The sequence below is a fragment of the Macadamia integrifolia genome, chromosome 7, assembly GCF_013358625.1.
Source record: "Macadamia integrifolia cultivar HAES 741 chromosome 7, SCU_Mint_v3, whole genome shotgun sequence".
Classification (NCBI taxonomy): domain Eukaryota; kingdom Viridiplantae; phylum Streptophyta; class Magnoliopsida; order Proteales; family Proteaceae; genus Macadamia; species Macadamia integrifolia.
In genome coordinates, this window is record NC_056563.1 from 16138089 (window position 1) to 16210177 (window position 72089).

The 72089-nt window shown below is 38.3% G+C and overlaps 2 protein-coding genes across 2 annotated transcripts in view; both read left to right on the forward strand.

Moving 5' to 3' along the window:
• Nucleotides 1–22617: 22617 nt before the first annotated feature.
• Nucleotides 22618–46719, forward strand: LOC122085019 (14-3-3-like protein GF14 kappa). Its single transcript, XM_042653449.1, has 4 exons — nt 22618–23340; nt 23548–23670; nt 46146–46262; nt 46425–46719. Exons 1-4 carry the CDS (start codon nt 22843–22845, stop codon nt 46443–46445), a joined length of 759 nt encoding a protein of 252 aa, XP_042509383.1. The 5' UTR covers nt 22618–22842; the 3' UTR covers nt 46446–46719.
• An 18517-nt stretch (nt 46720–65236) lies between these two features.
• Nucleotides 65237–72089, forward strand: part of LOC122084773 — a 17828-nt gene continuing 10975 nt past the window's right edge. Inside the window, exon 1 of the mRNA XM_042653206.1 lies at nt 65237–65523. Coding sequence (XP_042509140.1) covers nt 65237–65523 — 287 coding nt within the window. The remainder of the gene's footprint in view (nt 65524–72089) is intronic.

Below are 72089 nucleotides of genomic sequence, written 5' to 3' on the forward strand. Positions count from 1 at the left end.
GAAAGAATGATAGCTATCGATTATGTGAAGTCAGAAAGTAACCAAGCTGACATATTCACAAAGCCTATGTTTATTAAGAACTTGTGTAGTGCATCTGTAGAAATGAGGTTGATGCCTAATCGTTAAGTCATGTGATGGACACCCTACCTATGTAAAGAGACTTAATGCTTGAATTAGGTTCAAAGGGTACAAAAGAAGTCATGGGATGACCAGTTCAGTACTACTACTTATATAAGTATTCATTCCAAGATATTGATGGTGATAGTAGTACCACCACAAGGAGAAAGGCTGAGCGGTAAAGCTCTTAATTAGTTTAATCCCATGAAATGTGGGAGTGTGTTAATTGTGGTGCACATCAGGGACTAACCCAAGTGAATGTAAGTGGTGTGGCCATCGCCGATGAGAACTTATAGGAAAGTTCTCTAAACATTTTTGAGTCCGAGATAAGGGACATGGCCGGTTAAAAAGTCCAAAATGACTATAAATGGGTAGCTCAAAAAGTCAACTTATGGGATGTGATTGATGGGTTGGTCAGCTACACCAATGAGGAAAGGTTCAAGAACTCTGACTCTACTCGTACTCTATAGCGCGGCTCATTAGACCTAGTATAGGTTCAAGTCCGAAAGACATCTACAACGATGCGTCCTATAGGGTCTAATATAGTTATAGCATATGTGTCCTTCGTGTCATTTGAAACTTGTGGGAGATTTTTTAGATTTTATATCTATTCTATTATATTTAAGTTTCAAAATGAAGTCTTTTTGTGTCTTGATTGTCTTGTTATGGTGTGGGACCCTTGGGGTGAAGATAGTGGAAAATGATCAATAACACCCTATGGGAGCCCTAAAGTCCATTCATGGCCATTACCATGAGTGGAGAGGTGGGTAAAGAGAATTGATTGAGATTAATTTCATTTATGAAATTAATTCTTAATCCATGCCATAGGTTATTGCCAAATGAAGGTAAATGGTCAATGTCATTATATGTGTGTCCTAAAGTCCATTCATGGAGTTGGGAGGTGGGATAGAAAATGGTCCATAACACCCTATGAGAACCCTAAATTCCATTCATGGCCATTACTAAGAGTGGAGAGGTGGGCAAAGAGAATTGATTGAGATTAATTCAATTTATTGTATTAATTCCCAATTCATGTCCATATGACATTATTCTCTAATTAACTTACCATTAGTTGGAGGTTACTCTTAGAGATTCCAAGAGGGTGCAAGGGTTGGTTTTGGGTCTATATAAACCCAACCAAATACCTTGTAGAGACACACATTGACATTCCATCCATTTTTACTTATTGTAACCATACAAGTTTTCTCTTCTTTCCATTTTCTCTAAGTCTTGGGTAAGGTTAGAGGGGGCTGATGTGCTGTAGTTTTTTGCTCCTAGAAGGGACTAGAAGAACTGTCTCATCTGCTAGTGAAAGGTTGTTTTATCTTGGAGGTAGAGGTGCAGAACAACTCTTGGCAGTAGAGGGCATCAATTACCTTAAAGGCGGCACTACAAGTGTGAATCAACTTCAATTCTATTCGAAGTTTCTTCAGTTGCTATGGTGGTGGTGATTCAACATCTATTTCAAGTTTTTTCTCATTTCATTTCAGCTAAGGATCAATAATACAATAGCATAGTTTCTACTGCAAAAGCTTTGTATTGCAATTTATATTTTGTAAGAAATTGCAATACAATTACCCAACATTCTCCATTTAGAATTTAGATCTGAAAGCATACCTTCTCACCAATATCAAGATCTAAATACATTTATGTGCTATAAATATATGTGTTATGTTTTCATTGATCCTGAAAAGTAGTGAAATTCTTGAAAGCTCTGGTTTTCAATAATTTGGATAGTTAGATGGTTATAGCTCAAGTAATTTAGCTTGTGTGTCTTTTGATGAGCCAATAAATAGTATTGATTTAAATCATAATGAACATGAGCAGAAATTTTGGTGCCTATAATTGCTTAAGTTTGAAGAATATAGAATATTTAATTGATTATACATAACATTCCATTCCATTCCATAAAATTGGAATACTTTCTTCTCATTGCAATGCTTTTACAAGTCCACAAATGAACTACTATCTAAATAACTATATTCTACTAAATTTTGATTCTTTTAGAGATCTAATGTGTTGGCTAGATTAAGGGAAACTCCAATTCCGATTTGGTAGGGAATCGAATATAATTGAGAGGTGATTGTAATTACCAAAATAATGATTGTAACAAATCTACTTTTACTCTAGTTAAAGAAAATGAATCCTATCCCAAGAAGATAAGTTAAATTGGGGAGCTCCGTGGACTAGGTTCCTATGGAACTGAACCACGTTAATTCTTGCCTTCTTGGTGTTCCTTCTCCTTCTTCTCTTCTCTTCTTTTGTTATTGTTCCATTATTTCTTGTGTGGGTGATATCCAAACATGGTATCAGAGCCGGTTGAATGATCCAAGGCATCGTTCGAATCTGAGTTTTTTTATTAAAAGTTCTAGTTTTGCATTCGGTGGGAAGATCTAATTGTTAATCTATAGTTTCTTTTTGGATCTGAGTTGATCTATGGTTCTTGACGCTTTTTGGTTGCCTCACCTAATATCAGGTAAGTGCCTTAAGACTAACTGTGTTTTTCTTTTCGGTCTTCCCTTCATCATGTTTAAATTTGATAGCATTAAAGTTGTTTCACACTCTCATAAGTGCATAATCAACTCACCTCTATTCTCTTAAATGAGAGAAAGTATCTTCCCTAGTCTAGGGCAGTATCTATTCATTTAGGAGGCTGTTCTAAATTGGGTTATATCAATGGTACAACCACGGCCCATGACCTTGCTGATCCCAGGTATGCTGAGTGGCTTGCTAATGACAATCTTGTTATGATTTTTTTTATTTAATTTCTCTCTGGGAAGTAGTTCCCATAGAAATCCTCAATAAATTGCTCCAATGTATGATTGGGGCAAGCAACTGTCGATATGGGATTTGGGGCTTTCCACCATGTATAGGCTTCATTCTGCAACTATGGTGGCACATATTATCTTCTGTTCATCGGTACAATCCTGTATTATAAATGTTTTTTTTTTCCACACCTTCTACCCATTTAGCTGGTGTCAATGGATCATGGGTCACACCATTAAAGTAGGGAGGCATGTACTTCTGGAACATCTCCATTAACCTTGAGGTGTCGGTCCACATAGGCATCGTAGATGGGCTATGAGAAATAGTCTGTCCAGGTGGTGTATAAACTACTGGTACAGTCTGAGATGCTGACTGTACATTGGTATGAGCCCTTCGTATCGATGGTGGAGCCGACTGTGTAGCAGGGTTGTTGGTTGCACAGGTAGAGGAACCATTGATGTCCTCTAGCTTGGGTGGCTATAACAATCTAAGTACACATCTCATTCATAATTTCATGTTGCTGTTGCCAAATTCCTTGCATTATACCATTAATAATGACTACATCCTATGATCCCTGGTGGAGTAAGGGAAGGAACTCCAGGTGGTACAGCCTCAACCATATCTTCACCTTCAGTTTTGGGTGATGGGGACCCATTTGGATTGGCCTTCATGGTATGCTGATGCCTCCCCAATTGCGGGTGATCACTGATATGGTTTTGTTTTGGTGCCATTGGAAAATCTTCTTGTGAGATGAATATTCTAATACATTTCTCAAATTTACCGAATCATACCATTTGACCACACAACATACGTTATACTTCACATAATCAATAATTGAAATATCTAAGAAGATAAGGGTCATTTGCTTAGCCTACTGGCATATGGCACCAGCTGACTGGGAAACCAACAACCTTAGCCCTTACAAATCCCTAGTTCTCAAATCCTAGCTTGTAGTAGGTCTTTTACACCTATATGGATTCAATTGTTATTATTTTATTATTTGTATTATTATTTATTTATTTTAACTATGTACAAGCTTATACTCTTAATGAAGTTATTATCAGTGTTCGGCTTTTGCACCTAGGCTAGTCTCCTAGAGTGTGTATTAAGGCTTATGCATTTATCTTGAAGATTATAAATTTAATCCTAACCGTCACCAGTATATCCTAGGATTTTGTGCATTTGTGGATTAAGGTAGAACATCACGCTCTGATACCACTTTGTCACACCTCGCCTCCTCTAGGCAAAAGTATGCGGCACTAGATATCCATATCCAGTCAGCCTAACCCTCCAAGATCACAGATACAGTACCCCAATTCATAAATGCCCCAAAATCACAACTAAAATCAGAGTACACGTATAAGATTTGTAAACTTTACTCTACTACTGGTGATTCACTAAATGATAATTACCATATACCAAAATTCATCTGAATTCCAAGCCCAGGTATTACAAGATTATAAATAATACATAAGAATAAATAACTAAAAATAAAAAATCCATGTCCACCCACACGGTGTCTCACAGACACAAGCCTTACCATTGCCACCGAAGTCCCAAGCATGCCTCTGCACTGGTTCCACCATCTAAAAAGGGTGCAACAAATGGAGTGAGCTTCCACGAAGCCCAGTGAGGGGTAACACACACACAAGCAATCATAACAATCCAAGAAGATGCAATAGTATAAATATTCATGCCCAACCACATCAATATGAATGCAATTATATGAATGCAATGACATGATCCATTTATTATCAAACAATTCTAAGCAATAATTTCTAAGTCCAAAGGGGGTATACATGCTACTTCAATATAGGTGTTATCCCCAGTCATGAATGAACGTTATTAGTCCCCAAGGATACAAGCTAGTTGCGAGTCAGGAATATGCCGGTTCCAAAATCACATTGTTACCTGGTAAACCCTATTAATAACCCTCCCATAATACCATTATATCGAATCCAACATCGCATATAGGATATACCCATCACCGAATCAAACATCGCGTGAGGGTCTGTCACAACGCTGGCATTTGCGCACCTCAGTCACCAGAAATCATCCCCAACCATGGATCGTCAGACGAAAAGATTAGCCAATACGTAAACCCCTATTTGGTTATCCTATCCCAATGCATTCTAATATGCCACAACACAATTCAATCACACTCACACACACACATACACCCTGAGCATACAGTGCCGTCGGCACCAACCGTTGGCCACCCTACACCGTAGTCACACAGTCACACACACACACACACTCACCCTGAGTGTGCAGTGCCGTTGGCACCAAATATTGGCCACCCTGCACCCCAGTCACACACACAACATACTCACCCTGAGCATGCAGTGCCATCGGCACCAACCGATGGCCACCCTGCACTCTAGTTACACACACACACACACTCACCCTGACCATGCAGTGCCGCCGGCACCAATCGTTGGCCACCCTACACCCTAGTCACACACACACACATGCACAACCATATTTCACATTCTTATGCCACATCAACACTTCCCACAAGGAACGAGATAATAATATTCAAAATGATATGATTCATCTAGATATGCAATATGATGCAAGCATTCCATCAAAAAATACAAAATCCCCTCACCTCAAAAACCCGAATCAATTGTTCTTTAAATTTCTGTAATTGCTTACCTCGCCGAGTAGGTTAGGACCCTAGCTAGTTGAAGGAATTTATGTTAGCATTTATATACTTAAATTATCCTCATTATATTCTAATTATGATCCTAAACCAATACTGGAACATAGGTTCTGTAAGATCACCAGTAGATGGGCACCGGTTGGTGGTGCACTCACGCCGCGTAGCCTTACCGCTTGTCGGTTCTATTTATTGAAAATAGAGGGGTTTTTGGTAAATGCTCAAGCATAGGGAAGGTCTTCCTATAATTCAAATGTCCGATCAAAAAGAGGGTCAAAACAATATGCTTGGTGGTTTCTCCGGTGGATGCTCACCGGCTGGTGTGCAGATGCCGGTGAGTTCACCGACTGATGAAGCTGAGAGGGGTAAAATCTCATTTTTTTGTACCTATAGGGTTCACCGGTGGATGGATCTGCAAGGTCTGAAAACCTCAAAATTTCATCTATAGGGTTCACCGGTGGATGGTTCCTGCCTTCATCGGCTGGCCGGTGATCATCAGTCGGTGAAGTTAAAATCGGGGTTTCTTTGCCCAGATCAGCCCTGTGGCCCCTATGTATGGTGGTGAAAATGCGTGTTTTTCAGTGGGGTGTCATTCCCCAACTCCATTCCTCCCTTCTCCCTCTTTTGTATAGTTTAGAAATTGGGCTGTGATTTTAGGGTTGATTTTCATGTAGGGCATCCTCACACACTTCACTTAACTTAGGTTGAGTGAAGTTAGTGAGTGGATCAACATAGGGTTTCAAGATACGCCCAATTTCCCCAATACACAAGTCTAGGTTAAGCTAAATTGGGGAAGACTTAGGTTGAGCTCATGGAATGGTCATTAATGGCTCATGAAATCACTCCCACACACCATACATAGGTTTAATTTTCATTTTCCCCAACTTAGGACTAGGTTAGGATGTTAGGTCTTAGAGGATTTGGGCAAATTCCCAAATCCTGGGGTTTTGGGTTGCCAAATATTGGGGCTTTTCATATGCGAGGCTTCCCGCATTCAATATGAGTGTTTAACTTGCTTGATTAGGTCCCTCACATCAAAATCCCCCATTCAATTTGTAGATTGGGTATATGGGTCGAGGGATTTCGATTAGGATTTTCCCCAACCTAGCCTAACTGAAAAATAGGGTATAAGAGAGAGGGAGAGAATCATCTAAATGGTAGAGAGAGGAACTTACCTTCAATGGTAGGTGCTCCCTTTGCTTCCCTCCTTTTCCTCCTCCCTTGCCTTCTTTCTCCTGCTCTTTCTTCTTCTTTCTCCCTTTCCTTGATTCTATTTTGGTAGGAGAAGAAATGAATGGTAAGAATCCTATTTATAGCCACTTAAGTCCCACTAAGGGCTGTTTGGGTAATTAATGGGTTTTTATTCAATATCGGGTTATTCCACTATTCGGCACTAACGGACCCACCTTAGGGTGTCCGGATACATTAATCTATTCCCCAATAGGTTATCCCAGCTATTGGGGTGGTTTGATGTGCATGGATGTGAAGACCCGAGTCCCACGGCAAAATACCCGATTTCGGCCAGTATTTTCACCAGAGGGTGTTCACCGGTGGATGCTCCATCAGCCGGTGACCATCAGCCGGTGAAGGCTGAACTGGTCACCCTTGTGAGGAAATGGGTCCTTAAGTTGAGTGGGGTCTTTTTAAGGTATTTTTGGTGTGTGGGCCCCACCTCTTGGTACATTTCACTAATAAGGTCCGGGGAAATTCTCTTCAATGGTAAAGTACATATCTTAACTCCTTCAATGGTTTGTAGTCCTTCTATACAATGAGCCGGACAAATCCATAAGTTACTAGTGGTTGTCACCTGGTTGCATCACCTAGGTCCAAAAGTTGAAATTAGCTCGGGTTTTTTGGCATGGGTGTAACATATTGTGTGGGTGATACCGAAACATATTGACCTCAAAATAATCAATTAAGTGATGTTTCCATATTCTAGTTTAATTATGAAAGTACTATAGAAGTAGATGAACCTAATAATTAAGTAGACACGTAAGGAGAAAATTGATGGATCCGACCAATCAGATGGTATTCATGAGAGGTTCTCGGTATCAAGAATGTGTAACATGTGCTTCCATAGCTAAAGCCCTTAGATTGAGACCTCTCATGTATACCATCAGATTACTGAGATGCATCAATTTTCAATAGTTGGAGACGAGATTCATATAAGTAAATGAGACTCCACTTGTGGGTCCAAAGATAAAGGTGCATGATGAACAACCATTTGATCCCCATTAAAGTCAACACACATTATAGAGTTTGTTAAAAGAGGTAGCTTTGATAGAGCAATCAGATTGGGGAATGGCTTTCTTGAAGTGTTGGTTCTTAGAAGCCAGGAGGGAGAGAAATTGTTGTTGTACATATATGTATTCAGGGTTCAAGGCGGGGGGGGGGGGGGGGCTCTTGTCTTTTTTTCTTTCATTAAGAAATTTCCTTCATTGCTCTCCTTGTTCTTTCAATCACATTTACTGTTCTTGGCTGGTAATGTGCTCTTCAATAGCTCCTTTTGTTAAATCTCGGCTGGTAATGTGCTCTTCAATAGCTCCTTTTGTTAAATCTTGGCTGGTAATGGAGTCTGCAGTAGCTCCTTTTGTTAAATCTTGGCTGATAATGGACTCTTCAGCAACTCCCTTTGTTAAATCTTGGCTGGTAGTGGACTCTTAAATAGCTCCTTTTGTTAAATTTCTTTTCTATATTAGCTATTAAAATAATTTAATCCTTGATCAATCTTTTCTTTTTATCTTTTTGTAGTAATGGGGTGCTTTCCATGTGGTAGAATTAATAAACTCAGGCATCTAGATGAGGTGGGTTGAGGGACTGAGGAAGATTCAATTCAAACATGAAAAGGACTACCTTAAAGAGAGTGGGTGAAAGGGGGTATTTCCAAAATCATGAGTCCCATTCTCTATTCTCAAGTATGCAATGACCCTAGATGGCAAGTCTAATTTTTACCAATTGGATTTCTAGTTTCTAGAAATAGTAACATGGGAGGGTTAGATCACTGCTAGTTTGCTCCTCTTCGAACATCTATTTTTATCAAAGTACTTGACATAGCAACACCTTGGTTAGTGAGTTAACTGCCAAGAGATTCTGTACTTGTTAGATCTTGTCATAGTGTCCTTATCATTCTTGAGCATGTTAACCTTTTTCCTTCATTGGATGTTCCTTTGACCTTTGTTCCTCATTGGCTGTTTTTTAAGAGTTGTTCTCTGCTATTTTCCAAACAAGTTTTATGTTGTGTACATAATTGATGGAAGGTAATCATTTTGGCCTCTATTCCTCTTTGCATTCTAGCTTGCAGCAATTTTATGAAGTCTAACATAGTTGATGGAAGGAATTCCTATTGGGAAGTTCAATGGCAAAATGAAGGAGATACATTAGCTCGTTATTTAGTACGAATTAGTGAAATGATGGAATCCAAACAAATCATTCAACAGGCTCTAGAAGGAATTCTGGGAGAACCCTTTGAAAATTTAGAAGTTCGACGCTTTGATAGAACAAAGGATTCTAAATGGAATGATTTTGAATATCAATTCATTGGTAAAAAGCCTCTCCCACTTTTGAATTGTCGAAACAAGAACTTCATGTAAGAGTGGAAGCCCCAAAAGGAGAACTGAAATTTTTCTGATAGGAGATCAGAGTGTTTTACCTTGGAGATGGAAAATTCGTCCACCAGCTTTTATCAATTTGCAAATTCTTCCTCAGTTAGTTAAAAGAATGAGCAGATGTTTCTCTTCAATTCATGCGTGTACTGTTGAATATTGCCAAGCATTATTTGGGAACAAAAAAGAAAAAGGGAGCTAGAAGGCTGACCTTAAGCAAAGGAGGGTGGACTCAACGTGATTGAGACTTACATTTTCTAGGATGATCATCAGCCACATCATCGGGTTTTTGCATACACCTTTCTATGCCATTTATTAATTAATTTTCCTTTTATGTGTCAACTTACTACCATTTCAAGGGGAACCTAGACTTCATCAAATACTTCAAGACAATTCAAGAAGCTGGGCTATACGGCATTCTTCGCATTAGTCCTTATGTCTGTGCAGGATTGATACCCTTTTACTCTACTTTTATGGGTCTTTAGTTCAAATTGGTAGAGCTCTTGGAACTTGAGCATGTTCCGAAGGGATGGTGGCTGGAATCTACCAACAGCCTTTTTATTCAATTTTCATAGTATAGTTAATTAAGGCAATCATCAACATCATACAATGTCAATTGTCTCTCCCTTTTTACTAGACTCAGTAATTCTCTTGGTATTTTGATATTCCTACTATAATAGCCTGTATATAACACATAGGGAAGAAAATGATTTGTGTTTGGCTTGTCATAGATCATATAGTTATAATTTTGCCATGTAATTCATCAATTTTTTGTATGTTGACATAAGATAGGTTACTATAATTTTATTTATTCATTTATTTTTGGTGTAGTAATCTAACCTTAGAGTGAGTCTTTCGTCTTAACTCAGAGCTTATGGATTAATGAGCTTAAAAGTCAAACTATCAATTTTTTTCGTGATCCCACTTTAGAAAATTGATACTAAGGCGAAAGTTTTTTGTTTTTTTTTTTAGTTCAACAATATAATTTTCATAAATATTGATTATAGTATCAAATATGATAATTGGCAACAATAATTCATAATTATTTGGTTTAAGTTTGAGTGTATAGTCATTTACATAATTAGTAGTTGTAGTGGCAAGAAGTGATTTCAATTCTGAATTCTACAGGCATATAATTTGGGTTGTATAATTCAAATTTGTTATAATGGCATCTTAGTGATTATTTTAAATAATTTTTCTATGAAAAATAGATGTCAATAAAAAGTTGAAAAATTTTACGGTAAAATTTTACAACATATTTTAAATCATTGAATAAAATATTGGAAAATTTGTCAACATGCATGTAATATTTTTCCATGTAAAAAAATTTACGTCGAAGTAAACGGAGCCTAGGTGAAATCCTTTGTGGAAGGTGTGCCTGAGAGCATATGGAGCTCGTGTTGACTTGTAGCAGAATGAATTGTGGAGTCTCACATTTTGTGATGGGTGTGGTCTTAAAGCTGAATTGGTGGAGCATGTATTGCTGGAATGCTTGCTTGCCAAGAAGACCTGGTTTGCTTCGCCCGTGTCTTTGAGAGTTGATGCCTTTAATGGGATCCCCTTTTCAAAGCGGATAAAAAAATGGGGTCGGACTCCGGGAGTCCCAAAAAGAGGAACAAGATGTTGTCTTTGCTTCAAAAACTATGATTCTTTGGGAATTTGAAAAAAGAAAAAAATAAAGGAAGATTGTTGATTCAAATCATCGATTCCCCACTTTCCTGACTGGATGGCTTCAGTTGACATGCCAGTTGAGAAGGTTATTTCCCTGATCCCTTCTTCTTCTTGCTTTGTGGAAATATTCGATAAGCCATTCGAGACCAATCCCCATCCTAGTGGCATTTCATTCTCCATTTTTTTGGTGTAGTGACTTCTACTCGGCTTAGGGTCCTTGGAATCGAGTTTGCTATCCTAAATCTTGAGGGTCACGTGAGTATGATTGCATCGGATCACTTTGCTCTTGCTCCGCTGGTTGTTGGCTTGGCACTTGCAGTTAGATTGGCCATACAGTTTGCTCAACGATGGACATCTCCAAAATTTCTATTTTTTTCGAATTGCCTTACTCTCATCAAGAGCTTGCTTCAACACCCTTTTCCTCCTTCTATTGTTTGCATTGTCCAGGATATTCTTTTATTCAAATCTTATTTCTCCAAGGCTGCGTTTGGTATCGTTTCTGTTGCAGAAACGACATTTCGTGTCAAAAACGAAAATCTCAGTTTTTGTTTTGAAACACCATTTTTAAACGAAAAAAGGGTGTTTGGTAAATCTGTTTCAGGAATAGTTTCAGAATAGAAAAACGACAGTTGCGGCGTTTGATTAAACTTGTTTCAGAAACATTTTTTTGGGATGAATATCAATAATTACATAAATAAGACAATAATTACAGAAATAACAGTAAATTAAAATACTATCACAAATTGATAATGATTTGTGGCAATATTAAAGTAGTAGGTATGAAATAAATAAAGTGGTTTTAACCCATAAAAAAAAATTATAGAAATAACTATGCCTTGTTCAAGTTTAAATTAAACATTATTCTTTAACTTATTTTTTTGGTCTTCTAACCCTTGAATTGTCCCTTCCATATATCCTTTCATGTACTCGTTTGAACTAGACGATTGTGCAGATGTTGTTGACGTTGATATTTCTAAACATAATATAGGTTGTATGGTAGAGATATGTGCTTCATCTTTCAACCATACAAATATACCACATCTACGATTATCAGCCTCTATTGATAAATAAATATGATTAGGGTAATTGACATTTAGTATCAATGTCAAAAAATCTAAAATTTCCTACTAGTAAAGATCAATTGTGGAATTAAATTACCTCAGTTGAGTTTAGGTAACATAGAAAATACTATCCTTTTTTTGGACCCTTTGTCATAGCTCGTACTTTGCATTGACCTTTACCACATCTATATAGATGCAGTTGGTCCACCCACATAAAAAAATTGTAAGAATTTGGACACTTGAAAAATTCTCTTTCAATGTTTTTATTAGACTTCGTTGTATATTTAGTACAACTCTTTCCGTAAATTTCACAGTTTACTATCATGGGTGGAGGCATAGGAGAAGTCATCTATATATATCACTTTAATATCATTTCGGGTTATACCTAATCCAATATATAAAAAATGCCTCGAGGCAAAAACATAAGAAATATAATCCTAAATGTACGATATTCATCATAATATATTAAATGTACGACATACTCGAATAAAAAAAGTACCACATAATTGAATCCATAATTGTAGATGGAATATAAAAAAGTTAGGACTACATAAATGTAAATACCAATCTAACCAACTTAGTGAGAACTTTCTCCAAATAACTACATATTTCAGTTCTCAACTATTTTAGGCATTCCTTGTTGTCTAGCCATTGCATTTGCAATTCTTATCCTAATGGCATTCATCTCTTTTTCTCTATTTCGTTGACTTGTTTGTGTTGTAGACCGATCATAATCTTGATATGGGGGATTCTATTCATCTTCAAGAACTTCTTCATCTTTGCTCATTTTCATGAATTCACCATCAGCAATATGCTCTTCTCTAATAAATTTGTGAAGCCCACAACATGCAATTACTGTTGATGCCTGATCTTTCACTATGAATGAATGCATTTGCCTTACAATTTGAAAATTTTTCTTCAATAGCCCACATGTACGTTCAATGACATTCCGAAGAGATAAATGTCTATAATTGAACAATTCTTTTGTTGTTCTTGGGGACCTTCTTAGTCCTTTGTAGTCTGGTAGATGGTATCTCTCACCCCTAAATGGTGTCAAAAAATTAGTTTGGCTAGCATACCCAGAGTCGACAAGATAATACTTTCCTACAAACAAGAATTTAACTATATATTATTATTTATGACCTATAATGAAAGTCTAATATACCATGCAAAATTAAATAAAATGATACTTATACCTAGAGGTGGATGTGGAAAATTCAAACCAGGGTCACTCCTTGCCTGTTCAAGGACTCGACGATCATTCGCACTACCTTTCCATCCTGCATACATATATGTAAATCGCATGTCAAATGAACATGTACACATCACATTTTGAGTTGTGATCCCCTTCTTATTCTTATATCGAGTTTGATCTTCTCTTGGGACTATCGCGTGGACGTGAGTACCATCTATGGTGCCAATACTATGACATATATAAACAATTAAATGGTCACTGCAAATGACAATATTAATATTTATATATTTAACTATAAATATGTGTCATATTTCAAATATACCTTGAAGAAAGGGTACTATTTGTGTTTGATTGCAATCTCCTTGGATACCCTCCTGATATCTGGTGGTCTAATTTTCTCCTTGACCAAACAACGTATTGTAACCAAGACAATCTTGAATGTTTGACTAATTGTTTCTCCTGAGTGGTTGAACTCATTTTGGGTGCCCCTATTACTTGAACCCCTTGCAACAATCTAAAGGAAGATTCTAAGTTGTTCATCCACTCGGATGTTGGTCGTGTCTTTCAACCAATCCCTATTTCTAACATAATCACATATGTTTAGGAAGACATGATGCTCCATCCTAAATTTTTCGTAACATCTGTTGGCATATCCATTCAAGACCTCATGCATCATGATAACCCTCTAAATATACTATCCTTACATCCCTAGTATATATGGACTCTCTCATCAGTTCCAAACCAATGTGAAGGATCATATCTTCTTTATCACTTGAAGTGTATCTGACATAACTGCAACAAATTGACAACTACTTATCAATTTCAAATAAATCATTACATAACATAACCATCTTACAAACTGTTTTAATAAAAAAATCCATGTTCTATAGCACACATGAAGTATCTAAAAAAAAACCAAACAAACACAAGTACCCATCATCCAAAGTATTGTCTAGAATAAAAAAACAATCCAAAGTAACTTTAAAACATAACCGTCATACTGTATTTAAGTAGAATCAAATAAAGGGCCCATTCCCTTAAACCAACGCATCTAATAGCCAAGTTCTCTTGATAGAATCTATACAGACAAAAAACTCCCTCCAACTTGGATCAACACACATACGACTGGCAGCCTTTAAGTGCGTCTCCTTTGACAGATCCGGTAAGGAGGACAATACAGCCTCACATGCACTGACACTAAAATCTCAAGGACGAGATGAACCTTCTCCACTATGAACAGGAGATGTAGCAGAAGTACTCGATGCTTTCTCAATTTTCATAGACAAATACTTCCTATACAAGTTTTGGACGTGGGAGTGTCCTTGAGTGGCGCTCCTTTTCCTTCATGTTGTGGGTGTCCTATCAAGATTTCGCTTTGTGGTGGTCTGAGTTAGAGTATCCTACTGGAAGGGGTCATCCACACCTAAATGCACTGGGGTAGTAGGGGTCTCAAATGCATCCTCAATGTCAATGGCATTGTTATATTCGGGTTCATCCAAATCTTCAGCGTTATCAACCCCCAGGTTTCCTCTTGCATAGACATCCCCAAATATCATGCTCAAATCAGGCCAGTAGTATAGTCCATGTTTCTTATATTTCATCCACGTGGGATTTGCCTGCATAAGCAATCATCACATAAATCAGATTTACTACTTACACACTCTAATTTTGAAATAATTCAAGTAGCTAGTGATCTCTGTTGTGCCTATATTGCCCTATCCCATATGGACTCATCGTCAACTATGACTGACTTTGTCACTGAGTTCCATCCAAATCCCGTTGCGTCAAGGACTTTCTTGAATTGTTGGTACTCTCCTCTCAACTTGTTCTTTGTTGCGTAACTATTCTCTCCCTACTTTACGATTTAAAGCCTTCTCAAACTGGGATATAATGTCCGTCCATCCAATTTTGTTAAAAGAATTACCGAATTTGTGACCATTTTTAACAGCTTCTTTCATTGCAGCAATGAAAGCATTGGTCTCAACTTGTGACCACTTAACAGTAGGGATACTACTTCCAGACATAATAGCTAACATTGTAAGATAGAGTAAAAAGTTAGAAAAATTTATGAGCACAATCCAACATGCAAATATACCGCAGAAAAAAATTCTTGCTTGATTTTTGATTCAAGATAATTAATCAAAAGAAGAATAGTTTTTAATAAATAAATTTATCATTATACAAATAGACCAGCAACTTTGCCACATTAGTCAGTAGTTGAAAACAAAAACAAAATAACTCAATGACTGTATTATTAATAGAGATGTGGTTCAACAACTCTTCTTAAAAGAGATGGAGCAAATTGAGAAAGAACTATCACAAAGGATCTGGTGTAGCTTCTTAGGTGCAACAAGTCTTTGAGTCTTTGGAGTTGGATGTGAAAATTACTTCAATTTCAGTCCAAGAGAGAACTCCTTGTGAGAAGTCAGTTACAACTATGGTTGAGGTATATCTCTCTCCCTCTCTCTATAGAGTATAGATATAAATGGATTAATTAATGGGTAATTAAAGATAACCCTGTTCTCATAATTGCTAACCTGAAGACATAAGGAAAAAGGTATTGTCAATATCTCCTCCATTAATCCATCCAAAGCAACAAGACTTGTTTCATGTAAACCTCTATCCTATATATCCAGTAGTTAAAGCATCCCTTGCTATAATGCTATAACAGTTAATTAGTTGAATGAATTAGCCCCACCAAAGTAATATTTCCTAATATATATATATATATATATATATTCCATTAAAAGTGTGAACTTGAGAATTGCAAGAATTGATAACCAAGGCCACTTCAACATGAGAAGCATATTAATCACTAGAGGTTGGGAGAGTTGGGAGAGTTAACCATCCATCCATTCAAGCATTTTAGTATCATCATACATTCACAGTAAAGAAACATATAAAACCAAGAAGAGTACAAGAAACTATGGAAAACCAATCATAAATCGATTTAGCAATTAGTGAAGAAGGAAATCAGTAATTTATGACCCTCCAACTGCATTAATAGACTAAGTAGGTAGGAAAAATTCAACACAGCATACAACCATTGAAAAATTACATAAAATGGATAAAGATCAAACATACATCAAACCACTATCAAGAGATTTGGGCGAAGGAGTTAACTGAGAACATGTACCTGATTCTCAGGTGAAGAAGCTGACGAGCTGGGCAAAGGAGTGAACCAAGCTCTGTGTGCCAAAAAAAAAAAAATATATTCATCATTGAACCGTGCTCTATGTCCCAAAAAATCTCCCTCTCCATCCTCTCTCAGGTCTCGATTTCTCTCTCTCTCTCTCTCACTATTTCCAAATCATAATTTTAGGGTTTCACAGGGCACAACAAAATGAAGCGAATTAACTGCTTTGCGATTAGAGAAGAAGAAGAAAGGGAAGAGGTTCAGAAGAGAAGAAGAAGAAATAGAAGAGAAAAAGAAGAAATAGAAGAGAAGAAGAAACTGTTACCTCTGTGTATGAGCTATTTGAGGGTTACGAACAAATTCCTCCTCAAAACGTTGAAGCTCGAAGATTCTGAACTCCAGAATCGATCGCTATCTCTGGAATTTGGAATCAATCAAGATAGTCCAAAAAAAACCCTAAATTAGGTCCCAAAACCTGCTCTGTGATTACAATAGATGAAGAAGAATGAGAAATAGTTTAGAATAGAAGAAGAAGAAAGAGGTTAGAACCCTAAAAGAAGAAGAAGAAGAAGGAGAAGAAGGAGAAGAGGCGAGAAGTTTTTACCTACAGTTGAGATGGTGAGCTCCTCTTCTCTCCTCTCTCTATGTGCGGACTCTACTGGACATAATGAACTATCAAGAACAATAGTTCCAATTTCTATTAACTTGAAACAAAACACCCTTGATGGAACAGTTCCTAGGAGCCCGTTTGGTATTGTTATTGTTCCAGAAACTTCTTTTTGTGTCAAAAACTGAAATTTCAGTTTCTGTGTCGAAATACCATTTTTAAACAATTTAAGGCTGTTTGGTGAATCTGTTTCTGGAACAGTTTCAAAACAGAAAAACGATAGTTCTGCCGTTTGGTAATGTTTGTTTCAGAAACCTCTTTTTTTTTTTTAAGTCAATAATTACAGAAATAACATTAAAATAGGTTTAGAAATTACTAATCCTTTGGGACAATAAAAAATTACATACCAAATAAAAAAAATGGTTTCAAAAGGACGAATAAAGTAAAGAATTAACAATACCTTGTCCAAGTTAATTATTACATAATTCCCCAAATTTTCACTTTTTGTCCAAATCTAAAGACTTGAATGCATAGAGGATGTCTTTCATCCTATTTGTTTGGTCCTCTGATCCTTTAAGTGTCCTTTCCAGATATCCTTTCATGTACTCGTTCGAAGTGGATGGTGGTGTGGATGCTGTTGATGTTGAGCTTTCTGAACATAATATATGTTATATGGTAGAGATATGTGTTTTACCTTTCAACCACATAAACATACCACATCTTCTTTGGACCTTTCGTCGTAATTCGTACTTTGCATTGACCTTTACCACATCTACATAGATGTAGTTGGTCCACCCACATGAAAAAGTTATATGAATCTTGACATTTGAAAAATTATCTTCCAATATTTTTACCCGACTTGGTTGTATATTTAGCACAACTCTTCTCGTAAATTTTATAATTTGCTATTATGAGTGGGGGCATAAAAGAAGTTATATGTAATAGTAATTTAAATATCAAAGAAGTTAGTATAGCATCCAAATATATAACATTCATAATAATATATCAACTTGTACCATATACATACATGTAACATAAAACAAGTACTACATCACTTGAAACATCAATTTAGGTTTTTAGCTTTGTCAAAATAGTTATCGGTTTTAGTTTTCAACTAGTTCAGGCATCCTTTGTTGTCTAGCCATTACTTTTGTAATTCTTAGTCTAGTGGCATTCATCTTTTTTGCCCTATTTCGTTGACTTGATTGTATTGTAGAATGATCAACGAAATCTTCATGCGGCGGATTCAAGTCATCTTCTAAAACTTTTGAATCATCAATCATCCCCACGAATTCAGCATCAACAATATGCTCTTCTTGAATATAGTTGTGTAGCCCATAACATGCCAGTATGATTGATGCCTGAATTTTCACTGGGAACTGGTGCATTAGTCTTAAAATTTGAAATTTGTTCTTCAATACCCCAAATGTACATTCAATGACATTCCGAAGTGATGAATGCCTACAATTGAACAAATCTTTTGCTGTTCTTGAGGATCTTCTACGCCCTTTGTAATTCGGTAGATGGTATATCTCACCCCTAAATGGTGTCAAAAATCTAGATTGGCTAGCATACCCAGAGTCGGCAATATAATACTTTCCTACAAACAAAAAAGAATATATGCTATTACGTATACACTCAAATGAAAATCTAATATACTAGAATAAAGTTAATACTTGGAGGTGGATGTGAAAAACTCATTCGATAGTCACTCCTTGCCTGTTTAAGTACACGACAATCATTTGCATTACCTTCCCATCCTGTATACACATATGTGAATCGCATGTCACATGAACATGCACACATCACATTTTGAATTGTGATCCCCTTCCGATTCTTATATCATGTTTGGTCCTCTCTTGGAACTACCACATGGATGTGAGTACCATCTATGGTGCCAATACAATGCTTTGACATATATTGACAATTAAATGGTCACTACATATAAGAATATAAATATTCATATATTTAATTACAAACATGTATCATATTAATATATTTAAAAAGGGTTGTATTTCAGGTTTTGTGCAATCTCTGTTAGTATCATACTGACGTCTAGTGGTCAAATTTTTTTCTTAGCTAGGCGTTGCATTGCAATCAAGACAACATTGAATGTTCAACTAACTGTTTCTCCTGAGTGGTTGAAATGATTTTGGGTGTCCCTATTACTTGAACCCTTCCCAACAATCCATAGGAACATTTCAATCTGGTATCGATCAAGCTAAAGGGTTCAATCTTGAGGTACTACCAAAATCCTAACAACAACAAACTTAAGGAGTAATAAAAAAGTGCTGCTTCAACAAGATGAGCTAAAGGATGAGAAAACATCAATAATTGCAAGGACAAAATACTTCATTTTCCAGTTCACATGCTATGTTTCCTAAGTTTTAGTGCTCTTTTCTGAAAACCATAAACCATATGTGAAATTCCCCAACTCAAAGAGCATATATCTTATCTGAACAAATGAAATTTTAGTTATGTTTTTGTCCAAACATTTGTAAATGAAAGTCAAATTTATAAACTAGTTTTTGAACTCTTCCACCGTTTGTTTCATATCTTTGCATCTGGTCAACAACATATCGGAACAGGGTAGGGCTGAACTGGGTCTGTTACAATGGTTTGTTCCTTGAAGTTGAAGTAAGGTTTCCTAGATCAGCAGGGTATTTCTAATAAGGATAAGGTTGTGTTGAGTTGTTTGATCTGAAATCTGAATTTTGATTTGTGATTTGTGAGTAGGGAGTCAAACCCAGTTCCTCCCTAAAACCCTGATGCCTTTTACATTTAAGGGTAATTTTACAGAAGCTATTGTCATGCGCTTGCTTTAGAGGTTGTAGACTTATACAGGAAGCATAAAGGATTTTTTTTTCTTTCATGATGGCTGCTCTTCTAAATAGATTAACCATTATGTTATTTGTTTTAAGCCCAAAATCTGATCAAGAGGATTCAATTTGATGATCAGTACCATTGTCTTATGTCCATAAAACCATAGCCAAGCTTTTAGTCAACAGAATGAAGCAAATCCTCTCAAAGATCATATCTCCAAATCAATATGCTTATGTGACCAACAGACTAGCTAATTCAAGATATATTTCTTTTAGAACGCAAATCTTTTCACACCTTTCATATTATGGGCTAAAGATTGGAAGAAATTATAACTTTGGTTGTTTGCTACATCACAAGAACCAAATATATTGAAACCGACTCTGCAAGACTATTGTAATGCCTTGAGTTAGCAATTGAATCTAAAAAAAAAAACTAAAGAAAATTTTGAAACAGGGCGCAAAATTTGCCTTTCTATAATATCTATATGAAATTTCAGATCTGAATGGAAACTTTCTTTGGCATCAACTAATGGGAATTACCCACCTCATTAAAGTGTATAAATTCGACTCAATGAGGAATCAACAAAGAAGCTAACGAAAGAAAAAATTGTTAAATTCTCCTTATCTGTTTGAGGGAAAACAAGCAGAGATCTGAGTCTTCATAGATGAGATCTGAGACTTCCAGACGTGATCGACGAGCATAGACAAGCAGAGATGAGCAACAGAGTTCTCCCTTGAGAAGAACCATACAAGAACCTTCTGGTTAGGGTTAAAGAAGAAGAAGAAGAAGAAGAAGAAGAAGAAGAAGAAGAAGAAGAAAGAAACCGAAGATGTACCTGCTGTGTCGAGGAGTGAAGGTCAATTGTGCTTCTTCTCCAACGATCGTTCTTCTCTAGTTCTATGTGCGCAAAGGTGAAAGGGTGAGGTGAAAAAGGGCGAGTGATTTTATCGGGAACAAGGGTTCAAAATCGTTCCTCTTTTTACAAGTTTGGAACAAAACTAAACGGACAGAACGACAATTTGTCATTCCATCTTTTGGTGTCCAAATCGTTTTTTTCCCAATTTTTGTTTCAAAAAAATTGAAACACATCATAAGGTTGCTAAATATAATGAAAAAACTATAGAAACTTTTTTTTGAAACAATACCGAACATGCTCACAATATATTAAAACAAAAAAAGGCAAAAAACTTTTTAAAGAACGATACCAAACGCAATCCAAGTATAATTTTGTTCTTGTTAATAACATTGAGAATGAGATGGCCCATGCTATTGTTAAGTGGGCTCTTTCCTATCCTTTGTGGATGCCTCCTTGTGGGTAGGGGTGTCAATTCGTGGCCCGACCCGACAAAACCGATCGGAATCGACCGTTTATAGACCGACCCAGCCCATTCATTAAACATGTTCGGCATGAGCTTGGCCCATTTACAAATAGTCGATCTCAGTCTTGATACTTGGACCGTTGGGTGCCTGATCGAGACCGACTGATTAATACCCGATCGAGACAGATCTATTTTGCACCGGCCTGGCCCGACCCGATTGTAGAATACCTATTTTACCCCATATGAAAGAGTTAAAAATAAAAAGTAAATAAAGAAACCAAAAAGGCAAAAACCCTAACTGACTACGGACTACCCTTCGGTCTCCTTCTTCGACCTTCCTCTTCGTTTCACACTACGTTGTGCCCGCCTCTGTGTTTCTCCATTGTCACCGACTTGCCAGTTGCCAAGGTCAAGCACTCTTCGTTTCTATTTGGCCGACAACCGACTGTTGTTGGCATCTGTGTTTCACTTTCACCATTGTCACCAAGCACTCTTCATTTGATATGTTATCATTGAAGTAGGCTGCTGATCTGACATTGCTTTGAGCCAGGTTTCAAATAGCCAAACATAAGATTCCACAATTTCATCTGCTAGCAACCCAATCCGAACACTGTAGACTGCTTGTGGTAATTTACACCAGTGAAACAAGCAAGTGGAAACCTGTATTTGCCCGACTGATATGAGGTATCAAATACTCGATGTGTGGTTTCAATTTCACATGTAATATCATCATATATCTTAGATTGAAAACCACTTGCACAGTTGCTTCATTCTGGATGTTGTTAGCAACCAGAGTCCAGCTATCTTCAAGTTTTCTTCCATAATAGATTAGTGTAAAAGAGTTCTGTGGGATACCTTCCTTATCATGAATCATGGCCTTCATCTTTTAGACATAATCCCTTGTGTTTGCTTCAAGTACTATGGTTCTCTAGTTTGGTGGAAGCCTGACAAACAATTTCATTCCCACGCACGGCAGCTTGAAGAAATAGGTGGAGGGTTGAGTTCTTCTGGACAGCATAATCAACCAGTGTTTGGGTATCCTTTAGTTTATTTCCAGCAAAGAAGAGACCCTGCATCTTACCCGAAATGCCTACCTTGTCCTGGTACTTAGCTTTAACATCTTTAATTCTCTCCGACCTCTTCACCTTGAAGGCCATTGTTTTCATGACTTTCAAGAATATATTCATCTGCAACAACAGTGAAATTAGAAAAGAGAGGTAGCGACCTTTACAATTAGTTTTAGCAGAGGATTTAAACCCATTTAAAAATCGGTTAAAGCCCGTTTAACATTAAACATGTCTATAGCCCAGTTAAGGCCCGACTAAAACCCGATTAATACTTGATTTTAGTAGCCCGATTATAGTCCGAGATCAACCGACCGAATGTAAAGTGTATCATGCCCTTACTAACTAAGCCTGATTAGTTAAATGAGCAGATACGGTGCAACCTTTGGAAAATCTTCAAACCCGATTAAGCCCGATCGAAACCAGACGGCCCGACCGGTTGACACCCCTACTTGTGGGAGTAGTTCATGAGCATTGTATTGCCATGTCCGTCACATCAAAAAAAGGCTTTGGAATTCGAAGTTCGAGTTCAACAGTAATACCACAACTGGTGAGGCCCATTGTTTTTGAAAATCAAACGGGCTCTTGAATCTAGAGACGTAATTCTATCTTTTTTGTTTTTTTGGTAATGGCCGTCAGTCTATTTCTGTCCTAGAAAATAGAAATTGTAGTCCAACATTTTTCAAATTTCAGTCAAAAATACCGAAAGGCAATCCAATTCCTCGTAATTTAAGCCCTTCGATCACAACCCTCAATCCCCGGCATCTCTCTCTCAAACCCCATAAGAAATCTCTGCTACACCGGCTCTTCAGTTCTCTAATGGCGATGATTGCTGATGATAACCTAAGCAGAGAACAGTATGTCTACTTGGCCAAGCTCGCTGAGCAGGCCGAGCGATACGAAGAGATGGTGAAATTCATGGAGAAGCTCGTTGTTGGATCATCTTCAGTTGGTGAGCTCACAGTCGAGGAGCGGAATCTCCTTTCGGTCGCATACAAGAACGTCATCGGATCTCTGCGTGCGGCCTGGCGTATTGTGTCTTCGATTGAGCAGAAGGAAGAGGGTCGTAAGAACGAAGAACATGTCACGCTTGTCAAAGATTACAGATCTAAGGTGGAATCTGAGCTATCTGATGTCTGCGCTGGCATCTTGAAGCTTTTGGATGCTCACCTCATCCCATCCGCCTCCGTGAGTGAGTCCAAGGTGTTTTATCTCAAGATGAAGGGAGATTATCATAGATATCTTGCTGAGTTCAAGGTCGGAGCTGAGCGTAAGGAAGCCGCTGAAGATACGATGCAGGCTTACAAGGCGGCTCAGGTTTTTCATAGCTTTAAGCTTTTTTCCTTTTTTAACTTTTACACTACTAAAAAAAACCGGGAATTTGAGGCCTCTACAACTTGAAAATAGAAAAATGGTCACTTTCTATATTAATAGTGGCTATGAATGAGGTCGGACATGAAATTTCTTGTCATGGATGCAAGAAGCGATGATTGGGTTTTGATGGTTGTTTTTTTTCTTTTGAAGGATATTGCACTTGCTGATCTCGCTCCCACACATCCTATAAGATTGGGATTGGCGCTCAATTACTCCGTATTTTACTATGAAATACTCAATTCTTCAGAGATAGCTTGTAACATGGCGAAGCAGGTTTGCTTCATCCCCATAACCTACTGAGTCTCACCTTTGTACTCTTCCAGCCCTCGGAAGTTTGATGATTGACTATTATTTGACCTTTATGAGTCGTCTCTTTACTATTACCAAGACCAGATATGTTCAGTGGATACTCCAGGTTTGCTTCATCCCCATAACCTACAGAGTCTCACCTTTGTACTCTTCCAGCCCTCGGAAGTTTGATGATTGACTATTATTTGACCTTTATGAGTCTTCTCTTTACTATTACCAAGACCAGATATGTTCAGTGGATACTCCAAAAATATCTATTAGCTAGGGAATCTTTGTGATTTGACTGTTGAAAAAAATGTCCATGCGGACTGGAATGTGGATGAGATTTTTAGTTAGTTCCCCATAAATTTTGCAGTATTGATTGTTAGTAGGATGATGAGATGTTTCATGCTTATTTCTTTTGTATCAAATTCTAGAAAACAGATCGAATGCTCATCCTGGCGATGCTACAAGTTGTTATTATTTCTTTTTGGATGTATTTTGGAATGTTAAGTGAATTCAATAGTCCTGTGCTTAAATAATGGTCTTATCAACTGAATATCTAGTGAATTTAAGCAAGAGATTCATAGTTGTTGTAGTCTTTTGAATAATCTCTACACTAATATGCTATATTCCATTTTATGTCCTCCCTTTAACCTTCTCTGCATCAAAGTCATGATTAGGTGACTGGCAGAATTGTGGGTTTAGAAATTCCACTTTCAAACCACCTCTCAGGATTCTGTGAGCATCTGTGCGGAGTCGGGTCAGATTACTTGATCTATATGTTTTCACTCTGTTGTTGGTCTGCTCTGTATATCTGTAGAGATATGGCATGAAAATCACATATAACTCTCCCAAAAATTTGGAAATTTGGGGGACACCCGCAAGATCATAAGCATCAAAATGTGTCGGGTTATGACGTGCTTCCAATATCGTAAGAATGCCGTCGAATGCTAAATAGGGAGTCGCCACCTTGGGATGATGAGCCTAGGACCCAAAATGTATCTTTCCCTTCGGGAAGAGAAAACTATGACTCGCGAATTAGAAGGAATGGTCCGTGTTCAGACATTTGGACAACTGTCAATTTACGAGGCAGGAAGGTGTTAGGCACCCTTCTCACCCAACCCGAAGGTAGGTCTCCTTCTTTCTAAAACTGTGTACCATGCTTGCTAAGTTTGTACTAAATCATAAGTAAAACCTAATCTAAGTTGGGTTGAAAGAAGTGTTGCCCTAAACCAATTGCTAGGTTTTTTTTTTCTATCTTAGTTGTAAGTGTACATTTGTGTGTATGTGTGCATGACTACATGATAATATAGTAATACTTGAACATTTAAGATCACAAATGGAATACAAACTTGAATATAGACAAAAGCATGGTATTATCTTACAAGCATAAAAGAAGGTGATTAAATTGCAAGAATGTGGGGTAAAGAAGGTTATAAGGTATCGGGATAAAAGGAAAGGAAATGGATCATGGACTAGTGTTTGAATTTTAAAGGTAACCACAAGCGTATGGATCAGTGTAGCTAACGGGTCAAACACAAGGAGAGCAACCACTTTTTTTTTTAGCTTCTTTTAGTAATGCGAAAGTATAACGATTAATTATGGTGATCTAATTTTATCTACTGACCTAAAACAAATGCATCTAATATAACGTCCTAACCAACGTGTCTAGGGAAATTGGAATTGCAATTGAACGACCTAACCACTCACATCTAACCATAACCATTCATCATCTAGGAATTTAAATACTCAAACCATGCAATTAAAAAGCAAATAACTGAAAGTAAAAGTATTGAAATAAAAAGTGCTGAAAAGTAAATAAATAAAATAAAAAGGGGAAAAAGCTAGAGAGAGGCACGTTTCCCTATTTGATTAGAGAGTACTCTTACAAAGGCTTTTCTACTTGGCTTTAGGGGAAGGGATGCAATATAAATAATAAAAATAAAAGGATAGTTCCATAGCTAGAGAGGGGCAAAGCCAACGTATAATCTAGCCATGAACCTTGAGGGAAAGGGAGAGCAATAATGTAAAACTGAAAATTTAAAACCTAATTTAAGAACGAAAGGGTAGTAAGAAGAGGGAATGAGAGGGGGGTGAGAAGACTACTGTAGAAGCCTACTTACTTGAACTTCAATACTTGAAATTGAAAACTTGATTGAGATTTGAAATACTACTAGTATTAAAAACCAGATCTGGAATAAACCAAATCTGAAATTGCTAGTACTGGAGAAAAGAAATCTGAAACAGAAACTTGAACTTAAACAGAGATGCTTCCAAGCTTGGATCTTGTCACCTAGATCTAAACCTTGAACTAGAGAATTAAAATTACAATACCAAAAACCATAAACATGAAAGAAAACTTGCATTCATTAATTAAAACCCCATTAAAAAAGTGTTAAAACAAAAAGTAAGAAGAACTAAAAAGAGACTAAACCTAGAGAAGAGAACTAGAGAAAGAGATAAAACCCTAAAATAGAATTACGCCTAAGGAGAGAAAAAAAAGAGAGCACAAAAAAAAAAAAAAAAAAAACTAGCTGTCCTCTCCCTTTGGATTTTTTTTATTTATAGAGAAATAGGGAGAGTGACAAACGATTAGGGTTTGGGGGGCCCACAATTGTGAGGTGGAGGAGAGTGTAGCCTATGATTTTTTTATATTTTTTTCTATTTTTTTTCTCTTATTTCCTTATTTTTCTTTCTCTTCAAACTTACACACAACCCTTGGACGATTTTCTCTACTTGCTTGAAGATTTGGACATCTTTGTTGATGATGTGGAGGAGAGAGACACAATTTGGACAGGATTTATTTCTCTTTTTTTTTCTTTCCTTTTTCTCTCTTCTTGCGCAAGAAACCCCCTTGGCCGACTTCTATTCTTTGAATTGATTGTGATGAGTAGGAGAGAGAAAATATTCCAAAAGAAAAAAACTCCAAAAAAATGGCAGCCAAGAGGTTCGAACTTGAGACCTCCTAATGAGCAAGGGATTTTGCACACCATAACTCTCCAACTATGCTAGGTAGTTGTTACCAAAAACGAATTTTCAATCACTCAAGGGTATAGTCCATCGATCCTTGCTGGAATTTGGAATATTCCTTGTACCCCTGGGACAACTGCAGACGGGTTGGTTCTGCATCTCGGTTCAGTTATGATCCATTATTTTTTTTCTGGCCTGAAAAGAATAATCACTTGTACGGGTAACCAAACGGATGTGTACTTTTAATTGAACACGTCCATCTTGCTCAGAATTTCGTCCTCTTTGCAACCAGGAAAAGAAACATGACCTCTTTATGTGTAAAATTAGAGATATAACGCCCGATAGTGTTTAAGGCCTTGAAAATATTAAACCTGTAAAAAGAGAGTAAAACCCAAGGTAGCTCCATTCTAAATATGTAAAATGCATATTTTATTACCTTAGATTTCACACATAAATGTGCTAATCAACTAGATGGTGGGTTAACCCTCCCATTAACGTATCTATGCTATGAGCCGGTATAATGGCGGGGCCGGTGGGTCCCGAAATACCTAACCCGGATGGCTGGGACCACTTAAAAACACTTAAGCAACTCAAGCCTAAGATTAAGTGCAAAACAGTAAATCGATTGAAATTTGCAATTGGGTGGCATTCTTGTAAACAGATTGAAGTTCATAAGGGCGGTAGACTTGTAATTTGTTAGAACTTTAAGACATAAGCACTGGTTTACAAAGTGCTGGTAGAAAGGGTAAATGAGGAATTCAATAAAAAAATAGGAGAATGAAGAATATGGGAGAAAGGGAAAGGGTATTGAAGGAAACTAAAAAATAAGAAAGAAGGGATTAGAAGAATCGTGAGAAGAAGGGGTTGTCTTCTACCTCCAGCCCAAGCAAGGGGCAGAAGACTCAAGAGAGGGGTTTAGTGGAGAACTCATCCTACTGGTTAGGATTTGGATTGAAGTTTCAAGGGAGGAATCTTCTCGATCAGCCTCTTAACCCCAATGAATGGCTGCTCCAACCATCATGTGAAGAAGAGTTTCTCAAACACACAAGCTGGGCATGAAGGTAAGGTATAAAACCAGATACATGTTTGAACCTTGATCTCACAGAATGGTTGTTATTTGGGGATGAGACTCTATAGGGTTCAGGTTGCTTCAGGTCGGGGCTTGTTTGACTCAAGATTCAAACTGAAAGGGTTTGCATAGATGGGATCTGCCACGGTTTTCTTAGGTTGCAAATTCTGCGAGAACAGAGTACTGGAAGTAGTAACATCACATAGCATAAAGGAAGGAGGAGGGAGAAGAAGGGAGAGGAATGGATCGCACAAGGGGGGTGGAAGGGTTCTTATAGGGAAGAAGGAGAGAGTTAGAGAGATAAGGGGAAGCAGCCGATTGCAAGAGAGAGGGAGAGGGGTTTCAATCAAAATAACCAGTAGGGATAAGAAAGGGTTACGCAAGGGGAGGGGAGAAGAGATGAGAGGATAAGGAGAAGAAGAATCGCAGGGAAGAAGAAGGGGGGGCTGCCTCGCTGGACAAGGAGGGTATAAGAGAGAGAAAGGGGGGAAGAGATCTCACAGAAGGAAGGAGGGAAGGTAGGCAGCCACGCAGACATTTCTCGAACTCAATTCATTCTTCAATCAATCCTCATAACTTGGGTTACACCTTAATTTATACTAAATTGAAATTAAAGATTCCTAATTAAAGTCCAAGATTGAAATAGAAATAAAGTCTCCTAAAACCTAGACTAATAGAATTAGAAACAAAGCATGACTCAAATTGGAAACTTATTACCTATCTGGAAACTACCCAAAAATAAAAGATTACAAATATTCCCAAATAAAAAAAAAAGAATTCTAATAATCTTGAACCCAAATCAGTAACTTTGATCCCAAATTGGATTTGGTTCTTGGTCCGGGCTCTTGGGCGGGTTTGGGTTGATCCATCGAAACGCTGCTACATCAATTCCCCTGATGTTTAGAAAAACTCATCCACAAGTTTTATAGGAGTGAATCAACATCACTCAATCAACATCCTTGATCAATGGCTTCGATGGAGTAAATATTTAGCACATCTCATGATCAACGGTGATGATCTTCGGGTGGTCATCAACAAATGATATAACTTTGATTGGAATCGGATGGTAGGGCTTCACAACTGAAATTGGGCCATCAATCAGTTCTTCAGATGCAACCTTCATCGGTTCATCCAGTTCATCTTTAACATCATGACCTTGTTGTACGTCTATGATTAGGATGGGAGTCTCTACGGCAACAAGGCTTGCTGTAACGGCCTCTAGATGGGCAACTTTAAGCACCTCTAGATTAGCTTGGAGAACTTTCAAGGCTTCTTCATTCTGTTGATGAGAGTATGGTTCTCAAGGCGTCGTCGCAATATCATGACTAATGTGACCTTGCTGTCCGTCTGGATTTAGAACGTGTCTCTACGGCAGCAAGTCTTGTGATAATGGCCTGGAGGGTAACAAATTGTGCTTCCTTGTCTATCTTACTAGCAACCAACTCTACATGGACAACTGTAAATGCTTTCAACGTCTCTTCATTCTGTTGAAGTAACCGAGTCCACTATTCAGATGAGGGGGTGGTGTAAGCAACCATTGGAGTAAAGAAGTCAGGAAATTTGCTCTGATATCAAATAATGCGGGGCCGGTGGGCCCTGAAAGACCCAACTTGGATGGCCATGGGCCCACTTAAATGGTAAAGGTTGGTGGCACTGTTGTAATAAATCAGGATTTAATAGGGTCACAAGGTTATGGAAGGTTTAGGTTTATTTGCTAGGGGTAAACTAGAAAGGGGCAAGACTTAATGGTAGGCTGTAATAAAGGGGAGAAAGAAAAGGTCATTAATATGGGAGACTAAATGAATAAAAGAAAGATGGGCTCGTATGGTGAGAGAGGGTAATCTTGGAATGGACAAAATTCGGTGGCAAAGTGTAAAATACTAAGGAAAGAAAGGGTAATCTGATTGGTGGGGTTAAGGGCATTAATTACTTCAAACAAGGAGAAGAACATGAGTTGTTTTCAACCTCCAGCCAAGGAAAGAGGCGGGGAACTCAAGTCGATTCAGGTGAGATATCTTCATCAATAGGACTCCAAACCAAACGAGATTTCAGGTTTAAGTTCCTAACCCTTCAGCATCTTAGAAACATCCAATAACAAACCTTGTAATCAGATAATGGGTCCAGACTCTAGATTAACTGCTGGGAGCAGATCTGCGCGATGGTTCACAGACCAGATCTGGTTATGACTTAAATTCTCAGTATAGGAGCTTCAACAGGGGCCAAGCTCCTAGGGTTTCAGTCACCCAAGGGAGAGGAACCTTCGACCAAAGCTTTAGCCTAAGCAGGTCAAACACAATGGAGATCAGTGAACTTATGCAGGGCTTTACTGTTGCCAGAAACAGAGTAATTCCAGATAATGAGAAAATACAGCAGGAAAATCAAGAAGAAGAAGAAGAAGAAGAGAGAGGGATGGGTCGCACAAGGGGGGGGGTGGAAGGGTTCTTGCAAGGAATATGGAGAGAATTAGAGAGATAAGGGGAAGCAGCCGATTGCAAGAGAGAGAGGGAGAGGGGGTTTCAATAAAAACAACCAGCAAGGATAAGAAAAGGTCACACAAGGGGATGGGGAGAAGAGATGAGAGGAGGAGGAGAAGAAAAATCGTAGGGAAGAAGAAGAAGGGGGGGTTGTCTCGCTGGACAAGGAGGGGATAAGAGAGAGAAAAGGGGAGGGGAAGACATCTCACAGAAAGTGGTGGGAGGAAAGGAAGGCAGCCACGCAGGCATTTCTCAAACTCAATTCATTCTTCAATCAATCCTCATAACATGGGTTACACCTTAATTTATACTAAACTGAAATTAAAGCTTCCTAATTAAAATCTAAGACTGAAATAGAAATAAAATCTCCTAAAACCTAGACTAACAGATTTAGAAACAAAGAAGGACTCAAATTGGAAACTTATTACCTATCTGGAAACTACCCAAAAATAAAAGATTATAGATATTCCCCAAAAAAAAAAAAAAAAAAAAAAAAAAAATCTAATAACCTTGAATGCAAATCAGTAACTTTGATCCCTAATTGGATCTGAATCTGGTTCTTGGTCTGGGCTCTGGAGTGGGTTTAGGTTGATCTATCGAAGCACTGCTACATCGTGGTACTATGGGCTAGCCACGCCCAATCTATGCTAATGCGCCTTAAGCTAAGTTCCCCAAAAGCGCATCTTCATCCATTATCTAAATCAAGAGTTAATACATTAAAATAAAAATAAGAGGAAAAAGAAGTGAAACTTGATAAAAATCCCAAAGAATGCAATTTTGGAATCTCAATCCATTTGAATGAATTTAAATGTAGGCCCTAGCAAGAAGGAAAATTAACTATGAATGAGTTAATTCTACAAGACCTCTAGACTCAGACTCATACCAAATGAGCTAGGTGAAGCCCAAAAAGAATTGAGATATATCATCTCAAAATGGCTGACTCCACATGGTAAAAAGTTTTGAAAAAAGGTCAAACATTTTCCTTAGATTCCCATAAGGGAAGAAGGGAGGGAGGAAGGAAGAGCCTATTTGGCTGATTTAAGCCCATCGCATGAGATTAGAGATTTGGATCTCTAAGGCCACAATTGACTCAAAGAAATTACTAACAATACCAGGGCCGATTGATGTTAACCAAAATAGCCCTAGGCTAATGATCAAGTATGGTCATAGCCCCAAACTAATGGCATTAGAAATTCTTTTTAAGACAAATTTTTTTATTACATCCTACTAATTATATATGCAAAAAAAAAAAAAAAAAAAAAAAAAAAAAAAAGAATGAAAAGAAAAGAAAAGAAAAGAAAAGAAAAGAAAAGAAAAGAAAATGAAAAAAAAGAAAAGAAAAAAAAGAAGGAAAGCTTTTGAAATTAAAAGTAAGAGGAGAAAGAAAACACAAAAAGAGGATGGGTCTGAGTCAACCCAAATAAATCAGATCCATTACTACCCATGAGAGAACCCAATTTAAAAATTAACCCTACACCTAATGAAACGATTTGACCAAACCCAAAATTCCTTTTTATAATGACCAAAGTATGAAGAATGGACCCAATTATGAGCCAAATTCCCAGCATCACACAAGATAAATATTAGCCCATGAACCCAATCAGAATAACTGGAAACGAGATAATGGGGTTGCCAATCGACTTGGCACAAGAAAAAGCCCATCTCTGCCTTTTGATCCAAAAAATCAGATGCAACCGAATCCCATATTATTTATAAAAAATAAATCCAAGGAAGGAGAGTTATAACTCTCATGATGAAAGAAGCCAAAAAAGGGGCCAATCAACCCTTAGGTAAGTGGTTAGAACATCAGTATTAGCATTTCCATTATGTAGATGTCAAGTTGAAGATTGAAGAATCCAGATTTACCAATCGAAACAGGGAATTGGACTGGCCTAAGATATGATGAGAGTTAAAGAAAAATAGATAAAGGTTTTCAGGCCATCCACTTACAAATTACAGTAAGAGAAATAATGGGGTTTAGGGTGGGATATAATCAGAAATTGATGACTAAAAGAATAATCAACAAGGCAGTGCTAATTTAAAGATCTAATGAAGCATTCATCAAGCCGAAATGAAGTTCAAGAATTGTAAATGATTATTTTGAGTCATATTGGAGGAGAAAAGGCTATCACAACAGATCTGTAAGACACAACAATGCCTTAATGTAACTAAATACAAGGCAAAAGAAATCAGAAATGTAGCTCGAAGCAAAATCAATTTTCTGAAGAGAAGATTGATTCAGAATATTGATTGCATAACAGCAAAGCGCATACACAACCGAGATTGAAGCAACATAAGATTTCAGATGTAAGCTTAGTTAAGAATCAAGAATAATTTTCAAGAAGGAGAATTCGCATAACTGTAGATTATACACAAGAAGGATCATTAATATCATAACAATTCAGATATGAATCTTGTTAAGCAAGTCAAAATAGAAGAATCAAGATAGATCTTCGAGAAGGAAGAAAACTTGCATAAAAATAGATGAATTACACAAGAAAGATCATGATAAACTCAGAGAGAAGAATCGATATTAGTTTGCGAAAGCTAAAAAAGAATTCTATCATGGCTAGAATCAAAGGGAAAACAGATCTGAGAAGTTCTTCAGCTATTAACTAAGAAATGTTAAGAGAAATAACCTTCAGAGAGCTAATGGGACAAAATCAAAAGAGAAAAATGTGAGATCCGTGCTTTGATGATGGTTGTGTTCCTAGGGAGATGAAACACCATGTGATGGACAGATCTCGCAAGGAGCCATGGCAGCTGAAACTCTCAAGAACCGTCTCTAAGGAAGAAATCGCCAAAATGAAACCCCTCTCTACCAAAATCCTCTCCATACTCTTTAAAAATTGTTTTTCCTCCACTCTCCTCTGAACTCTCTTGTTTTCTCACTCTCTTCATTTTTTCCTCCAAAACCCCCTTCTAAAACTCTTCTCAGATTCCTTTGCTGAGATCGAAAACCCCCAAAACATCAATGAATCGAGGAAAAAAAAAAAGTATCTAGAGAGGGAAAAGAAGGAATCAGAGAAGGATTTTCAGAGATTATGCAAGAAAAATCAAGAGGGGAAGAATCAATCCCAGCTGGATCAAGAGAAGGATCAGCACAAAAAAACAAAGAATGCCTAAGAGATTTAAGAAGGATGACGATTCTGAGAAAATCTTCAGAGGAAACCGATTTCCCCATGAATGATCGATCGTGAGAAACCCCAGAGAATCCCCCCTTTTTTGATCGCCTTTCCCCTCTTATTTCCGCTCCCAGACCTTCCAGAACCATCTTGGTATTGATGACATGGCCATGAAGTGGTAGGCGGTTACAGCCATTGTAACGGCCAGAGGCCTTTTTCCTCTCCTCTGTTTCTTCTCCTTTTCTCTCCTGTTACTTCTCACATGTCTACCTCTGGGAGAATCCTCCTCCCTTTTCTTCTTCTCATTTTTATCACCCTTTCTCTCTCCTTTCATGTGATGATCTTTTTTTTTTTTCTTCATTTTACCTAAAAGTGGTCCCCCCCTCCTCTCATTGGATTATTTTATTTATATATACTTTTTTCAAATTCGGTGTTGTCCCCTTTCTCTCTCTCCTGCGTAAAGGTTGAGAGAAAACTCAATTCTTTTTTTTTTGGTGTGTATTTTTTCTTCTTTTATTTTGGTGGGCCCGGGAAAAATTTGGTGCCTACAATATCCCACAGTGCATGCTGATCAACCAGACCTATTGGATAAATTGTTGAGAAATATTTCTGCATTAAATCCTGCCTTAATGGATGAGAAAAAATGGCATGAGTGCATGACTGAGTGCAGTTCACCCAGGAATATTGGGCTAAGAATTGCTTTAAGATCATCTTTGGAAAAAAGGAAGGAGAGTGAGAGGCAATTCTCACACACATGTTTATTTTAAGATGCAATCGATAGGTAAATAGGTGTGAGCATAGTTGTCACTGGGTGTAGGTGACCCAAGGTGTTGGAGGGTGCGTAGACGGAAGGTGAAACCAACAAGGCGTCCAGGCGACTTGGACGCCTTGGTGTCTCCTTGACAATTCTGGGTGTGACGGAGTTGGATTAGATTGATAATCAAGAGATATCCTAGAGTACGAGTCTTCATTAATCATTAAATGGTTCAATTAACCATAAGGAGGGTGGGAAGGTAGCAGCCTGTACAATTAGAGAAGGGAGGATGAAGTGGAGAGGTGGTTTTAGGGTGTTGTGTTATTGGCAAATATCATTAAAATTGAAGGGCTGATTTGTAGGTCAACTGTAATACCAGTATACCAGCGATGCTTTATGTGGCAGAATCCAGGGCCAAGTTGGGATAAGGCTGAGTTTGTTGCTTTATGGAGCAGAATCTGGGACAACTGTCCAGCAATGCATACATAGAATAAGTTCAGTTGAGATGGAACAAAGTTAGGAAATTGACAATACTGGAAATGAAACTGCTAATAAGAAGGTAGGGGTTGCACCGATATGTGATGAGATGAGGAACAGTTTACTGAGATGTTCTGGTTATGTACAATGAGATACAATGACTTTACCAATGAGTGGTAATATCACACAAGTTTATATTCTTAAAAGGAAGGGGAAAGCTGAAGATTGAAATAGTAGGCATGGGTCCGTGTGATTTAACGGAAGTTATGGGCCTATGACCCTCAAATAGAGACAACTGGTGGATCGGTATCCATTATGCTGATCCAGGTAGTTTGGATAAGACGTAATTGAGTTTATTTTAGAGATAGGATCATAAATCAGATATATGCATTATCATTCACTTATAAATAGATTTTATCTAGATCTATGTGTTTGGTGATTGCATAGGGAGCATATTATCTTTACTTGCGATAATGAAAGCAATAGTTCATGCCACTCCCACCTCAAAGTGAAGAGAGGGGAGCACACAACAGAACTAACCTACTCTCTGTTTTAAAAGTAAGACAAAAAGAAGAGAAAGGCTTAGTATAACACTTTGTTTCCAAGTTTCTCTAGACAGGTTTTTTTTTTTTTTTTTTTTTTTTTTTTTTTAATTTCTTTTAGTGGGTTGTACATAGTGGCATAATCTTACACATTTAGACTGACGGTTTATGCTACTGAGTACTTCAGCACATGAGTTGATCTAGTTAGTACTTAGTACTGATAGATATTTCAAAAGATCAAGCTCCTTGTTAAGGTTTGTACTTGTACCATGGGGGTACAATGTTTGTACGTGTATATAACCACAATGGTGAGAGTGTCCCTATTGTGGTATGTCTTAGGGGTAGAGTTGTCTGTTGTTTTCTTATATTTCCTAGTTAAGCTCAACTTCTACAGCAAGGACTCCTAGCCCTTGCCTTTTTGTAATAGTCTGTTACTCTGCATAAGATCTGTCACTGCAGTCTCTTTGGCAGTCTCATCTTCCTCTTCTCTCTTCTCTACTATTGAAGTTACTGGTTTTTAGATTCTGGTATTGTCACATGGTATCAGTAATTGCAATCGTCAAACCAAACTGTTTTGAGAGGTCTATTTGAATTTTTCACTTACGGTGTGCAGCCACCTCTTGCTGCAATTTTTTTTTACAATGAAGACCTAGTTTATGTGAATAGAAAGCTAATGGTCTCTCCAGCAATGTGATCTCCATGAAGACTGTTCTTTACAGAAGAGTATCAATGGAGTAATTTGGCTTTCTACCCCAAGATTATTGAAGTTTCATTATTTTTTTCTGAATTATTATTATTATTATTATTAATTTTTTGGATCTAACGATCATCTTTTCTGGTATTTTAAGGTTTTAGTCCTCATGGTAAAGCCCCTTCGACCTCACTATGGAGATTTTCTGAGGTTTAGGTTTTGTGAAATTATAATTCTCCCTACTGATATGTGATACTCTGTGTGTGTGTGTGTTTTCTGTCTTCCTCAATTTTCTCTTCTCTCTATTGCAGCTACTGGTTTTTAGATTCTGGCGTAGAGGATTTTTTTTTGGTGGGTTGGGTGGGTGGGGGGGAGTGCTGGGGTTTGTAATACATGCGCCAAATACAATATAGCAGACATGAAGAATCATAATTTATGATCTGGACTATTTTGAAACACAACAATGTGTACAGGGTCTAAGAATCTTTTTCTTTGATTCACTTAAGGCCTTCGCCAAAATGTTTGGTACTTGAGTTAGAAGTTAGGATATTAGGGTTAGAGAGGAAGAAGACGAAGAGAAGAGAGGTAGGAAGAAGAAGGAGAGAAGTTGAGAGAAGAGAGTAATAGAAAGGTGCAAAAGGTGGGGAGCATTTCTTGCTCATTCCACTTATATTAAGTTCAACTAGAACTTAAGGGAAATTACATCAGACCTCCCTAGGGAGGTGAAAAGGAAAAAATAAAGTATAACTTAGGACAACATAAAATAAGAAAAATTCCTAAACTACCCCTATTACATAAACTCCAACACTCCCTCTTAAGCTGGAGAATAAATGTCATACATTCCCAGTTTGCATAAGAGGGTACTGAACTGGTGAGGAATGAGTCCTTTGGTGAAGATATTTGCCAATTAATCACCTGTCCTCACAAAAGGTGTGTAGATGTTGCCAGAGTCAATCTTCTCTTTGATGAAATGCCGGTCTACTTTGATGTGTTTTATTCTATCATATTGGACTTGGTTTAAGGTTCAAAATATTCGGTTTCGACCTTTGGGGAGACCGAAATTTCGAGAAAACCAGGGAAAATTTTCCGATTTTGTGGAAACTTTGTTTCAACACCCAAAATGTGTCATTTTTTTGCCTATTTTTTGTGTACGCCCTATTTAGATATTTCTAACCCATTCACATAATTAGTTTCATGGAAAAAACACTTAAAGTCATACTTATGGTGTTGACTAAAGTTTGCTAATGTACGTTGAGTCGTTGACTGAAACTATATTACATAAGTACATATATAAGTTACTAACTAAAAATGTGTAATACATTATTAAAAGTTTAAAACAAACAAAACATAATGTAAAGGATCCAAAATAAATATTAATATTACGTAATTGTGAGTTATCTCTCAAGTCTCTACAGTCAACACTCAACACTCAACACTCAACAGCCAATTCCAAGTAGAGTGACTAGGCGGTTCCAGTCCACAAGCTGCGTACCATTGCAGATGTCGTAGCTGCTCCTCTGAATGCACCCATATGAGTCCCATACATGTTTTGGGCCCAATTGTTTTAGTAGTCCGTCACTGTCCATTTATAAGATGCATCATCAACATCAGCTAGGTATCCCAGCCTAGGGAATGGTTTAGTCATAGTGATAGGATTTGGATATGGCACAGAAGGTTGGGATGGATACCCAAAGATATTATAAACAAAAGATGACCCACCCCCTGAACTACCCTCTTGTCCAAATGAAGTAGAAATCCACCATACTGTCCATACCCACCATCATATCCAAATGAACCAGTGCTCTTGAAGGATGGCACACAAGGTTTGGGGAAGATAGGATTTACCTATTTTGTCCAAGCTCCCTTCCTAAGGTAGATTTGCTATGAATGTTCAAGATTCAAGTTTAGAATGAAGATTTGATGGCATAAGGGAAAAATCTTGAGTGTTTTCCTAAGTTCCCCACTTCATAGAGAAGAAATAGGGGAGAAGGTCGAAATTTTGAAATAAGAAGGCTTGGTTTTCCATTTAAGAAGGTTTTATAGAGGTGGATCCATTGGTCCACTCGAAAATTCCCACATTTCAGTTGATACTGGTAAAAACCAATGACTTTTAAAAGTCGCATGGTATTTGATATCGGAGTCTTAGGATACTGTGGAAATGTGAAAATTTTCGATGGTATCGTTGGAGATCTTGAACCATGACTGGGTTATGGGCAATGCATGTAGCTGCTTTATTGTCACAATAGTCTCATAGGTCCTTGAGTGTCATATCCCAACTCGAGACCAACCGGCGCAGTCAAGTGAGTTTGCAAACTGCATGAGCTATCTCCCTGTACTCAGCCTCTGCACTAGATCTATAGCTACAACCGGCTATTTCTTGCTCCTCCATGTGACCATGTTATTACTAATGAATGTGCAATAACCAGATGTAGATCTCCTATCAGAAATGGATCCAGCCCAATCAACATCAGAATAACCTTTTATTCTCAAATGATTGTTCTTGGCATACAAAAGTCCTTTTCCTGGAGAGGACTTCAAGTATTTGAGAATGCGATACACAACATCCAAATGCCCACTATTGGGGCATTGCATAAATTGACTCACGACGCCAACTGCATAAGAAATGTCTGAGCGAGTCAAAGATAGATAAATCAGCTTCTCCACTAGCCTCTGGTATTTCCCTGCATCAATAAGGGAAGGGCCACAATCTTCTCCTAGCTTATGATTCTGTTCAATGGGAGAGCTTACTGGTTTACAATCCAACATTCCTGTTTCCTTCAACAGATCTAGCACAAATTTCCTTTGGCATGCGTCGATTCCGTTTTTAGACCTTGACACTTTAATACCCAAGAATATTTCAAGTGTCCTAGGTCCTTGGACAAATAAGCTTTCATCCTAAATATCTCATCATTGTCATCTTCAGTCACCACAATATCATCAACATACACATTCAATACTGTGATGGTGCCATTACCTCGTCAGGTAAATAATGTGTGGTGTACTTGACTCTGAGAATATCCATTCTTCAGGATGGCCTGTCTGAACCTCTCAAACCAAGACTTTGGTGATTGTTTCAAACGATAAAGTGTCTTTTTAGGAAAACGCACCTTGCCATCGGCTATCAGAAACGTGAAGCCAAGAGGGGGCTGCATATACACTTCCTCTAAATTTCCATGGAGGAAGACATTCTTCACATCCAACTGATATAAGGGCCAATCTCTGTTTGCCACCATAGATAAAAGGGATCTTATTTGGTTATGTTTGGCCACAGGAGCAAAGGTCTCCTGATATTCAATTCTATACACTTGACTGTATCCTTTGGCCACCAATCTTGCTTTGTACCTCTCAATACCACCATCTGATCGGTATTTGATCATATAGACCCATCTGCATCCAACTGGAATTCTCCCACTGGGAAGGTCAACCAGTTTCTAGGTACAGTTCTGCTCAAGTTTCATCATTTCCTATGACATGACTTGTTTTCACTAAGGGTCTTACATAGCCTCAGTAACAGTTTTGGGGATAGAAGCAGAAGAAAGAGCAGCTGTAAAAGCAAAACCTGTAGGAGAGAGCATCATAGGAAAAAAATTGGGCTATAGGATTAGTACAAGCTCTCTTACCCTTGCGAACAGCAATAGGGAATCTAACTCCAAAGGAGGAGATTTTACTTGACTGAGGAAGGGGAAGCTCAGGATGTGGATCCAAAGAGGACTCTTGGCAGGTCTTTGTCCTTCTTGTGTACACAATATCAGATGCCTTATCTGTACAAGGTTCATTCACAATATTAATATCATCCACCTCTTTATGTTTCCCAATATCAAAAGAAAAAGGAGTAAGAGGCAATGGGGAAAGAAACGGAATGACATCAACTACCTTTTTATTTTCATTTCCATTCTCACCCTGAAGAGGATGCTGATGAGGGGAAAAAAAAAGGGCACAAACTTGAGGAAGGTGACATCTTTGGAAAGAAATCGCTTGCGAAATGAAGGGTGGTAACACTTGTAGCCTTTGGTATTAGAAGAATACCCAAGGAAGAGGCATTTGAGAGCCTTAGGATCAAGTTTGGTGTGGGAGGATTGGTTAATATGCACATAACAAACACAACCAAACACCCTGGGGGAAGAGAGAAAGCAGAAGACGGAGGAGACAAGAATGTAATAGGGTTTTGGGACGCAAGGAGTTTGGTAGGCATGTGACAGATGAGAAAGGTAGCAATAAGAATAGCTTCAAACAAAAAAGTTTTAGGAATATGCATACCAAATAAAAGGCTTCTACCAAATTCTAACAAATGTCAATTTTTCCTCTTAGCTACCCTCATTGGTGTATCAACACATGCAAGCTGATGGATAATACCATAGTCAGTAAAAAAATCTTGTAGACCACCATACATGTACTCCCCCCTTATTAGACAAGACTATTTTGACATTGGTTTCAATCTGGGTATGAACCATTTTATAAAAGTTTTTGAAGGCATTATAAACATCGCTCTTATGTTTCATAAGAATGGTCCAAGTACAACGAGAAAAATCATCAACAAATGAAACAAAATAACGATGGCCATCCAAGGAGGTAGTAAACATCTGTATGCACAATGTGAAAAGGAACAACAGATCTATTACCATGATAGGGATAAGATGAACAACAATGTTTAGCAAAAGTACATGGTTCACAATGAAATACATGAGAATAAACAAATGAGGTAATTGTTTCCTCATAACAACAAAAGAGGGATGTCCCAGACGCTGATGCTAAAGCATCACAGGGTTTATAGAACTAGCGTCACTACGGCCACATGCATAGGACTATGATGTAGTAAAAAAAGGTGACTGTGGCTCAAGACGGTACAGGCCGCCCTCCTCACGTCCACTGCGAATAATCCCCTTCGTCACCAAATCTTGAAAAAGGCAATGAGAAGGGAAAAATGTGATACAACAATTCAAGGTTTTAGTTAAAGTGCTCACAAACAATAGATTCAAGGTAAGGTTAGGAACATGAAGGATAGAAGCAAGTGAAATAGAAGAGGTAATGGGGGTATTGCCTTTACCAAAGATAGAGGAGAAGGTACCATCAGCTACCTGGATCTTATCCTTATCAGAACAAATGGAGTAGGAGTTAGTAACGGGACGTAGCAGTCATGTGGTTAGTGGCAATAGAGTTAATGACTCTCGATGGAGCTGTGGAAGGTGCAAAGGTGGTGACATGCATAGCAGAAATTGAGGCATCTTGTGAGGTAGATGGGTTCTCAAGCTGAGACATGAACCGTCGAAGCATTGCAATGTCATCCCTAAAGAAGGATCTGGTATTTGTCTATGGGAGGCCTCTAGTATCAGTCTCTGTCATAGTAGTATGGGCTGTAGCCCATCCTCTGTGGCCACCACGTGTGCCAATAGATCCACCACATGTACTGGGACGGCCATGAAGGACCCAACACCTCTCTCGTGTGTGTCTAGGTTTCCCACAATGATCACACTGTCGTCTATTTCTGTCATCTCCACGGCATGGCCATTGGCCTCGGTTGCCTCCATGCCATTCTTTGTGGGTAGTGGAAGAAAGGGAAGAGCGCTCAAGTGAAGGTGTAGAATTCATGGCACTTCTTCTAGTCTCCTCGCTCAGGAGGTAGCTAGCTACACACCTCATCAAGGGATGGAAGAGGTGACCGACCAAAATTTGTATCCTGATTTGCTCATAGCTTGTATTCAGCCCACCTAGAAGAATTAGATTACACTATTTTTCAAGAGATCTATAGACCTTGACTTCATTATCAGGATTGGTCAACTGAAGATCTCGATAATGATCATACTCCTCCCAATGTCCTATAACAGTGTTATAGTAGTCAGAAATGGACTTGGTCCCCTGCTTCATGGAGAGTCTGCTGAAGGAGTTGGTAGACCTTCTCAGAGTCACCTACCCTGTCATAGGTCTTAGAGACACTATCCCAAATACCCTTAGCAGTTTCCTTCCCTATAAATCTCCTACCTATCTTAGGTTTCATGGTGAAAAGTATCCAAGTCATAACAGTAGAGTTTGTAGTTTTCCATTTCTGATACTTAGGTCTACGATAGTGGGAGCCTTGATAGCCCTAGTAATATACCTTAGATTCTCTTTACTCCACAGGGGTAGCTTCACAGAATGTGACCAATCTAAGTAGTTGGTACTATTTAACGTCACAAGAGAAATCTGAGGGTTAGGATTGTCAAAGACAAATCGAATTGGGGTTGGTATTTCTCGACCCACCCAAAGTAGCTTCCGTAGGTTCCGTGAGATCAGACATTATGTAAGGATGCAACTGAAAAACAATCCAAACTAAAGGGGAACACAAGCCCCAAAAAATCTGCTTCTCGGGACCCAAAAAAATCCAGCAAGTTAATGGAGCATGAAATCTTGATAGAACATCAATAAAACTCACTTCTAACCATGAAGCTTCATCCCAACAGCATAAACAAGCATTATAGAGCCAATTACATCCATCACAAGCAACTAAAAACGTATAGTTCTTACATTATAGACAAAAAAGGACTTAGAGACTGAAAACCGATTGCTGGCAGCTTGGAGGAGTATAAGTTGTGCTCCTACAGCTCTCCAAGGTAGACACCAAGGTTTAGAGGGGTCAAAGGAGTGCCTTGGGCGACTATCCAGCCTAGCCACAAGCTCAATGGAAATTTGAGGAGAGAGAAAAAGGAGGTCGATTTCCAGGCTGTCGGTAACTTCTGTTCTCTGTGTGGGCTTCAAACAGCCTTGTAGACCTTCAATCACTCTCCAAGAACCTTCAACTTGCTTCTAGAACACCATCAAGCTTCTTCTTGAATCTCTTTACATAGTATAGCCTCTACTGAACCCTAGAAAGCGAAAAAAGGTCCAATAGAGACTCAAAGAATGAGTAGGAGGAACCTTGGTTTGAGAGGATATTAGGGTAGAGAGGTAGGAAGAAGGAGAGAAGTTGAGAGGAGAGTAATAGAAAGGCTCAAAACATGGGGAGCATTTCTTGCTCATTCCACTTATATTAAGTTAAATTAGAACTTTAGGGAAAATACATCAGACCTCCCTAGGGAGGTGAAAGGGAAAAAATAAAGTACAGCTTAGGACAATATAAAATAAGAACAATTCCTAAATCATACATATACATAAACTCCAACAACTTGAATATCTAAGCTGATGTTGCTTCTATTGGAATTTGACTGAGGATTGATTTCTGGTTCGTTCTATGATTCTATCCATAAATGTTTTACGTTTCTATTGAGCACTGCTTTCTAGAGCCATTATGTTCGGTGTCTTTCTCTACATCCAAATAGAGATTTCTAAAATGAAAGATATTCGTAACCAAAACTGTAGTTTTTTAAATGTTATCCATTCAATATCAATTGTCTGTTACCATTACTGATCCTTGTATATTCTTTTCAAGTAGAAGATCTAATGTAGAAGCTAGTTCAAATAGAACCAACTCTACAGGAGATTCAAATCTTTTAAAAGCATATCAGCAACTTTATTCCTTTGCTCCTCAGGAAGAGGAGAAGCAGAGGGTGGGAGGGAGAGAGGGGGATGAGTTCCAGCAGTGGAGGCTGCCGGAGGAGAGAGGGGCATGGGGGGGGGGGGGCTCAAGGCATGGAGGAAACCTAAAGGTTTATCCGTCCACTCCCTCTCTCGATTATTATTTTGCTTTTGTAAAAGGAAGACGTTGCTCCTTACTGAAACAAGGAGCGGGTCCAACCAATATTTTCTTCTAGACACATTCAATAGCATTCCACGTGGTTGGACCACTGTTTTCCATATGAATCTTTCAGAACTTGGCACAAAATCTGAACATCCAATTCTTTATCTTATACGAAATACCTTGGATTATAAAATGGACTTATTCAGTCCCTCTAGCCAATGACTGTTGGGACTATGTTCCTATTTGTTCATCGACTAATCTATGTCAAGTGGTGGCACAAATTTACCTTTGCCAATCTTTATGGTGCCATGCCAAGTTAGTCCCCAAGCGAGCCATGTGTGAAGAAATAGTCCAATAGCAACCGTTTTGAAGCTCCGGCCTGGTAGATGCCGATTTTATTATCTTATTAGAGGCAGCTAAAAGAAAGTATCATTCTTTGTTGTCATCTGCAATCCATGCTAAGCTTCTTAATGCCTTGGCCCCTGAGGAAGATCAAGATGGACATTCTAGCTCAGCATCAGAAGATTAGACAGTCGATCTAAACAAGGATGACTATTACAATATGGATCATGTGCAACGTCCTTCATCTCCTTCAGTTTCTAAAAACAGAAAATAGTAATCATGCTGGCTTAATCACGTCTTGCCAGGTTTCAAGCATCCACACCTATTGCTATATCATGTCGGGCTGACGTCTTAGCATGCGTCACAGCATTTTAAGTGCATTCTGTGCAGTAGAATAATTCACCTAAGACTTGAAAGATTCCATTTGGAAAACAGTGGTGCAACCACGTGGAATGCCATTGAATCTTTCTGGAAGAAAATCTTTGTTGGACCAGCTCTTTATTTCTTCTAGGAGTAACATATTCCTTTTTCAAAAGCAAAACAATAATCTAGAGCATCTTATGAAGAATCCCCTAAAGCATAATAGTTCGTCTGTCAGGATATCTTATATTCTTATCTATTTTTTTTGGATGAATCGGATATCTTATCTATTATTGGATCTATTTGAAGAAGTTTTGAAGTTCAAAGAGCCTCTAAAATCTATAAAAGAGGCCATTTGCGAAGCATCTAGCATTGAGATTTTACTTTGCATCTTGCAGTACTTGCGAAGTGTGTATCAGTCTTCGGTGTGTGCTTCAGTTTTTTAGTTCATTCTGTAGTATATGAGTGTGAGAGAAATTATAGACAAAATATTTGAGAGATACACGCCTCATTTGGAACTTGTTGAACTTCTACTATAAGCGTGTCGTTGTCTCTCTCCATTCCAACTTCGAACTGTTTATTATATATGTAAGTTTTATCTATATATTCATATATTTGCTGTTATCATTTTACTATTTCATGCCTCTATAATTGCTAAAGATAGATGTTTCCATGAAATTTCCTTAATTTATAATAGTCATGTCTGTTGCCAGAATAGATTTTCTACAATTCTATTACCATCAGTACCTCCTATCTACTCTTCTTAGTCTTTGCTTTCCTGACTATCTTCTTAAACTTCATCATCGCACCACCAAGTTCAAGCAGCCATTAGATTTTATTTTTGTTAAAAACAAATTAATAATATACTTAGAAATATGAAAAATGAAAATGTAAACCAAGTGAGTCCTCGTCTCCTAATTTTGTGGTTCGTATGAAAAATGAAAATGTAAACCAAGTGAGTCCTCATCTCCTAATTTTGTGGTTCGTTAAGAGACCAAAAGTGTCAGTATAGTATTCCTTCATCCACGCCCTCATCCATGTACCCCCCCCCCCCTTCCCATAGGTCTTTTTTTGCCACCAAAAGCAATTTTCTAATTAAAAGTACGAAAGTTAAAATACGAAGTTTTGTTTGGTCATTTTTCCTTGATTTTTTTTAGTCCAAGTCTTGCATCACTGCATGTGACCAGGTTACAATGCCTTGTGGATGTGTAATGACCTTGGCTTTCTGGTGTTTTCTGGATGTAGACATGTAGTGAACACCCTTCTGGAATCATAATCACAAATGGTTCGTGCTTGATGAAATGGATTAATTAGAACTGAGAGACAATCGGGAACTCTTAATTGTACAGAAGAAAATGACAGAAAAGTGGACAGAAATATTGCTTATGGGGAAGAGTTATTTGCATATACATTAAAAGGAAATGTAGTTACAGTTTGATTGCTGACATAAGTACCATATATGTATAGACGTTTGCATGTCATTTGATAGGATTGTCATAGCTGTCATATGCAGTCTTCTTTTTTACATGGTTGCTTGGATGGGCATTGGAGGGGTGGATGAAGAAATATGTTTGTGAATTCATTATCATGGTGTGAAGGAGTTAACTGTGGTTTCATTTTTCCTGAAATGATAAATTAATTCTTTGGTGAGATGAGAAATCTGAGAATAAAACAAGATTATGTTTTTATTGTGCGAAAGATGGGTTTTGTAATATTACCAACGATAGAGAAATAATTGCATTATGGACAAAATCAGAGAACTACTAATTCCTGGATGTTTAACCTGCATGGCTGCCCTCTAGCATCCTGCGTGTTCTATTAGGCATGGTTGTATTAGTTGTGCCCCTTTGGTTCTCTTATTTTAACTTCCATTATGCTTCTGTTTGTCAGTGCAAACCTTTTAGGGTCCTGCATGTATACCTTAACTGAAGGCTGCTGTTTAGTCAAATGCTTCAGAAAATTTTTTTTTTTCTTTTCATTTTCTCATTATTTAATGAACATGCAGGCATTTGAGGAAGCCATTGCTGAGCTGGATACATTGGGCGAAGAGTCATACAAGGACAGCACTCTCATCATGCAACTCCTGAGGGACAATCTGACTCTCTGGACTTCAGATGTGCAGGTAAATATAACTTGCATTATCGTCCATATTATTTTTACTCGATATCTTGCGACCATCTGCTGCCAATCAGCATACTGCACATATTTACTTGATGCAATGTTGCAACTGTGTTGGGACTACATTTCAGTAAAGTTAAAAATGTTGCAACTGTGTTCTTTACAGGAGCAGCTTGATGAGGCATAGGCAAATTGTTCTAAGCCGATAGGTCATTCTTCTCCTCGAGGGAGGTGGGCTTGAATGTCATTGTCTGTATTATTCATATAGACCAATCGATGTATTCTCTACATTCTGCGAAAAACAACGCATGCTGTTTCTGATAATCAAAACTAGTCTGTCTTTGAAATTTTGAGGATTCCTGATAGGTAGGACCTGGTAGCGCGAGTTGATCACATTGGCAGCTTTTGTACCAATATTTTAGTGTGCGCATATGAATATGAGCATGAAATGATTCCATGAACCAGGCTGAGGGGAGGCCTCGAAGGATAGAAAAAATTGTTTGCCCTGATGCAGAAAGATCCATTCCATCATGTAATTGTTATCCAAGTAAAATGTGTTAGCGATTGTTGTGGGGATAGAAAATTTGCCTATGTTGAAACTGAATTCAGTTACTAAAGGCCAAGAAAGCATTTTCCCAACTGAATCCTCAGTGGTGTCGACTCAAGTTGGTTACAAAATTACTTCTACCCTACTAGTTGTGCTGGAGCTTGATTCAGAAGTTTAAATTCGAACCCTGGTTATAATATTTGCTGCTGCTTTAAATCCTGCCACAACCCCGAAGCTAATTCTTCTTTTGATGACTACTGTGAAAGCCAATACAGCTTCTCCATAGATTCCAATGCAACCTGGGGTCCTGATCACTGTTAGTTAAAACTCGTTTAAAACGCATTCCCTTTTTTTGTTGTTTAAAACGCGTTTTTCCGTATGCTATTATACAATCCGGAAAAAAAGGGAAATGGCAAAAGAATCCGTTTTAAATGTGTTTTAAACGGTCGTTTTAAATGTTTATCCGTTTTTTAAGGGTAAAATAGGAATTTTATTAAAAAATTAATTAATTAATTTAAAAAAAAAATAAATAAAAATAAAAAACCTATTAGTAAAAGTGAAGAGAGAAGACAATATGGTATTTGGTTTTTTGTTTTTAACTTTCATACTATCTATAGGAAAAAAATCTCATCTTCTTATAGTCCGTTGAGTAAAGAGAAGCTAAAGCTAGCAACATCTCATTTCTTGTAACCCATTGGGCTATTTTATCTTGAGACTCCTAGAGCTTTTGGAATATTAGATGCATGTATACAAGTAATAATCTCTCAAATTGCATGAGTATACTACTGTTTTTTTGGTTTCGTTTTTTTGAAAACTACACGTTTAATACTCGTACCGTTCGTTTTCGTCCGTTTGCCGTTCCCTGTTTTTTTGACCCTTTTTTTGACCATACCGTTCATTGTTTTTATCTGTTTAAAACCCGTATCCTACGTTTCTATTTTTTTGCCGTTCCCGTTTTAACTAACAGTGGTCCTGATTGCTTGATAGAAGGCTTTGGCAATGGGACCTGTAATCATGATTAGTAGGTTAGTTAATGTCACAAGATCCTTTTCATGTGTAGTAGTGTGTGGTGTCTACTGTCCACAGCTCATATTGAGTGGAGGCAATTGGTAGAGCTTCTCTGTTCGTCCTCTTCTTTGTGTCCCCATAAATTATTTCATGCTTGGGCTGGTCCAATTTAATGTATCCAACTAAAGGGTTGGTCCCCAGTAAACTGCGACAAGAATAAGGAATAGGATGGAAATCTGTGGATACATACAATTCTTAACTTGAAAGAACTCTTAGTAGAGTGGATTAGAGTTAGCCAATCCATCTGGGTTTGGTGGAAGTGGAACTTGGAAGGTGTTAGGAATTAACAAAGTAGCAGAACTATGATTCGCAAAAGAAAAACGAAAAAGAGATCGCACACATAAATTTATGTGGTTCACCCAGGATGGGCTACTTCCATGGTGGAGTGATAACCAGAACATCCACTATTGTGATGAAATTACAAAACTTTCATCCTCACATCTCCTTGCAAGATCAACACTAAATATATTTTTCTGACGCTTTACAATGTAGAGAAACCTTAATTCCCATACATACAAAAGCACCCTGATATAAACGATCCCCAAAAAATTTTGGTTGGAGGACTTTGCATCCTACACCCCCTGTGCAGGGGAGCTTCAGCCCCCATGACTCGCTCACTGGTGAGCAAGACCACTGTTATTGGGAAGAAACACTAGTAATTCCTGGATTAAATTGAGTTCAGTCTTCACCAATAAGAAAAGGGCACAAGTTTCTACGAATGGTTGCACACTAGGCTTGATTGGGGTAGCTCATCTATATTATTTGTTCCTTCATTGATCCAGGTCAGCCCAACCACTCTTTTGGGCTTCCAAAACACAATCTGTGGCCAGGCGTGGTTTGGTTTGACACATTGGCCTGGTGTAGTTTGCAGCCATATTTATATATGAACTAAAATTTCACTAAGTCTCATTTTGTTTCAATCAGAGGAGAAAAATCCCAGAAAATAAACTTTTATTTTCAAAATCATATTGTATTTCTTTGCCATTTGTCCTTTTTTCTTGGGTCCTTGACGCGAGAAATAGAACTATTCTTCATTACAGGACCACTTTATCAGACCGGACTTTTTAAACCGGCCAAAAATTATCCTAGGATTCCCCTATTCTATATAAAGTCAGGTCAAGAGATAACTAGGGTTCCCTTTGTATTTTCTATTCTTTGATTCCAATATGTGGATTATAGACCTCTCTACATCATTATCTTTCACCAAAACATTCTTTTTGGGCAATCGAGTATAACATTCAGGTTTGAATGTAAGTGGTCCAGCTATGAGGGGTGGTCTGTCTGATAGTACTATCTTCTAATATGTTCCCTCATCCAAGTACTTCACTGTTTGGTGTGGTCATTGGCCAGGTGGACGGCCTAGAACTAAAATGTGCAGGGCTGGCCTTATCAACATTTGAGCCCTACCATTCTGACCCATTATTTTGTAACCCCAGAATCTTGGTCCATAACCTGAGATAGTAACAAAATCATAAGCACATTAAGGCCCACTGCCACTGTTTTGTCAATTCTACCAACCTTGTTTTTATTTAGTAACTTCTGGTCCCAAGCTATATAAGCCTCCATGGTTCTTGCTTCTTGAAGCCTCAAGGTTAGTGGTTCAACCGGATAAACCAGCTGGTTTATAAGAATAAACCTCTCTGTTCTGCAATGTTTGTGCAAATCTTTCACACAAATTAATTGCGACTAATCAGCATAATATCTCTTATGAAGTAGTCCTAACAGTAATTTAGGACCATAATTAGCAAAGTCTGCAAAAATTTGGAAAAAAAATTAACCTGTTTGAAAAAAATTCAGAAAAAGTTTGCAATTTTTTTTTTTTTTGAGAGGTCACGAATAACGAGTGAACCGAATAGTTCGCGTAAAAGAAAAATCAGAATTTGAAATATTTTCAAAAATTTAACAATAAAAAAAAGAAACTTGTACCAAATTAATCACAGGGAAGGTGATTCAGTGCTCTGCCCGGTTGATTCTGAGTTGACTCAAATGATTCAGCCTATCCTGATCCGAGTTATGACATCTTTATCCGAAAATGAATTTGTTTTGATTCTTTCTTTCATTGATTGAATATTCGCCAATCACCATCCAATGATACCAAATTCTAGTTAATTGTGTTACGTTGCTTGTCACCATCCATGTCTGAGGCAGGTTCTGAGCCTCTTTCTATTAAACCAAGAGAGGATTGAAATATTGAATCCTGAAATCCCAACCCCTATGCTATAAACTCATCATTATGATCACAAGACCAATACAGAGACACTCATATCCATCAAGAAGAACAGAAAAAGAAGTGAAAAGGTTCCTCCCAAACACAGTGAGACAAACCGGAATACAATGCTTCTTAGGGCCTTAGCCATAGGCTTCTCTACTGGTCCATGTCCCTTTTGGTCAAAGTATGATTTACTTTGACCAAGGGATGTTGGGGGGGACAATCAATCACTCCTCTAATGGTCTTGGATACCATTAGAGAGCTGTACACTATAATAATAAATATTGACCCGCCCGACCCGCCTGACCCATCAAATTTGAATCCTCCTGGGTTTTGGGAGGGTAATTAAATCATAAATAATAACTTAATAGTTCTGAAGTTGAGCACCTTCTCCATCTTCACCCATCACATGAACCCACATGCATTATAATGTGGGTCAGTCAAATAGTGTGTAATTTTTCCAAAAACAAGAGCTTAAAGCCTTAAACCTATTTGGATCGGTGGGGATTGGTTCCTGGATGGTCCAGTTGGGTTCAAACACTATTTAGCCAGCAAGTACTCTTAATTAACCAAAAATTGTAAAATTTTCAACTTTTAAACATGTGGAGTCCGTTAGATTTGAAGAAAAACAAAAGTGAATTTCTTCCAAAGTGAGATGAACGTGTACGCTGATTAATTATTTGTTAATTTGCATTCAAATTTGTAGTTGTAACACTTGAGCCAATCTCAGTTCTCAACTCATTCACCACAAAAAAGGAAAGGAAAAATTAGGTACCTAAGCCCTGTAACTAATAGTCTAATTTTAGTTAGTTAACAACATAAAAAGAACGGAAAAAGACTGTGATGGGACCAGCCGACTTTTGAGGGTCCCCCTTTTAGTGTGTTTAAGACTTAAAAAAGTCTTAAGCATAAGACAAAATGAGAGAGAGAGAGAGAGAGCTTTTGAAAACAGTTTATAAGGGGACAAACAATAAGATAAGGTAACAAACTATAACAACCATGAAGTATTAAAGAAGAGAATTAATGGAATGAGATTAATATTAGATTTAAAGTGTTTTTTAAGTGGAAATTAAAAAATATTTGTAATCACATGGATGGTTTCTTTAACATATCTGTCCAGCGGTAACAGTATGTGTCTCTTTGACTAAGGCTCATGTTAAGTACGGACAAGGGTTACCTAGAGAATGAACTACCCAATCCATTGGTTCCTAGAATGCCGACTCCAAAGCAAAGAAAAAAAAAACTCTCTCTCTACTGTGTGTGGCCTTCAAAATTAGGAACCAGACAGAGGTAGAGGCAATTTTGCAGACTGGGTTTTATCTGGGAGGATTAAAATTTAAAGAAAAGGGACTTAAATTCATGTTAGAGATTGGAATTAAGAAGTCCCAAGTGGGTGTGAAGAGGGGTGACAACCTGTGAGCCACTGTGAGATCCCTGAGGATGCTTAATTAATGTATTTAATGGGCGGAAGAGGATGTCGTGGATTGCTTTCGATGACGGACCACGGCGTATCAGGGTGTTGCACACTTGCACTTGCACTTGCACATGTGTGGATGTATATATATACGAAAAGGATGGTATACCTATATTATACATGCTTTTTTTTTTGGTACATGGGTTAAGATACTTTAAAGTAGAGAGAGAGAGAGAGAGAGAGAGAGAGATGGCATTTAACCATTGTACATGGTCACATATGCTTATCAGCCTTGGGCTTGCAGAAGTTTAATAAAAAAAAAAAAAAAAACAAGAAGAAGGAAAGAGTGATCAGTAAAAAATTGAGGTAGAAGTGAGTGACACACTCTCGAGAGCTCGAATCTCAAACAGTAAGAAGACTCACTTTGGAGCCAAAGGGAAGTCTTCTTAAGAAGTGAAGGGAGGAGGTGGGTCTCCTATGTCCTCAAGACTCATGCTTCCCAGCACCAAAAAAGTATACAAGGAAAGGTTCATTGAAATTTGTATTACATGTGATGTGATCCTCAAGGCTGTGACTCTGAAGACCTCAGTAAAGGTGTGGCAAAATTTGGTCCAAGAGAATTTTTTGGGTTAAATCTCTAAAAAGGTAAGGGAAAGGAAGTTGATATTCAAAGGTGAAAAGGAGCACTTCAAAGTTCAAACAAGAAGAAGAAGAAGAAGAAGAAAAACAAAAGGGTTAGAAATCTGTGTCACAAAGTCTAAAAGGGTGGTGCTTGTGTCTTTATAACTTGTTTTTAAACTCCTCTTCATCAATGCAATAACAAAGTATCCAAAGCTTGATGATCATTACCTACTTGCTTATGATCTACCAACATGGTTCAAAACTTCATTATATTCTTCTTATTCTATCTGAAAGAGAAAAGGAATTAGGTGTTTAAGAAGAATAAATAGCCTAATTTATTTTTCCTTTGTTGTAAATATGTACATGGATAGTCAAAATTTTGGATTCAATTCTAATGTAGGTCTGTTTATTTAAATATTTATATAAATAATCAGATATTGGATGAGGATTCAAATTCATTTTTCATATCTACATGATATTTATATATGAATTTGGACATTGATATACTCACTCTAAGTCTAATTTAAGAGTGCAACAAAAAATTATTCTTATAAGAAAATTTAATTATTTACTTTACTGGATATATATACACATGTATTTACTTACATTTCATGAGATAAATTACATATATTATTTATTTTATAGGGAGAGGGTTCCCTAGCTAATAAAAGTCAACACAGGGCCGATAAAAGAGCGTGTGAATAGCGGTGGGGTGGTCATTTTACCTATGTGTTAGGTGCATGGACATCTTCCCTTTCAGGCTTCTTTTTCAATATTTTATATAACTTTTATAATATTTATAGAAATAAATATTCTAAATATTAATTAAATTTGAATTTAGGTGTTTGAATAGATGGTTAATTTGAACTTTGATATTTAAATAAAATATTCAGTGAAGGTCAAATTGGTTTAAGGTAGAAAATATTCTAATTGACTAAAATTTGTGTCCATGTATATATATATATATATATATATATATAATATATATATATATATATATATATATAACACCTAGATTTAATTATTAAGGAGATGGCTCCCTCACTCCTTCATTTTCTTCTTTAGTTCCATTTTATTCTCATTGGTTGGTAGCCATCTAAGATTTCATAATACAATTAGAGCAATATGTGACGAAGTCAATTTCTAAGCTGCAAAGAATGTCAAAGTTCTAAAATCAACCCAAAAATACAGAAAGAAGCGGACCCAATCAGAAGGTCCACCTGGCAAAGGAACGATGTCAAAAATAAATCTTAAAATAAATGAAATAGAAAAAGATGCAAAAGGGGAAAAATGTTTCAATTGACTTAATCTTCAATTTCGTCACTTCATCAAGCTATTCAACATAGGCAGTTGAGTGAACCGTAGTCAGCCGGTCTGACCAGTTGAACCACTAAAACAGTAGTGTTCCAAACATAGTGTACGTTAGTGGCATTTATGAGGAAATTCGTGCAATTGGGGACCATAACCATGCATGGATAAGTAGACCATGGGCCTTAGAACATATCTAAAATTTGGCCCATGAGAAAGAGAGATCAAGAAGAATGGTCCCCAGACCCAAATCAGGATATCCATATTGGTTGATTAGTTTTAACATTTAAAGAAAGAGAATTCAAATATAGAAGGAGCCGTCCAATTCATATACCAATTGCAGCCATTGGAAACGTCCATGCCTGCAAAACTGATCAAAGCTTCATGGGCTTCAATGTGGTCCATTCTTCATCACTGGATTCCAGTGTTTTTATAGGGCTCTCTGTTTGATAATTTCAGGACCACAGTGTATGGTGGATCATTAAGGCTGGGTTGCTTTGCCATTCCAAAACAATAAATAAATTCCATTTTCAGTTTTTTTTTTTTTGGGTAGAATTCCATTTTATTTTAATAGCATAGTATGTATAAAGTGATGCTTCAATATGGGCTCATATGGCTTATTTAGTTTTATTATTTTCTTTTATCTGATAAAGTAATATAAACTAGGTAAGGGCATCAGGGCATCAGGGCATCAGTTGAGTAATATATTAAGTCAAGAAAGTTAAGTTGAATCTAAGTAGGACTGCTTGGATCTCTACTTACAAATCCAAAGATATTGGGCAAAACAACAAATAATGGGAAGAATAGAACACCATCTTATAAATGAAGGGACAGTTTTTAATTAAAAAGAAAAAAATTGAAATGGATTTAAATAAAAAAAAAAAGGATGAGGAGGGAAAGAGAATCCTTAGAATAAAATAAAAGATTAGGATGGTAATTATACGATGGGTATGGTGAGAGAGATAGTAACAAAAATGAAGCAAGGTTAAAAGAAAATGAGGAGAGAGTTATTTGTTTGGTCAAAATATATGCCATGTGGCATATTAGATGAGGTCCAAATTTTGCGTCTAGATAAAACCCTAAGTCCTTTGCTCACATGGTAAGTTTCAACCTAAGTGGAGTTTGCCAAGTGGAAAAATAGAACTTTGAAATCCAAGGACTATGGGAAAGTAGATAATATTGATTGGAGTAAACATGCATGAAAATACATGAGGATGTATGCGAAATACATGAAAGAGTATATAATTAAGGGTAACAGACTTGCGCAATGCCAGTTGAAATTCAAAACTGATTGCGGGCACCCCTTTTTAAAGATCCAAATTACTGTAATAACCCCCTGTAAAATGACTTATATACCTCTACTTTAGTGTTTCTCTATAATAGCTAGCCTCCCCCCAAGACCTGAAATTTCACACAGGGGGCACCGGAGGGAACACTCTCCTTAATGATTAAATTGACTTTGAAATTTGATCTTAGAGTATCTTTCCAACTATTGAAATTATCACATCGTTCTACCACAAGGAAATTTTTTGTAAACCATCTAGGAAAGGTTATCTGACAGGTCGTGAGGTGGCATTTTCCCATGTAAAATTAGGAAAACAGAAATGGTCAATTCTCCTGTCTCCCCTTTTATAAAGGGTACACTTGTTTTTTAATAAATGGCTTAAAGCTCTCTACCTAGGCAGGTATCTCTCAACAAAGTCATTGCTGACCTACTGTTTGGATCCAAAGTTATCTGTATCTTTTCTCACCATTTTTTCTTAACTTCCGGTCCATCCCTTGGTTTAAAACATGTCTAACATTCATAATGTCACTCTGTTTTTTTCGTTTGGGTTGAATAAATGATGTCAGTATCTTTCGATACCAATAGGATTGAATCGCTGCATATCGATCACTTTTGTCATTTTTTTTAAAATATTTTTTTATTGTGTTACTCCTGAAACAGTATGAATAATGAATCATGATCGGTCAAATATCAATATCAGTCATACCAATACAATACAATTGATATCAAACTGTTGTATTAAAATGCTTTTCATATCGGGGTTGAATGAGAACCATTTAACTTTCACTGAAAATAGTGAATAGCACTAAACACTCCCGTGTGAGTGACCAAAGGTATGCCAGTGAGAGTCGAACTTAGGACATCTGAGTTTAGGGCTCGTACCAAGTTCGTTGCTCACCAACTGCGCTACCCCCTTGGGTTATTTTTGTTTCAATGTTATCTATCATTCAATTATACACAACATTCATACCATAATTGAATTCTTAAAAAGTGAATGTTATCATTAACTCTCACCCCTATTGTTGAAGATATAAAATAACAATTTATACGCCAATTTGAAAGTTAAATCCAATGGATGAAGAGATTCTATCTTTACCATGTGCTAAGAGAAGCTGAGTCCATTGTACTATAGAATGTTCTTTTGAAAATGATTTTTTTTCCCTATCATATGACACTCTAGGATAACCTTTCCATTTCACCCATCATGGTCAAATTTAAAGAATTATTTCATTTGGGAATTGTTTGAATGTCATTGTTCCTTGTCTTATTCCCAAAATTTCTTTGGTGTAAAATAGTGTTTTGAAAATCATTTAAAATTATGTCATTTACACGAGTTATCTTCGTCTCACATTTTTTTTTATTATATATATATATATATCTAAAATGACAAGTCTTACCTTTGCATGGAAAGAAAAAGATTATCAAACTAAGGGGTAAAAGAAAAAAAAAAAAAAAGGGGGGGGGTTTGTGGGGGAGGGGGATGTGGTCCTTGTGCCCAAATACATGGGGTGAAATGACCAGCCCACCACCATGAAAGGAAAAATGGCATCTATGTGGATGTTTCCTCGTGTGCTCCCATTGGCCCTATTGCACGCACAATAACCACTCACCTCTATTGAAAACACTTCCTCAAAAAAAAAAAAAAGATTACAAATTATCTGACTATTTGAAATTTTCAATAAGAAAATCCCATTTCCAAATTTATTAACTTAGAAATCAAATACACTCGTATAAGTCAAGGATGATGTAAATTGACAATTAATACACAACACAATGGAAAAGTGCGCGGGCATACCAAAATCACAAAGATTCAATAAAAATGTTGTGGAATAAAAATTGATTTCTAACCAGGGAAAGTGAAATCTTTCTAGTGAAGAAGTAGAAGAAGAAGATAACTACTCAAACCTCTAAAATTGCCTACTTATCACTCCCCTAATCTCTATTCTTGGGCTACTTTGTGTACCGGTCAACCTGACCATATTTGGTCAGAATGATCAGTCAACCTGATCGACCAACTCTTTAACACAAGGTTTTCATTTATCGATCAACTTGATTGGTTAGTTTATCCAATCAACTCCTTAACACAGGGTCTTCCTTTATCGATTAGCCTGGTTGTTCAGTCTATCCGATCAACTCCTTAACACATACAACAACAACAACAAAAAACTCAGTCTTATACCATCTTAATGGGGTAGGCTACATGGATCCAAGGAAAAGAATAAAAAATAAAAGGAAATAAAAAAAAAAGCAAAATGAAAGTAGATTGAATAGAAATGAAAGATGAGAGATGAGAGTAAGAGGAAAGAGGTGCAACCTAACAAGTCAGCAGAATCTCAGCTAAATAGGGTCGCAACGTAGATCCTAGCTCTTCAATCGGCTCTATCCAAAGTCATTCTTGGGACAAGATGGAGAAGTGCATGTCATTTTTCACCACTTTGCTTGTGATACCCTATTTTCTAAATCCGGTTGGTTCGGTTTGGCCTTGTAGGAATTGAACCAGAGCAAGCCAAGTCAGGTACTCTATGGAACATGATGGCAAGGGTGACTTAACACTTGGGTTGGCCAGATGAGTTGGAGTTGATACCTAGTGAAGTTCGCATGCCCAAGCCGTGCGGCCTTGCAGGAATTGAACTCGAGCGAGCTGAGTCGGGTACTCTATGGAACATGATGACAAGGGTGATTTAAAACTTAGGTTATCCAGATGAGTTGGAGTCGGTACCTAGTGAAGTTCACATCCCCAAGCCATGCACTTGCATGTATCATAATGCCATTTATGCATAATAAATGTACACAACCGTATTTTGTGTCGAGTACGCATTTTGGTCAATTACCAAGAGTGAAATACGTCTCGAGGCTGAGCCTCTTCAAAATCTCAAATTAATCTGCTAAGTTTTGGCCAACTGGTGGGTCCGACCCACCAGTGTGATCCACCACTCTGGTCATTAGATATTTTAACCTAGGTATAAATAGCATTTATTAAATTTCTTCTCCCTCATTTATTGCTATAGACGGTGGGTGAGAATAGTAAAGAAAGAGAGAAAAGAAAGAAAGAGAAGGAAAAAAGAAGGGAGAAAAAGGGGAAGAAGCTGCTCGTTATGTGTCGCCGGGGTTAGATCTTTTGAATCCGACACCGAAAAAGTGATCCTCGCCATGGGATCTACGATTTGAGGTGAGTAAAAGTTATATTTTTCAAACCCCCAAGAAACCCTAAGTGAAACCCTTCGATTTGGGTAGGAATCTTTTGGATCTGTTAATCCTACTTGAGATGATGAATCTAAGGTTAAATAAAGGATCTACATGTTGTTTTTTAAGGTTTTAGAGGAAGAAATTATGAAGTTGAGAAGCATTTGTTGATCTCTTGAGCTAGAGAAGAGATTTGGGGTTTTTAAAGTGTTCTTAAGCAAAGAGGTAACACCCAAGCTTAAAACTTTGAATCGATCATAGATCTAAGTTAGAATCATGATATGGGACCTTAGATTTATGAAAAATATGGTCGAATCGACTCTTTGTGGTTTCCCCAAGGTGGGATGAAGAATGGGAGTGAACAGAAAAACTCTGGTTTTGAGTGTTGGGTGCCTGAAAATGGTAGGACCCACCAATCCAGAGTTCGCCTGCCCTGAATGGACTGCTGGCTCCATCGGTGAGCAAGACTGGTGGGCACCTGACCCACCTCTCCTAATCCGTCTATCCAGGCAGAATCCCTGGGTTGAGCGATGAGTAAGGATCGGTGGGCACTTGGCAAGTTGGTCCTTACAGGGCCCCTGAGTCCACCAGCAGGCAAGGACCGATGGGTACCTCACCCATTGATTAACCCACCAATCTAACTTTTCAGGTTTCGATTGGGTCCAAATTTATCGGGTAACCTCTTATGGCGATTCTAAACGCATTGGGATCATCGTACTCCATTGATTGTGAACCTAAAGTGGAGATGTACTAAACTTGATCTCTTTTATGATAGGTTTCACTAGAAACTCACGTCACCTCATGCCGGATCTTCCTCGTACCAAGGATGATCGTTGTACACAACTAGGTAAGTGAGAAGAGGACATTGACTTTATTTTTAGAGTGTTTTTGCATCATTCCATTATTGTTATAGATTAACCATGTCATCACTTCATTATTGTGTGTAACCTAGTCATTCACGAATGCCATTTGCGTGCATTGACATGTGCATTTAGAAATTTATTTATGACTTGATATGCTGATATCTTTAATTATTAAATGCTTATCCTTGCTTGGAGTTATGAAATGGATGACTGTAAATTATTGAATATGATGCATTGCTAGACTAGATGCCATAGTCGACTTGGAAACAAATGCATTAGTGGCCCGTGGAATGGGACACGATAGCACTATACAGTCGTACTATCTCATATAGGAGGATGCAGTTAGGAATGACATATCCCTATACTATGACCCTTCCCAGAAGGGGTTTAAGTGTTGGGTATATCACTAGGAAGAAGCCCGAGGTTGTGTACCAATGGTGATGGTTAGAAGTACGCCAGACCGATCACTAGGATGATTGAAAACTTTGGTGATATAACAAGAGGGCTAATCATTCTACTTTTAATTTAATGCAGGGCAAGACCCATTTTACTTTAATGCAGAGCAAGGACCAATTTATTTTTCAATACCCTCTGCTGGCCTTTCTGACAACCTCATTGGCTTATTGCGGGATAGAGTTCGTGACTTGTACTCGGGGCATACGTGCACTGTGGTTGTGAGTAGCACATGATCTATGACTTAGATGTGAGGTGGTTTAGGATAATAAGAATGGACTTGCATACTTATAGGTGCATTTGTATTGTGAATGATTGCTTGGTCTTTCTTTTCACTTACTAGGCTATTGAGCTCATCCCACGTGCACACCATTTTTTTAGATGATCTTGCAGGTTATCCGGTTGAAGAACTAGAGCTGAGACCCAGGTAGAGTTTTCAGCTGAGGACTGGTGGGTCTCCGAAGATCTGGGGCACGGGGCTGAGTGTCTGTGCGAGATTTATTTCCAGGACAGCAACACTGACACCTACACGGGATTCTTTTGATTATTTTATGACGTTACCCCTATTATGCTCTAGATGTTTAAATTATAATTTTTATGTATATACCATGCCTACGGGCCCACATGTAAATGTATTATGTATTACAATTTGGATATCAAGAGTATTGGGGTATTTAAAGGTATATACATGTAAGACTTCCGCGAAATATATACTTTACTTTCTTTAGATGTGTGCATGCTGTGTAGTGGTTATTGCGTTAGATAATCCTGACAGGTTTTAGGTTAACAGGTGTTAGCTAGGTTATCGGTCCGATCCTGTGTGAATGGGGTGTGACTACGGTAGTATCAGAGCGTGATGCTCTACCCACTCACAACATATATGATAGATCCCTTAGAATCTTATAATAGGACCCTGGGGTTGGGTAAACATATAAGTTTTAAAGAACTAAAACCTGTAATAAAATGAAAAAGTCTAAATTCTTGCATTCCCTTACATGCATGTGGGCAGAACTTAAATAGACTAACAAAAGATCAATTGGTCAATTCCATAAACCATTGAAATTCATAATTTAATAAAATTTTGGCTGCATGATGACGCTATATTAAATTTCTAAAAATTTACAAAGAAGTATTATGATAAACCACATACATAAATATAACAAACAAGAGAGGGGTGACAACCACTATCACCACCAAACCACATAAAAGGATAAACATAATAAGTCAAACTGTCCAAGAGATCCCAAACCATAGAAAAGTATAAAAGTACTCAAACTACCATAGAATTATCACCACCAGAAAGATAAAACTAGAAAAGTAGAGAAAATGGAGGATGGCTCCAAGAAGGAGAGAAGTAGGAAGGATTATCCACTCTGTCAGCCATCATCGAACACGATGTACATCCTCCCCCTTTTAGGCCCGAGCTACAGTGGAAGTGATAGTCATAGAACTCAAGTCTGTTGTTGGTCAGGGTGACCTCCTTCTTCACCCGACAGAAATCAACAACAATTCCGTTGGAGACCTTATCCAAGTCCTTGGCTAAGGATTGGAAACTAGCCTCTATCCTTCCCATTTGTGCTGTATCGCCAATTCCCGGGTGACACTCTCCTCCACTTGCTTCAAGATCCTATCTTTCCCATCTTTCAGGGCACTCATACTATCCATCAATTTCTAAAAGTGAAAAGCCCCACCTGAAGTTGGTGGAGCTCTACACTATGGGTCTGCAGCTCTAGTCTCCAAAGGCTCCTCCTCGAGGATCTCCTCCTCGTGAATATCCTCCTCATCGGGATGTGGGATGTAATCCTCATCCTCCTCACTATTATATCCTCCATCTATACCCTTTACCTCTTGGCCCCTGCCTCCTATGGTGCACCCATCGGCACTGGCAACCCCATCCTCCTCAAATTTTCTCTAGTGAACCTATCCGCTAGATACTTCCCTTCCTCGCCCAACATGTCCACTTGGAAGTATTCGAAGACCTTGTTGAGTGATCTTCCATAAGGGAAACCAGAGTCATTGGGGTGAGCAGTATGGTACTCCATAGTCTTCATCATAATGTAGGGAAGGTAGAGTTGGGAAGCACCCTCTTTCAAGGCCACATAAATGCAGTAGGAAATGTCGGTTGTCATAAAGCTCACCTGGTTCCTGTGACCCGCTCTGGGGAGCTGGTTAAACTGGGCCAAGCGGATGAACACATGAGTGTCCGCATTGTAGGCTGTCTCAGATAAGGGATGCTCCTTGTGGTCACAAATAATCTCATAGATGCCTTATTGCATCTCAACACCCACGTCCGGTCCCATGGCATTGATCCTTGGGGGATTGTAGAAATGGGCACCCTCAGCTGAGATACCTAAGATTCTTGCCAATAGATCTATAGTCAGGACAATGTTTACTCCCTTCACCAGGCTGGTGAGAGAGCACTCCCCATTCTCATAGGAGACCTCCAAGTTACAATAAAATCATCGGACGAGGTCCTCATAGCACGGACTGTTGGGATGGAACATGAGTTGCCAACCCAGGGCTGTAAATTTCTCCATCAACTAAAAAGCTAAAAAATCCCCAATCCCCACGGTCTTCTCCATCATGACCGGCCTCTTGGAGAAGATCGACCAGGCCACAGCCGCTTCAAGGCTATGGAGTAAGCTCTCATCAAATTCTCTCAGGTCGACAGAAGGCTCCTTCGCGGGTCAGACCCATGATGAAGAGGAACCTGGGACTGCATTTCTTCCCCTAGATGTGGTGGTTTTTCTTCTTTTGGAAGAAGAAGTTTCCTCTCTATCCTCCCTTGAAGACATCCTGAAAACACCAAGGATGATGTATAAGTGTAATGAACAAGGGCGTATGAAGAGAATGTGATAAGCAATATTATAAAAAGGGGGGGGGGTGATAGGAACACTAAGAGAAGTGACAGAAATGATAAAACCCCGAAATGCAAGTTCCAATATCAAAATGCAGTGATATTAAGTGATGAATTTTGAAGGAGATAAAGGAATAATTGAGTCAATGAGCAAGATCATATTAAATAATTTTCATTACTGTGTGGGAATATGGATGGAAATCCCAAACTAATAACTTGGGAAAAAGCAGGGAATTTTATATGAGTAAAGTTGAGACAATCATAAGGGAAAATTTATGTATCCCTACAAAGAAATTATTCAAAACTATTTTACAAATAATTGATAGAGGAGGTACATAGTGCTATTTTCATTCATAGGGGAAAAGCGAAGAAATGAAGAAAAAAACCATAAAATTTCCAAAGATTTTGACCATAAAGGGGTAATTTTTATCAAAAGAGAGGAAACCTAAGCACACAAGAATGGAAATGACTTCTCCACTAATGTGTGTGTGCATTGAGAGTGAAGAATATTATAGGAACCATAAGTTTGCAAGCAATAAGTGGAATGAGAAGAAAACCCTAAAACATAAAAATTAAGGCAAAAGTTTGAGATTTTCTCTCTATAATCGGTCAAGCAAGACCAATAAGCAATGAAAATCACAAATGAACTACTACATTGCCAAGAAACAAACATTCCATGGAGAAAATGAAGTATACAAAGAGATTCTAAGATTTCTATAATGAAAGAACACCGAAATCATGGTTTTCAAAGAGAAAATGGAGAAGGGAACTTACTTGTGGATTTGAGATGATGAAGAAGAGATGAACAATGATTTTTTGAGAAGAATCACAAGTTAAAGCATTGGAATGGACCCTCAAATCGACCTAGCTTTGAGTTTGGAGAGAATAAAGAAAAGAGTGGGAAAATAAGGGTTTTAAAAACCTTTTTAAGTCGCTCGGTCGTGACTGACGGGCCCCAGCTTGACCTTACCAGTCGATTTTTCCTGCAAGTTTGGGTATCAAGGCCCAGAAAGGCCCAAGTTTGGAATTTCTCATATTCTGTGACTAGTGGGCCCCAGTTAGGTGCCAATAGGGGTGTTTTTCGGCATAGTTAGGCATTCTTGTGAAACCAAGCTATACATTGGTAATTAAATGTGGGTGTGTTTGGTCATGAGGTGTGGTGCATCAATGTAACCTATGATATAAAATGCAATTGATTGTGGATGTATATATAAATGTTGTGGCACTCAATCAATGCTTACCTTTTGGAATAATCTAGGTACAAAATACCATGGTACGCACCAGATCCAATGGTAATGCTCGAGGTATCACTCGGGGTTCTCGTCCCGTTGGTCGACCACCAAATCCCCGTGGACCTCAACCCGTGGGGCAATCCTCACATCCACCGCCACAAGTGGACCTTGGGCTGAAAGAAGTCCAGAGTAACCCACCTATGAATGACCTTCCTGGTCCTCCACATGTCATCATTCCAGGTGATGTTGTGACACTTATACAACAGTCGCAAGGAGCGTTTCAGTAGTAGTTGCTTCAACAACAACAAACTTTTATGGCTGCTATGCAATAATACTTGAACGCTACTCAGCAGGGTCAGCCACCTAGGGTGGTTACTCCATAGGACCCTCCCATAGGGTCAAGTGTTGGAGTACAACTTGGAGGAACACCAACTAGGGTTACACCTCAAGAACAACCAGGAGGTACCCCTCCAGTTCCACCATATGAAACTCCTCCATTCATGATACCTCCATCCTATCCCTACTATTTGGCTTACCCACCTTATCACCCATCATCCACCACTATGGAAAAGGTGGTGGAGTCTTTTAAGAAGTACATGCCACCCATCTTCACCAAGGTGGGTAATGACTCATTAGAGCCGGATAGATGGATCCAAGAGTTGGAGAAAGTATTTGATATTGTAGAGTGTATAGAGGCACAAAAGCTTATCTATGCAGGGTTACAAATTAGAAATGAAGCTGATTCTTAGTGGAAAGCTTCCAAGACTATATTAATAACAACTCACCCAGAGCCTACTTGGAGCAATTCAAAGAATTGTTCTCATCAAATTACTATCTACGAAGCTTCAGAGACAGTAAAGAGGTGGAGTTTATGGCACTAACTCAAGGAAGCAAAACTGTTCTGGATTATCATTAATAGTTTGAAAGCTTATTTTATTTTGCTCCTCGATATATGTAGACGACTGAGAAAAAGGCCCAGAAATTTCTGAAGGGGCTGAAGACATCTATTGGTACAGTGTTGGAGGTGTTGGACTTAACCGATTATGCACAGATTGTGCAAAAAGCTAAGACAATGGAAGACAATTAGAAGGGAGAGCCACCCCTTAAATCGGGACTGTGGAAGAGGATAAATCCATATACTGATTCAGGTAGACTGAGCATGAACTTTTGTGGGTCATACTCTTATGGTTCCTTTTACCGGTAGCCTTACAGGCCATTGGGTTATCCTTCCCGATTAGCTAGTGGATCGGACGCTACATATTTTTACCCTAACACTAGTGTGGTGCATACAACCTCGAGGCCCCCTCGTCCTCCAGTTGTACTAGGATCAGTATAGAGAGCTCCCTCTCTGGTTCAGGCATCGTTGAACCGATGCTATAATTTTCATTCGAACGAGCATTTGGCCAAAGACTGTCGGTACCCATCAGTTGTACCATCAAGCCAGCCCCCTGTCCCTTGACTTGCATTGAACTATGGGAACCAGCCTCAGGGAAGTATGTATGCATTGTCAGCTGAGGATGTTGAGGCGATCATTGAAGTAGTAGCAAGTTCACTTTAATTAAAAGATTTTGTGATAAAATTTGAGTTTCATATTATACTTATATGCATTGCCATGCTAGGTGTCTTATCTGTAGCAGGTATACCTGCATATGTCTTATTTGACTCTGGAGCTTCGTATTTATTTGTGTTTAAGAGATTTTCTAGGAAGCTTGAGGTGCCAACTAAGACCTTAGAATGCAAGTTAGTTGTTAGCACACCTACAGGCACGGTGGAACAGTTAAAAGAAGTATGTGGGATGTGTTCAGTTGAGATTAATGGGAAGAAGCTGGATGCCCAGCTTATCAATCTCAACATGTAAATTTTGACATCATTCTGGGTATGGATTGGTTGTCGGCTCATCGAGCAAGTGTGATGTGTGCCGAGACACAAATTAAGATGATGGATGACGAAGAAGAGGAGCTTGTATATGAAGTTAAAAGGGAAAAGCAAACTATAAAGACTATTATCTCTGCTTTACAGGTGGTAAAATTATTTGAAGATGGATGTCAGGGTAACCTTGCATCAATACTAGATGTGGATGCAAAGTTTACACCACTAGAGGAATTGGAGGTAGTCAAGGAATTCCCTGATGTCTTCCCAGATGATTTAATCCAGCTACTACCTAACAGAGAGCTGGAGTTTACTATTGATCTAACTCTTGGAGCTGCCCCAGTGTTTAAGGCTCCGTATAGAATGGCACCAGCCGAGTTGAAAGAACTACAGACATAGTTGTAAGATTTGTTGAAAAAGGGGTTTATACGTCCAAGTGTCTCGCCTTGGGGTGCACCAGTCTTATTTGTTAAGAAGAGGGATGGTAGTTTGTGTATGCGTATTGATTATTAGGAACTGAACAAATTAACCATTAAGAACCGGTATCCGTTGCCACACATCGATGATCTATTTGACCAAATACAAGGTGCTAAGTTATTTTCAAAGATTGATCTCAGATCGGGTTACTATCAGCTCAAGATAAAGAGTAGTGATATACGGAAGACAACTGTTAGAACCTGATATGGCCATTATGAATTCCTAGTGCTGTCTTTTGTGCTAACCAATGCACCGACTGCTTTTATGAATTTAATGAATCGCGTATTTTATGATGTCCTCGGTAAGTGGGTCATCGTTTTCATCGACGACATCTTGATTTACTCGAGGTCTGAAGAAGAACATGCAAGGCACTTGAGGATGGTACTGCAAAGACTAAGAGAACAGCAGTTATATGCCAAGTTTAGCAAGTGTGAATTTTGGCTCAAGCAAGTTGGATTCCTAAGACACGTGGTATCTGAAAATGGAATTGAAGTGGATCCGGACAAGGTAAAGGCTGTAGTAGAGTGGGAGGCACCTAAGAATGTAACAAAAATTAGAAGCTTCTAGGGCTTAGCAAGCTATTACCGATGCTTCATTAAAAACTTTTCTCAGATTTCTGTGCCGATGACTAAGTTGACCAGGAAAGGTGTAAAGTTTGAATGGTCAGAAGAATGTGAAAACAACTTTCAAGAGTTAAAGAAGCGGTTAGTTTCAGCTTCTGTATTGACCATTCCAAATGGTACAGGTGGGATGACAGTCGACACCGATGCATCCAAGATAGGGTTGGGCTGTGTTCTCATGCAATATGGCAAGGTAATAGTTTATGCATCCAGAAAACTTAAGGAGTATGAGAAGAACTACCCCACTCATAATTTAGAGCTGGCGGCGATCATCTTTGCCTTAAAGATCTGGTTCCATTATCTGTATGGGGAGAAGTGTGAAATATATAATGACCACAAGAGTCTCAAATACTTCTTCACCCAAAGAGATTTGAATATGATCCAAAGAAGAGAGCTTGAACTTATGAAGGACTATGATTATGATATTTAGTATCACCCAGGCAAAGCTAATGTGGTGGCTGACGCTTTAAGTCAGAAGGCTCAGACTATTTTGCTTTTATGCTTAGCTGTCAGTCCACAGCTGATACAAGAGGCAGTGCTGATGGATGAAATCCTTCTGCATAAAGGGGTAACCTTGGAGCTGAGCATTAGCTTGATGATTTTAAGCAGTTGACCATATCCCGACAGCCCTACAGGTACATCCATCCATTAGGCAAGAGGTGGTAATGAAACAATCTTTGGATCTTGAGCTACAAAGGATCAGGCTGGAAGCTCAAGGGCAGACAATGAATGACACTGAATTCACAATAGCCAATGATGGGGAACTACTATTTTGTGATAGGCTATGTGTGCCCAATGACATGGAAATACAGGACAAGATTGTGAAGGAGGCACATAGTTCTGAATACTCACTTCATCCCAGAAGTACAAAGATGTATAAAGACCTTAAACAAAGCTATTGGTGGCCAGCAATGAAGACTACTATAGCCTTGTATGTAGCATAATGTCTCGTGTGTCAGAAGGTCAAGGTAGAAAGGCATCAACCATATGGTACTCTGCAGCCACTCTCTATACCAGAGTGGAAATGGGGAATGATCACGATGGATTTTGTCACCGGGTTACCCTGTACACCCAAGGGAATGGATGCAATCTAGGTGGTAGTTAATAGGGGCTTACCAAGACTGCTCATTTTATCTTGATCAGGACCAATTACTCCATGGACAAGTTAGCCCAACTTTATATGGATAACATAGTCCATTTATATGGAGTACCGATAAGCATTGTGTCAGATAGAGACCCAAGATTCACATCTAAATTCTAGAAGAGTCTCCAGTAAGTTTTGGGGATATAAGTGAATCTGAGTACTGCTTTCTATCCACAAACCGATGGGCAATCAGAATGAATCATACAAATACTAAAAAAAAATGCTCAGGGCCTATACAATGGAAATGAGTGGCAGTTGGGAAGAGTACATACCTTTTATGGAGTTTTCTTATAACAATAGCTATCAAGCTACAATTGAGATAGCTCCATATAAGGCATTATATGGAAGGAAGTGCAGAACACCCTATATTAGGATGAAGTAGGTGAACGACAAATGCTAGGACTAGAAATGATATAAATGACATATGACAAGGTCGACGACATTCGGGAGAGGATTAAGGTAGCCTAATTATGTCAAAAGAGCTATGCAGACAACCGTAAAAAAGACATTGAATTCCAAGAGGGAGAGAAAGTATTTCTTAAAATCTCTCTTACTAAAGGGTTGTATAGATTCCACAGGAAGGGCAAGCTAAGTCCGAGGCATATTGGCCCATTTGAAATCTTGGCTCGAGTTGGCTCACTAACGTACATGTTGGCTCTTTCGCCTTCCCTCAACAATGTTCACAATGTGTTTCACATTTCTATGTTGTAGCAGTATATCCATGATCCATCACATGTGCTACCCATGGAACCAGAATACTTAGAAGCTGATATGACCTATGAAGAACAACTTGCTGAAATTCTAAACCGGAAGATAAAGACCCTTCGTAATCGCTCCATCACTTTTGTGAAGGTTCGATAGGTAAATCATTCACTAGAGGAAGTGTCCTGGCAGAAAGAAGATGACATTCAGGCCAGTATCCTCATCTTTTCAGATAACCAGACACTACAATTTCTAGGATGAAATTTTCAAAAATGGGGGGTAAATGTGATACCCTACTTTCTAAACCCAGTCTAATTATCCGGATGGTTCAGTTTAGCTATGCAGGACCTAAACCCGAGCGAGTCCAGTCGGATACCCTATAGAACATAATGGCAAGGGTGACTCTAAACTCAGGTTGGCCAGATGAGTCGGAGTCGGTACCTAGTGAAGTTTGTTTGCCTAAATAGTGCACTTGCATGTATCATAAGGCCATGTACACATAATAAAGGTATGCAGCTTGATTTTGTTTCGAGTATGCATTTTGGTCAATTATAGAGAGTGAAATACGTGTCGAGCCTGAGCCCTGACAAAATTCCAAATTAATCCGTTAAGTTTTGGCCGACTGGTGGGTGGTCATAGGTGGGTCGGACCCACCAATGTGACCCACCACTCTGGTCATTAGATATTTTAACCCAGGTATAAATAGCATTTATTAACTTTCTTCTCCCTCATTTATTGCTTTAGACTGTGGGTGAGAATACTAAAGAAGAGAGAGAAAAGAAAGAACGAGAAGGGAAGAAGAAGGGAGAAAAAGAGGAAGAAGCTGCTCGTTATGTGTCACTGAGGTTAGATCTTTTGAATCTAACACTGGAAAAGTGATCCTCGCCTTGGGATCTATGATTTGAGGTGAGCAAAAGCTATATTTCTCAAACCGCCTAAGAAATCCTAAGTGAAACCCTCCAATTTGGGTAGGAATCTTTTGGATATGTTAATCCCACTTGAGATGATGAATCTAAGGTTTAATAAATGATCTACATGTTGTTTATGGAGGTTTTAGAGGAAGAAATTGTGAAGTTGAGAAGCATTTGTTGATCTATTGAGCTAGAGAAGTGATTTAAGGTTTTTGAAGTGTTCTTGAGTAAAGAGGTAAAACCCAAGCTTAAAACTTTGAATCGATCCTAGATTTAAGTTAGAATCATGATATGGGACCTTAGATTTGTGGAAAATACGATCGAATCGACTCCTTGTGGTTTCCCCAAGGTGGGATGAAGAATAGGAATAAACAGCAAAATCCCAATTCTAAGTGGTGGGTGCCTGGAAATGGTTAGACCCACCAATTCTAAGCCCGCTTGTCCGGGATGGACTGCTGACTTGATCGACGAGCAAGACTAGTGGGCACCTGACTAGCCGCTCTTGGCTCACCGGTCCAGGCAGAGTCCCTGGGTCAAACGACAAGCAAGGACCGATAGGCACCTGGCCCATCTGTCCTTACAAGGCCCTTGAGTCAAGCTGCGGGCAAGGACTGCGGGTACCTCGCCTACTGGTTGACCCACCAATCTGACTTTTTAATTTTGATTGGGCCCAAATTTGTCAAGCAACCTCCTATGGTGAATATAAATGCGTTGGTATCATCGTACTCCATTGGTTGTGAACCTAAAGTGGAGATGTACTAAACTCGATCTCTTTTATGATAGGTTTCACTAGAAACTCACGTCATCTCACACCAGATCTTCCTCATACCAAGGGTGATCATTGTATACAACTAGGTAAGTGGAAAGAGGACATTGAATTTATTTTTGGAGTGTTTTTGCATCATCCCATTATTGTTGTAGACTAGTCATGTCCTTATTTCATTATTATGTGTAGCCTAGTCATTCACGAATGCCATTTGCATGTATTGACGTATTCATTATGAAATTCATTTATGACTTGATATGCTGATATCTTTAATTGTTAAATTCTTATCCTTGCTTGGAGTTATGAGATGGATGACTTTAAATTATTGAATATGATGCATTGCTGGACTAGATGCCGTAGTCGGTTTGGAAACGAATGCATTAGTAACCTGTGGAATGGGATGCGATGGCACTATACAGTCATACTATCTCATATAGGAGCATACGGTTAGGAATACATATCCCTATGCTATGACCCTTCCCAGCAGGGGTTTAGGTGTTGGGTATATCACTAGGGGAAGCCCAAGGTTGTGTACCAATGGTAGCAATTAGAAGTACCCCCGACTGATCACTAGGACGGTCGACAACTTTAGTGATATAACAAGAGAGCTAATCGTACTACTTTTAATTTAATACAGGGTAAGGCCCATTTTACTTTAATGCAGGGCAATGCCCCATTTTACTTTTCAGTACCTATGGCTGGTCTTCTCCATTAACCCTATAGGAGTATTGCGGGATGGAGTTTGTGACTCGTACCTAGGGCATACTCACACTGTGGTTGTGAGTAGCACATGACCTATGACTTAGATGTGATGTTTAGGTGGTTTAGGATAATAAGAATGGACTTGGATACATATATGTGCATTTGTATTGCGAATAATTGCTTGATCTTTCTTTTCACTTACTAGGCTAGTGAGTTCTTCCCACGTGCACACCATTTTTTTAGATGATCTTGCAGGTTATTCAGTTGAAGAGCTAGAGCTAGGACCCATGGTAGAGTTTACAACTGAGGACTAGTGGGTCCCTGAAGATCTGGGGCATGGGGCTGAGTGTCCATGCGAGAGATATGTTACATGATAGCAATACTGATACCTACACGGGATTCTTTTGATTATTTTATGATGTTATCCCTATTGTGCTCTAGATGTTTAAATTGTAATTTTTGTGTATATACCATGCCTACGGGCCTACATGTAAACGTATTATGTATTACAATTTAGGTATCAAGAGTATTGGGGTATTTAAAGGTATATAAATGTAAGGCTTTTCTAAAATATATACTTTACTTTCTTTAGATGTGTGCATGCTGTGTGGTGGTTATTGCGTCAGATGATTCTGATAGGTTTTGGGTTAACAGGTGTTAGCCCGATCACTGGTCCGGTTCTATGTGAAGGGGTGTGACATTGCCTATGGTCATTTTAAGCCTGCTGCTAGCTCTTTTAGCTCCTTCCATTTGTACTAGGTTACTCCTCCTTACTTGGGCATCCACTGGTCTCCTTTGAATATGGCCATACTACCTTAGCCAACTTTCACGAAGCTTGTCGTTGATCTGGGAAACTCCCAAGGCAGATCTAAGATCTAATGTGCTCATTATTAGGGTTTTAATATACTCATCCCCAAAAGGCATTGCTTCATACTCAGAGTATCTCTAGTAGGGTACTAATATACTCATCCCCATCTCTTCACAATGTCCTCTTCCCTTACCAACACTCTTCCATCATCACCTTTGGTATACCTCACTTGGTCGAAGTCTCTACTCTTCCTTTCTCGTATTTTCACTATCTTATATATAGCTTTCCCCCCTTCTTATATATATATATATATATATGGAAACTCTCTTGGTATGAAAATGTAATGTAGGAAGTGGGGTACTCGGATGATGACAAAGGATGGTAAGATGATGATGGAATATATAACTATGAATGATATAATGGGGATGTGGCGGTGATGGCAAAGGTGAGTGATATGATGGGTTGTGCGAAGCAATAGACTCCACGGATGGTATTGGTGATGAGGGAGGAAAGGTGGGTGATTGGTCCCTTTCTAGATCCTCTGATATTTATTTTGGTGCAATTTATCCCTTGAGGGTCCTTTTGGATTAATCTTTCATTAGTTGTGCTCTGTCCCCATAATCATTTTGAGAATTCTAAATGAGATGAGTTGGATCAAATAACCATGGGTCATAATCTTGGGAATCATTGGCCAACATATTGACAACCCTGTGATCCGGGCATGGGTTGGTTGTGACATTCGGAGATTGCTTGACTTTGACTTCAATGGTCCCATTATCTACCAAATCCTAG

Excerpts from the sequence above, each read along its gene's own strand:
- LOC122085019 (XM_042653449.1), top strand. The coding sequence starts at position 22,843 with ATGGCGATGATTGCTGATGATAACCTAAGCAGAGAACAGTATGTCTAC. Across the intron at positions 23,341-23,547 it reads AGGCTTACAAGGCGGCTCAG|GATATTGCACTTGCTGATCT; the intron begins GTTTTTCATAGC and ends TTTCTTTTGAAG. Across the intron at positions 23,671-46,145 it reads CTTGTAACATGGCGAAGCAG|GCATTTGAGGAAGCCATTGC; the intron begins GTTTGCTTCATC and ends ATGAACATGCAG.